This window comes from Pristis pectinata, chromosome 5 (genome assembly GCF_009764475.1).
Source record: "Pristis pectinata isolate sPriPec2 chromosome 5, sPriPec2.1.pri, whole genome shotgun sequence".
Taxonomy (NCBI): Eukaryota; Metazoa; Chordata; class Chondrichthyes; order Rhinopristiformes; family Pristidae; genus Pristis; species Pristis pectinata.
In genome coordinates, this window is record NC_067409.1 from 3,987,750 (window position 1) to 4,042,532 (window position 54,783).

At 45.1% G+C, this 54,783-nt stretch overlaps 1 protein-coding gene across 3 annotated transcripts; it reads right to left on the reverse strand.

Moving 5' to 3' along the window:
* Positions 1-22,102: 22,102 nt before the first annotated feature.
* On the reverse strand, positions 22,103-54,520 carry LOC127570214 (mucin-2-like). 3 transcript variants are annotated; one of them, XM_052015502.1, is made up of 9 exons: positions 54,418-54,520; positions 44,107-44,139; positions 40,068-40,610; positions 37,827-38,278; positions 37,037-37,709; positions 34,525-34,707; positions 30,114-30,323; positions 24,251-24,466; positions 22,103-22,625 (listed from the first exon to the last, which is right to left on the reverse strand). In XM_052015502.1, exons 1-8 carry the CDS (start codon positions 54,440-54,442, stop codon positions 24,288-24,290), a joined length of 2,298 nt encoding a protein of 765 aa, XP_051871462.1. In that variant the 5' UTR covers positions 54,443-54,520; the 3' UTR covers positions 22,103-22,625; positions 24,251-24,287. The 3 variants fall into 3 exon arrangements, with proteins under 3 accessions (XP_051871462.1, XP_051871461.1, XP_051871460.1); XM_052015501.1 differs by having other exon boundaries at positions 37,094-38,278; XM_052015500.1 differs by having other exon boundaries at positions 37,037-38,278.
* Between the last annotated feature and the right edge of the window lie 263 nt (positions 54,521-54,783).

The following is a 54,783-nucleotide window of genomic DNA, read 5'->3' on the forward strand; positions in this document are numbered from 1 at the left end:
GTGTATCCTGCCCCACCTCAGAGTCGGTTCTGACAGAGATGGTGCAGCGCCATCGCCCCTCACAGGCAAACGTGAAAGATCTAACTCCACTAATCTATTACAGTAATTAATTACAGTAAATAATTAACTCCGATAATCCGGCAGTTTGGTGCGGCGGGACTGGTAGATTTTCCAAAGTTAAAATCGAGTTTATTGCCATCTGCACAAGTCCATGTGTGCACAGGTGCAATGAAAAATTTATTTGCAGCAGCATCACCGGCACATGGCATCAGATACTCGACATTCAGAAGAAAAACATAAATTAAACATAAATTCTACAAAATTATACAAGCAAGAACACAATTAGAACAATAAAAAAAACAAAGAAAAATATTAGATGAAAGGTTTCATTTCATTATTTAAAACCAGAACAGGAGAACTAACCCCAGTGTCCTGGTCAATATTTATCGCTCAACCACACAGATTATCGGATTATCCCATATTTGTGTGGGATCTTGCTGTGCAAATTGGCTTCCCTTTCAACAATCACTGCAGTTCAAAGTCACCGGCTGCAAAAGACTTCGGGTTGACTCAAGTCACAAAGGGCACTATATAAATGCAAATCATTTCTTCTTTCTATAAATTTGTGACCGTGGAAATTTATAGCACAAAACGGGGCCATTCGGTCCACTGCATGTATGATTGCCATTCAAGAGTTGTTGAGTCTGTTCACTTTCCATCCCTTTATCGGTGTGATGACACAGCAAGTGCTCATCTGGCTTAATTTTAGATGTTCTGAGAGGGGTGACACGGTGGCGCAGCTGGTTAGAGCCACTGCCTCACAGCACCAGAGACCTGGGTTCAATCCTGACCTCCGGTACTGTCACTGTGGAATTTGTACAATTTAGGAAGTGTTTCCTCTGGATGCTTCTTCCACATCCCAAAGGTATGTGGGCCAGTAGATTAACTGGCTGCTATAAATAGCCTCGAGAGCGTCGGTGAGTGGTAGAATCTGGAGGGAGTTATAGAGTCATACGGCATGGAAACAGGCCCTTCAGCCCAACTGGTCCATGCTGACCAAGATTTCCATCCAAGCCAGTCCCATGTGCCTGCATTTGTCCCATATCCCGCTTTTTCTTTCTTTTTACAATATTTTTATTAATTCCACAAAGAAAATACAGAGTACACGAATCAAAAAGAGGATAAAAATACTACTGAATACATTGTGTTAAATCATACTTGAGATCACAATACCCTATATTAGTAATCACATGTGATAGTTAGTTAATAAAGAAAAAATTGGAATAATTTTATTATAAAAAAATCTAAACCCACTACCAAGACCAGAGCTGTTTGGTAGAAAAAAAAGACAAGGAAAGACCCTTGACACATAACAGTATCAGCTAATATCTGTACTTTAGTCACCAGGTCAAAGGTTTTGAAAATAATTCAAAAAAGGTCCCCACAGGGTTTGAAAGTCTAAGTTAGATTCAAGAATTGAACAACTGACCTTCTCTAAATTTAGGTATGACATAACATCCCATAACCATTGAGCATGAGTGACTTCCTTCCATTTAACCATATCCTTCTAAACCTTTCCTATCCAAGTACCTTTTAAATGTTGTTATTGTACCTGCCTCAACCACTTCCTCTGGCAGCTCGTTCCATATACTGACCACCCTCTGGGTGAAAAAGTTGCCCTCCGGGTTCCTATTAAATCTCTCCGCTTTCACCTTAAAGCTATGCCCACTAGTTCTTGATTCTGGGAAAAAGACTGTGTACATTCACCCTATCAATGCCCTTCATGATTGTATACACCTCTATAAGATCACCCCTCATTCTCCAACGCTCCAGTGAATAAAATCCCAGCCTGGAGTTGATGAGGATGTGGGGACAATAACATTGAGGTTGCTGTAGGATTAGTATAAATGAGTGGTCCACGAGATCACAAGACAAAGCAGCGGAAGTAGGCCATTCGGCCCATTGAGTCTGCTCCATGAGCTAAACTAAAACTATTCCTATCTAGCCCCAATTTCCGGCCTTTTGCCCATATCCTTTGATACCTTGACAAATTAGATACCTATCAATCTCCTCCTTAAACGCCCCCAATGATCAGGCCTCCACAGCTGTACGTGGCAAAGAATTCCATAATTTCACTACCCTCTGGCTAAAGAAATTTCTCTTCATTTCTGTTTTAAACTGGTACCCTCTAATTCTAAGATTGTGCCCTCTAGTCCTGGACTCACCCACCAAGGGAAACAGCTTAACCACATCTACTCTGTCCAGTCCTTTCAACATTCTAAATGTCTCTATGAAGTCTCCTCTCATTCTTCTGTACTCCAGTGAGTACAGTCCAAGAGCTGACAAACGTTCATCATAAGTAAGCCCTTACATTCCGGGAATCATCCTCATAAATCTTTTCTGAACCCTCTCCAACATCAGTACATCCTTCCTGGTTGATGGTTGGCATGGACTTGGTGGGCCAAAGGGACTATTCCTATGCTGTACTCTATGACTTATGTCTCCACCACCCTTGAGATCCATCACCACTCATCCCTCTAGTTCATTCATAACTTTAAATCTTTGTCCCCCTAGCTCATGGCATCACACCCAGCTAAATTCGCTTTTACTGTTCACCAGATTTAAACCTCAAGTAATCTTATATCGTCAATTAAATTTCCCCTCAGTCTCATCTGCTTCCAAGAATAACATCCCAGCCCAGCCAGTCCATTCTCATGACAATAATTCTGCATAGTTGGCAACATTCTCATCCAGCTCCTCTGAGCCTTTTCCAGTGCCAGCATATTCTTTCCTGTAGCCAGAGCTGTGCACTGTACTGTGGCTGTGGCAACTGATCTCTCAACCCTCTACCATGATCTTTCTTCTCTTGTACTCTCTGCCTCAGCCCATGAAGGCAGATATCCTCTAAACCTTCTTAACAACCTTATCTTCCTATCCTGTTACCGAAAGCACTCTGTGGACATGCACACCAATTTTTCCAAGTACTGTGTGTTCCCTCATCTCCACTGCTATTTTTCTGCCCAACCAATTGATATCCTTCCACCATCAATAGCTTCCTTCCTCACTATCAACCAAATGGTTAATTTTGGAACCCTTTTAAAGCTTCTTAATCATGCCCCAACCATCGACATGTACCACAACGTAAGGATCATAATACGAAGCCCTGCAGAACGCCACTGAAGATAACTTTCCAGTCACTGAAATACCTATTGGCATTTTAGTTTCTGCCACAAAGCCAATTTTGGACCTATTGTAGAATCATACAGCGCAGAACTGAGCCCTTTCGGCCCATCTCGCCCATGCTGACTGCGATGCCTATCTACACTAATCCCATTTGCCTGCATTAGGTCCATGTGTCTTTACACCTTTCCTATCCAAGAACCTGTCCAAACATCTCCTAAATGTTGTAATTGTATCTGCCCCTACCACCTCCTCTGGCAGCTCATTCCATATACTCACCACCCCTGACATGAAAACCTTAATCCTTTAATATCCTTTAAATTTCTCCCCTCTCACCTTAACTCTGTGCCCTCTTGACTCCCCTGCCCTGGGAAAATACTCTTGATTTTCTATCTTATCTATGCCCCTCATAATTTTATAAACCTCCATAAGGTCACCTCTCAACATCCTACGTTCCAGTGATAATGAACCCAGCCTATCCGATCTCTCCTTATAACGACAGCCCTCCATTCCAGGCAACATCTGGGTGAATCTCTTCTGCCCTCTCTCTCTATTTCTGTCACATCCTTCCTGTAGTGTGGCAACCATAGAGCCATAGAACACTACAGCACAGAAAACAGGCCATTCGGCCCTTCTAATCTGTGCCGAAACTTTATTCCAGAACACAATACTCCCAAGTGAAGTCTGACACTTGTTCTGTACAGTTGCATCACCACATTCCAACTCTTATACTCAATGCCTGCATCTCTGAAGGCAAGCATACCAAAAGCCTTCTTTTACTACCCTATCCACCACTGTGTCACCACTTTCAGTGAGCTATGGACTTGCACTCCCTCTGTACATTAGCACTCCTGAGGTCCCTGTCATATGCTCAATATCAGAATTTGACTTCCAAACTCGTTAATTCTTCTTGGATCCATGGGATTTTACTGTATTGAAAAGTTGCCATGTGGGACTGTCATACACCTTGCTGTAAAATCCATGTAAGGTAAAACTCCAGAAGTCCACTTTTCAGCTATTTAGAAACCCCAATAGTTCAACATCTGGATCATCAGGCAATGTTTGTCGTGCTCCCTTTCCACTTACTCGGCTTTGGTTCCCGCGTTCCGTCCTGACTCACCTGATTCACTGGAAAATCTGTCATACTGTGTAACATCTAAAAAACATGAATTGAAAGAAGTTGGGAGGTCACGGTGCAGTTGTACAAGACCCTGGTGAGGTCACACTTGAAGTATTGTGTTCAGTTTTGGATGCCCTGCTGTAGGAAAGATGTCATTAAACTTGAAAGAGTGCAGAGGAGATTTACAAGGATGTTGCCAGGATTTGAGGGACTGAGTTATAGAGAGAGGTTGGACAGGCTAAGACTTTATTCCTTAGAGCGTAGGAGTCTGAGAGGTGATCTCATAGAGGTGTATAAAATCATGAGGGGCACTTTCTCTGTAACTGTACTGTGTAACAATGCACTGTGTAGTGAATTGATCTGAATGAACAGAATGCAAGACAATTTTTTCACTGTACCTTTGTACATGTGATGATAATAAACCAGTTCTAATTCCAATTCCAGATAGGGTGAATGCACTCGGTTTTTTCCCCAGGGTTGGGGAATCAAGAACCAGAGGGCATAAGTTTAAGGTGAGAGGGGAAAGATTTAATAGGAACTTGAAGGGCAACTTTTTTACACAAAGGGTGGTATGTATGTGGAATGAGCTGCCAGAGGAAGTGGGTGCAGCAGGTACAATAACAACTTTTAAAAGACAGTTGGACCGATACATGGACTGGAAAGATTTAGAAGGTTATGGGCCAAATGCGGGCAAATGGGACCAGCTTGGATGGGGCATCTTGGTTTGCATGGACCAGTTGGGCTGAAGGGCCTGTTTCCATTGCTGCATAACCCTATCACTCTAAGTATTGAGGTATTAATAAAAATAACATCCAATAGTCAGGGAAATCTGCCAACCTGGCACCACCAAGTCCGAGACTATCAGAGCTTTTCTACAGATTACAACACACTTGTTACCCTTACCAACTCTCCTGCTTACCACCCTAAAAAACAGTCAGTCAAGGAAGTTACTGACATTACAAACACTACCAGCCTTGGAACTGTGGAGAGAGTAATTAACCATAAGCAGATCTCAGGATAGGTGAGTCTATGATGAACAACCACAGAGTTATTTATGTGGGCGGGACCAACACTAGGTAGGCATACAACTATAATAATATGGAATTAAAGCTTGTTGTGAAAGAAAGGATTTTGGATTATAGCTCACAAAGGTTCAGGTTAGAACTCTACATTCATAAGACTTTACATTATTTAATTAATATTGTCCTTGTACAGACAAACCAACCTCTATAAACTCTGATTAGTTTTGGTCTCATCATGTAGTGTTATTTGAAGCTTTGCAAAGGTTCAGGGAACACAATTTGTTCCCAGTTTAACACATTTTAGCTACCCTGCTGGATTGCAAAAGCTGGACTCACATGATTTAGGGTAATGTGAAATTCAGAGTGATTGGGCTCAGCAAAACAATGAAAGAATTAGATTATATCCGTATTGATTTTTTTTTTGTTTCTTTCAGTTGTGTACTTCTGGTGCGTGGGGTTTGTCTGAACCATGGACAGTTGTTCCAATCATGACTGAAATTTTCACAAAGGCAACAACTAGGTGATGGAATCCAGCCTATTTTCTTTCCTTCCTATCCAGCCTCAAGTGCACTGAAGGTCAATTGTAGCACACCTGTTAACATCAGCTAATTTAGCATACATTGGGAATAGAGCTGATTTGTACTTGACGGAGACACAAGCGATTCTTCAGATGCTGAAATCTTTTGTGTCTACCCGAAAAGTCAACTGTTTATTTCCCTCCATAGATGCTGCCTTACCTGCTGAGCATTTTGTGTGTGTTGATCTGTACGATATTGCTTTACTCAGTGGTTTAACTTAGACAAATTAGGGGAATGTGTAACATCAAAGAGTAATAATCAGGAGGGAATTTTAATTGCCACTATAGTAATTGGACCAAAAAAGGTGCTTAAGGGAATAAGGGAATGTAGTAGCCCCTACAATACGTACTGAATTCTTTGCTAATTAAAAAGGTAAAAAGTCCAATGAAGGAGGATTTGCTACTGGATCTAGTAATGGGGAATGAAGCAGAACAGGTAAAAGAAGGGGAACATCTTGGCAATGCAGACCATAATATATTCTTTTTAAATCCTTTACTATGAGTATGGTAAATTGGTAAATAAAATTGGTAAATTGGTTTATTATTGTCACATGCACTGAGGTACAGTGAAAAACTTTGTTTTGCATGCCACCCATACAGATCATTTCATTACAACAGTGCATTGAGGTAGTACAAGGGAAAACAATAACAGAATGCAGAGTATAGTGTTACAGTTACAGAGAAGGTGCAGTGCAGGCAGACAATAAAGTGCAAGGGACATTACGAGGTAGATTGTGAGGTCAAGAGTCCATCTTATGATAAAAACAAGTTGATAGACTGGAGAAATAATGGTTTGGAGGGGTTAGTATAGAACTTGGGAAGAAACTGAGCAACAGTATTGGCAAACAATGATCAGAATGACAGTAGAAAATGTTTAAAATGGTATTCCACAGAGTGAAAGAAAAATATTGCATCAAAAGGAGAGAATAAAAAAAACAGCCGTGAGACTTCATGTGTAAAGACATGAAGGAAGAACTGAGGGTAAGGAATGAAGTACACCTTCCCTACATGGACAGCAGAGGACTCCATGACAAAGAGGATGTAAAGAGGAGCTATGAAATTATCAAGAAACATAAAACAAAGTATGAAAATATCTTGAAGGCACATCAACAAAAAATAACTTGGGACCATGAGTTTGAATGGAAAATACTCCAGGCAACAATAGAGAGATGGCAAATATATTAACTTATTTTGTTTCAGTATTTACTGGATAGTGAAACAGGTGGACAAGACATTGCGTGATGAGGTGAGTAATGAAGTAGGAAAGGAGGGATATTTTATATAAGATAATCAAACTAAAAGATGTTAAAACCACTGCTCCAGATGGAAGGCATCTGTGCATTTAAAAAATAAATCTAAGAAGCATTGAGTGCGTTGGTTGAGGACAGGTTGAGTGAGCTCGGGCTTTTCTCTTTGGAGAGAAGGAGGATGAGAGGTGACTTGATAGAGGTGTACAAGATGATAAGAGGCATAGATCGAGTGGACAGTCAGAGACTTTTTCCCAGGGTGACAATGGCTAACACGAGGGGACATAATTTTAAGGTGATTGGAGGAAGATATAAGGGGGATGTCAGGGGTAAGTTTTTTACACAGAGTGGTGGGTGTGTGGAACACACTGCTGGCAGAGGTTGTGTGGGTAGATACATTAGGGACATTTAAGAGACTCTTAGATAGACACATGAATGATAGAGAGATGGGGAGCTATGTGGGAGGGAAGGATTAGATAGAACTTGGAGCAGGATAAGATGTTGGCAAAACATTTTGGGCTGAAGGGCCTGTACTGTGCTATAGTGTTCTATGTTCTAAGCAGAGGTACTACTACACATATTTAATAATTAATTGGAAAAAGGAACAGTTCTGGAGGACTGGTGGGTAGCTGACAATACCTACACTGAAGGAGGACAATGAAACATCTTCAGGAAATTATTGACCAGTTAGTTTCACTTCAATGGGATGAAAAATAATGGAATTCTCACCAGAGAATATCTAATGGTAAAAATTGTACTGACGAAGAGATTGGATTTCAAAAGGGAAAATCTTGCTTGATCAACCACGTTGAATTTTTTGAGTAGATGACAGAGAGAGTGGTACTGTTAATGCAGAAGATGCAATTTATTTAGATTTTTAAGAATGCGCTGACAAGGTATATAATAAACTAATGAATCTCAGTGAATGCAGAGGCAAGGGATGCAGCAGAATACTTGCTGCCAGGCTTCAGGACGTAAAGCAGAGAGCGGGAGTGAAGGGTAGATATTTGTAGTGGGAGAAAGTGTCTTCCTCAAGGATCAGTGCCAGAGCCACTGCTGTCTGTCTGCAGTGGATGCCAGGAGGATATTAATAACATTGCAGAATGGGCAAATAGTTGGCAAATGCAATTCAACAGTGTTCAGTGGGACAAATCGGGAGGTCGTTTGCAAGATGTGAGTCTGGGTGGGGAAGAGGAGTAAAGGGGTCCTGGAGTACAAACACACCAATCACTAGAAGTTGGACTGCAGGTGAGCAGGGCTATAAAAAAGGCAAACCAAGATTTATCACTGGGAATGTACAATTGAAAAGTAGTGAAATTATATTGGTTAGATTACAGTTGAAGTACTGTGTACAGCTGTGGTTAGCATTTTATAAACAAGGGTATTAAAGCACTAGAGAGGATTTACCTTGCTGTCTTGGTGAAGCAGCCGGCATAATCAAAGACTCCACCCACCCAGGTCATTCTCTCTCCTCTCCTCTCCCATCAGGCAGAAGATATAGGAGCCTGAGGGCACATACCACCAGGCTCAAGGACAGCTTCTATCCCACGGTGATAAGACTATTGAACAGTTCCCTTATACGATGAGATGGACTCTTGACCTCACAATCTACCTTGTTTGACCTTGCACCTTATTGTCTACCTGCAATGCACTTCCCTGTAGCTGTGACACTTCACTCTGTATTCTGTTATTGTTTTTACCCTGTACTACCTCAATGAACTGTGTAATGAATTGATCTGTATGAACAGTATGCAAGAGAAGTTTTTTACTGTACCTTGGTATGTGACAATAATAAACTAAGGATACAAAGATGATACTAAAAATGCAAGGGCATGTATATCAGGAAAGGGTGAACAGACTGAAACTCTTTTTTCTTGAGACAATAAAAAGCTGAGGGGTGATCTAATGGAGGTGTTTACAACGCTGATGGGTGTTGATAGAATGGGTGCAAAGAGATTCTTTCCATTTGTAAGCAGGAGCATAATTAGAGATTGTCAGTGTAAGATAGTCACCAAGAAATCAAATCAGGAATTCGGAAATAGTTTCTTCACCCAAAGAAGAAATGTGGGAATATGGAATTCACTACCACAGGCGAATAATGGTGATGCATTTAAGGGCAGGCTGGACAGACATGAGTAAGTAAGGATAGATTTAGATGAAGAGAGATGGGAGCAAGCTCAAAATTAACATCAAGACCATCATGAATTGGTTGGAGCAAATGACCTATTTCTGTGCTATATATCTTATGGAATCCTATATAAATCTGGCTATTTTTACTGTCCATTCCCATCTAATGTTGTTGCCATGTTGACATGTGGTCATCCTTTCAATGATCTGCCTATTTCTTTATGTTAAACAGACGCCAAAGTCCATCAGTTGTTCAAAGCAGTGGCTCAGAATGATTGGAAAACTCTCCTCGCCCTTCTCAATGAAGAACACTTCAGTGAGATAGATTATGAGTCAAGAGCTGGAGAGAAACATGTGGATACGTTCGTGAGGAATGAGAATGGCTTCACGCTTCTTCACCAAGCAGCCTGTGGGAACCGACCGGAGATGGTAGACTTTCTATGGCATCTCTCTGACTCTTGGGAATGTCTGGTGGATCTTACCATTGATCCTCCCTGGTGCCCAAAATGGTCAGTCAAGACACTACAACAAAAGCCAATGGACAATGGATTAGTGGAAGATATTATTGGTAAGAATGCTTTGCAATTGGCTGAGATACTGGGACACCACAAAATAGTGGAAACACTTTGTGCCAAAGTAAAACTACAGTCTTCCTTGTTGGACATCCATTGTGCTGTAAAATTCAAAGACACTCAGTGGCTGACCAGCATCATTGTAGAGACCAAATCTATCAAGACACTTATCGATAACTGCGTAGAGACGATGGTCACTCCTCTGTGGTTGGCATGCACCAGAGGATATTTAGATACTGTTAAACTTTTAATAGATATGGGAGCTGATGTTAACCTAAGTTCAAAGAACAAGAAAGGACAGACTCTCCTGCACAGAGCAGTCTGCTTTGGTAATGCAGCGGTTGTTCAGTATCTCATTGAGGGCAATTATCTTGGGGTAGATGTCAAAGATAGGTATGGCTGCACTCCATTATACTATGCCTTGCAGCTCAACCTTCCTTGTATGTCCAAACTTCTTCTAAGGTATGGCGCTAATTTGGATACACAGTGCGTTAACCCCCACAGTCTCGTTACAGATTCAGCGAGGCTCCTGCTGGAAAGCCTGGAGTTTCAGCACCTTAGACAGCTCCTGCTTGAGTGCCCCCAGTTGGAAGTGGAGGTGGATGATCTCCCAGTGGATTCTGGTGAAAGCTTCTCCTTGATGCAGGTGCCTCCCAGGATCATGTCATGGCCCTTCACTCTGACAGGGTTGGCCATACTCTCCAGTTCCTGGATGCAGGGGGTCCCCAGAATTTCCAGCAAACGCAAGTCTCAGCCTGAGATCCATTACTACTTCAGTTTGCCTGACTTCTGATTGTTGCTGAATACTTTACTGTAAACATAGGAAGTGGAGAAGGCCATTCTCCCTCTCGAAGCATCTCCACCATTCAATTTGTTCTGTAACTTTGTGAAAGTCGGCCCGCGCTCTGTAATAAATCAGACAACAGCAGAACCAAAGAACTTACAATCAATGCTTTATTAGTTTAACACTAGTGGGAGTGAGGGATACAGAGAAAGAGTAAATAGTGTAACTCGAGCTCTGTATTAGACCCACTCAAAGATCCCCCCCCCCCCGTTAGTGTGTACCTTTGTACCCCCTTCATGGGAAACCTTCGTGGGAAGTTGCACTTACTATGGCAATTGCTTACAGCAAGCTTTAGCAAAACAAGATATGTCTAAAAAAATGATTTCTTCTTCACCCACACCTGGCCTCACTTTAGCCATAGCTATAGTCACCCCATGGCTGAGATAATTCTTTACCATGGGAAGAATAGCTGACTATCAGCAGGCAAGGTTAGAATAACGCTTTACAGCGCCAGCGACCCGGGTTCAAATCCAGCCGCTGTCTGTGAGGAGTTTGTACGTTCTCCCCGTGTCTGCGTGGGTTTCCTCCGGGTGCTCCGGTTTCCTCCCACATTCCAAAGACATATGGGTTAGGAAGTTGTGGGCATGCTATGTTGGCACTGGAAGCGTGGCGACACTTGTGGGCTGCCCCCCAAATCACTACGCAAAATGATGTATTTCACTGTGTGTTTTGATGTACGTGTGACTAATAAAGGTATCTTGCCTTATCTTAATAGCTGCATACCATTAACCCTTACATTTCCGGTCATTAACCCTTGCATTCCCAGTTATCTTTTACAACTTATTCCATTAGTGATGTAGCACAGACACGGACCCTTCATCCCATCGTTCATGCTGACCATCCAGCACCTATTTCCACTAACCCTCTATACTAATCCCATTTCATTCTCCCCACTCTCCCCTCGACTCCCCCCCAGATTCTACCACTCATCTACACACTATAGTCTATTTACAGCGACCAATCCACCTACCAACCTGCACGTCTTTGAAGTGTGAGAAGAAACCGGAGAACCCCAGCTAGAAACCCATGGCCGCAGGGAGAACATGCACACTATGCGCAGACAACACAGGAGGTTAGGAATAACCTGGGTTGTTGAAGTTGTGAGACAGCAGCTCAACTTTGACCTGCCCTTGGAGCTGCATCCCTCAAAACTCCTATCCAGGAGAAATCCATCAATTGGTTTTGAAATTCTCAATTAATCCTTGGATTCAACAGGGTCCAGGTTTCTAATTTCTTTTGTGTAAAGATGTGCTTCCTGACTGCTTTATGACTTTAATTTTAGAATCGTCTACAATAGAAATTAGTTTCTGCCTATTTACCTTACCATATCTTTTAAACACCCTAATTAGTTTAACTATTAATCTTCTTAGTTCAAGGGAATAGCTGTCTAGTCTGTCCAAACCATCTTCATAATTTGATCCTCTAAAGTTCAGTACCATTCCGCCAAATGTAGTTTGAGGGATGAATAATGGTCAGGAGAGAAGACTCTTGACAATATGCTCCTGTTCAATTACTGCTGCAAAGCTTTTTATATCCATCTGCAACGGTTTAAAGTTCCATCCAAACAACACCTCTGTTATTGTAGCTCTCCCTTGCACTCCACTGGGCAGGTCAGCCTGAATCAGCCAGTTCAAGTCTCATTGAATGAGACACTAAGACACACTCTGCTGACTCAGGAGTGAGACCCACAGCTGATTGCTTCTGCAGGATCTTCCTTCATTGAGTTCTTGCTGTTGGCCTGCTCAACATTGTACCAAGTCAAGGTGATACTCCACATCTGGTAATCTGCTACCACTGTCAGAGACATATTTACTCAGATGCCTATTTTGGGAAGAGTTTCAGACCGCAGGAAATGAAACGGAAGCTATTTTTAGAATGCTGACAAGCAGAAGAACAGATTGTTAAAAAGTAATTTAATACTCTACTCCTAAAGCTTGTAAACTGGCGCACTTTGTGAATACCTAGTTTGATTGATGCAATATTGTTGGCAAGTTCTCACTGAATATTGCTACTACAGACTACTTGTAATCTTGGCTTCCTTTTTCACACCAAGGAGAACCTGTGGGTCCAAATCCTCTCCATCAACCAAGTCAGCTACTGCTGCCAACATTGTAATGGATGTCACATTGGTTGCCACCACTTTAAAGATTGCAGTATGCAACCGATCTGTTTTACTATAAGATTGCAAGCATCACTGGCAATTCGAGCTTTGTCCACCCCTAATTATCCATGAGGACGTGGTGTTGCATTGCCTTCCTGAGCCCTGAAGTCCTTTCACTAAGGTGTTCCCACAATTCTATTAGGTAGAGAGTTCTAGGACTTAGTCCCAGCTACGTTGAAGGGTCCAGGTCATAAGAGTCATAGAGCAATACAGCATGGATACAGATCCTTCGGCCCAACCAGTCCATGCTGACCACAGTGTCTACCCAGCTAGTCCCAATTTCCTGTGTTCCGCCCATATCCCTCCAAGCCCCACCCCTCCATGTACCCATCCAAGTGCTTCTTCACCACTTCCTCTGGCAGCTCGGTCCGTATACTCACCACCCTCTGCATTGAAAAAGTTGCTCCTCAGGTCCCTTTTAAATCTTTCCCCTCTCAACCTAAACCTATCCCCCTAGTTTTGGGCTCCCCTACCCTGGGGAAAAGACTGTTACCATCCACCGTATCTATGCCTCTCATAATCTTAAACACTTCTATAAGCTTGCCCCTCATCATAAGGAAAAGGCAGTAGTGACTCAGAAGGGAGTCTGCAGGTGATGGTGTTCCAATGTGCCTGCAACCCTTGTCCTGGATGGTATTCCAACACACTCCTGGCCTGTTGGTGGTAAAAAGGCTTTGGATTGTAAGGTGGTGAGTGACTCACTGCAGAAGACCCAACTTCTGACCTCACAATTGAAATTGGTTTATTATTGTCACTGGTACTGAGGAACAGTGAAAAACTTGTCTTGCATACCGTTAGAACCATAGAACATTACAGCACAGAAAACAGGCCATTCGGCCCTTCTAGTCTGTGCCAAAACTTTATTCCGCTAGTCCCATTTACCTGCACCCAGTCCATAACCCTCCAGACCTCTCCTGTCCATGTATCTATCCAATTTATTCCTAAAACTTAAGTGAGCCGCATTTACCACGTCAGACGGTAGCTCGTTCCACACTCCCACCACTCTCTGAGTGAAGAAGTTCCCCCTAATGTTCTCCCTAAACCTTTCCCCTTTCACCCTAAAAGCCATGTCCTCTCGTACTTATCTCTCCTAATCTAGGTGGAAAGAGCCTGCTCGCATTTACTCTGTCTATACCCCTCAGAGTACGTTCGTACAGATCAATTCATTATACAGTGCATTGAGGTAGTACAAGGTAAAACAATAACAGAATTCAGAATAAAGAGTCACAGCGACTGAGAAAGTGCAGTGCAGGCAGACAATAAGGTGCAAAGTCATAACGAGGTAGATTGTGAGGTCAAGAGTATCTCATCGTACTAGGGAATCATTCAATAGTCTTACAACAGTGGGATAGAAGAGTTATGATCAATGGTGAACCACAGCTTATCATCAGTGGACAACACGGTGAAGGTAGTGTCATTGAATATTGTTTTGTTTGAATTTTGTTGAAAATGGCCATAACCTGGTACATTTGTTGTATGAATCACCTGAACGTTGTCTACATTTTACTGTATTGTTTAGTGTAGAACTTGCCAGATGTCTGTGTGGAGTAAAAACAGCTGTCCTATTTCTCTGCAAATTCTTTTATTAATGAATTGCATCGGTGGGTTAATTTACTGGCTATCCACCAACAGCTTAAAGATGGATTGAGAAAGGTGCTCAGAAACAGTGTCAGAAACGCTGGTTGATGAATCCGTGAAATTTAAAATTCTGTGCAGGAATTGGACTTGCCAAATGCTAGCCGTGACCCCTCCCAAAATGAGAGGGGTCGGACATGTGGAGTTGCACTAGGAGGTGGTGATGATGGGATGCTGCTCAACCTGCTGAGTTCCTCAAGCAGATTGCTTGTTGCTCCAGATTCCAGCACCAGCAGCCTCTTGTGTCCCCTCAGGAGATGGTGAGCTGTGTATCGAGAAGGTATGTAATGGGGCAAATAAACTGCCTGAGCTGCTGGATTTCCAGGCAAGTAACCTGTCAAAAGAAAGGAAATAGTGAAGATAAGAACTCACACTGAATACCCGAGCTGGATGTGGCAGATAAACCAATAGATAACCCCAAAGTAAATGTTCCATTGTATCTCATTGGTGACAAGTGGAGAGCATTGTACAACACCATAAAGGGCTCAAATGGGACTCAGGAGAATGCATTATTCACTGGCCTAGAAATGAAACAGGAGACTGGAGCAGGACCTTTATTGCAGCCAGGAGAATCCTTTGATACTTACTGAACAGAGTTAAGACCATTAGTACATCATTTTGGTTTGTTATTATTGTCATGTGTACCAAGATACAGTGAAAAGATTTTGCTTGTGTGCCATCCACACAGATCATTCCATACATAAATACATCAAGGTAACAAAAGAAAACAGAATGCAGAACAAAGTGTTACAGCTGCAGAGAAAGTGCAGTGCAGGCAGACAAATAAAATGCAAGGGCCACAATGAGGTAGATTGGGAGACCAAGAGTTCATCTTTAGTGTATGAGAGGTGCATTCAGGAGTCTTACTACAGCGGGATAGAAGCTGCCTTTGAGCCTGGTGGTATGTGTTTTCAAGGTTTTGTATCTTTTGCCTGATGGGAGAGGGGAGAAGAGAGAATGTCTGGGGAGGGAGGGGTCCTTGATTATGTTGGATGCTTTACGGAGGCAGTGGAGGGCAGGCTGGTTTGTGTGATGGACTGGGCTATGTTCATAACGCTGCAATTTCCTGCATTCTTGGGCAGAGGGTGGGGTGTATATGGAACAAGTTGCCGGAGGAAGTGGTTGAGGCGGGTACTTAAAAGATGGATAGGAAAGGTTTAGAGGGATATGGGCCAAACATGGGCAAATGGGACCAGTTTAGATGAACACCTTGGTCAGCATGGATGAGTTGGGCTGAAGGGCCTGTTGCTGTGCTGTATGACTCTATGACCTTACAACAAAAGGATAGGAAGATGTGTTGATAGAATTGGATGAAGGTGGTGAGAAGAGAATTACGTGGAATGGAAATCTAGGCTACAAGACCATTTGTTGCCAAGGAGTTTACGTAGTTCTACATAATCTGATGGTGTTTACACGCCAGTCAAAATGGACTGAATGTGGAGTGACAGCTCCACCTACTGGTCCAGAAACTTAGGACAATAATCCCAGAACTGACAGGCATAGTGACCAGATCCTGCAGAGCTCCAAAGGCAGGCACTTCACGCTGCAGAGGTATCCAAGGCCAGACCTGTCTAGGGGAGGCTCAGCGCCTTGTAGAGGTATCACAGGGGCCACAACACCCTGTGGGGTTACCTCAGAGGGGCAGGAACCTGACAATTGAGGGCCTGGTACCATGCTGTAAATAAAATTTTTAAAAAATTAATTTAATTTAGAAAGCTGGTGGTGGTGGGGAGATACTTCATCCTCGACTATATTTCACACCTCTCAATGCCGGCTGACGACAAGTCCTTTGGACGTGTGAGGAAAAGTCCCTGAAGGTCAAAACCTCAAACCCAGAACAAAACTCACGGTCGACCGGGCAGCAGTGATCCCTCCCCGCTGATACATTCTATGTCTGAAATATCCTCAGCAGTCACTTCAAACATATAACAGTACAACAGGCCCTTCGGTCCACAATCTCCGTGCCAACATAAAATCCCTTCTGCCTGCATGTGATCCACATCCCTCCATTCCCTGCATATTCATGTGTCTATCTAACAGCCCCTTAAACACCACTATCGTATCTGCTTCCCTGGCAGCCCGTTCCAGGCACCCACCACTCTGTGTAAAAAAAAACTTGTCCTGCACATCTCCTTTAAACTCCCTTCTCTCAACTTAAATGCATGCCCTCTAGGATTTGACATTTCTACCCTGGGACAAAGATTCTGACAGTCTACTTCTAAACCTCACATAATCTGACATACTTCATTCAGGTCTCCCCTCAGCCTCCGACGCTCCAGAGAAAACAACCCAAGTTTGTCCAACCTCTCATACTCTCTAATCCAGGCAGCATCCTGGTGAACCTCTTCTGCACCCTTTCCTAAGTCTCCACATCCTTCCCGTAATGGGGCGACCAAAACTGCACACAATACTCCAAATGCAGCTAACCAAAGGTTTATACAGCCGCAACATAACTGCCTTACTCTTATACTCAATGCCCCGACCAATGAAGGCAAGCATGCCATACACCTTCTTTACCACCCTACTTGTGTGGCCGCTTTCAGGAAGCTATGGACTTGGACCCCAAGATCCCTCTGTAGATCAATGTTGTTAAGGGTCCTGCCATTATCTGTATACTTTCCCCTACATTTGACCTCCCAAAGTGCAATACTTTACACTTGCTCGGATTAAACTCCATCTGTCATTTCCCCACCAATATCTGTGAACGTTGGAGAGGTACCAACAGCCCTGTACCACAAGTTCCTCCAAATCCACTGGCAGGATAAGCAAATTTCAGAGACCTTCCCCAGAACAACACTGCCATTATTGAGGACTCGGTTACCCCAATGGACCAGGCACATTGTGTACAAACATGACACCAATCTGAACTCCAAAATTGCAAGAAATTACCAGGACTAAGAATATACTTCAAAGATGTTCTCAGAATCTCCTTGAAAAATTGCAACATCCTCACCAATTTGTTGGAATCCCTGGCCCGAGACTGCTGAAAATGGAGAAGGAGCATCCAACATTCAAACTTGGGTTGTTTTCCCTGGAGTGTCGGAGATTGAGGGGAGACCCGATAAAAGTTTATAAGTTTATGAGAGGCACAGATAGGGTAGTCAGTCAGAATCATCTTCCCAGGATAAAAATGTTAAATACTAGAGGACATACATTTAAGGTGAGGGGGAAAGTTTGAAGGAGATGTGCGGGGCAAGTTTTTTCACACAGAGAGCGGTGGGTGCCTGGAACGGGCTGCCAGGGGTGGTGGAGGCAGGTGTGATAGTGGCATTTAGGAGGCTGTTAGACAAATGAATATGCAGGGAATGGAGGAATATGGATCATGTACAGGTAGAAGGTATTTAATTTAATCTGTGTTTGGCACAGGCATCGTGGGCTGAAGGGCCTGTTCCTGTGCTGTACTGTTCCATGTTCTATCTATGTTATAAGAAGGCACTGGGCACAAATTCCATTCACTGGGAGCACACAGAACCCCAGTTAATTGGTGGGAAGGAATGTACCACCTCCCTAGTTACCCACTCCCCTGTCCTACCAGCAGCAGAGTCTGTAGATCCCAAAGAGACACAAGAGACTGCAGATGCTGGAACCTGGAGTGTTCCTGGAATGCTGGAGGATTCCTCCAGTGTTTTGTGTGCTGTCTGTAGATCCCAAATTGGCTTCATTAGCCAACTGTGAATCCGAGGAGCTGGGATGGAAGCTCCTGGGATGAAAAATTTTTGACATAAAATTACTACCTTGATCAGATTGGATTTCTTTTGGCAAACCAAACAAGGTAAAAAAATTTACAAGAGCCTTTGACACCGTCTTGGCCTTAATATTTCTAAGGGGTATTGCCTCTGGAAATCTAGAAGTGGCACACATGATGGTTAACAAATACTGATTTCCAGTCTTAGACTTTGGTAAGGGGCCAACACAGTCCACAATCACCTTCGAAAAGGGTTCACCAAAAGCAGGAATTGGTTTCAAAGGAGCCACAGGGGGTTTTTGATTTGGTTTACCTACCATCTGACATGTGTGGCAGGTTCGACAAAACATCACCACATCTTTTCTCAAACCAGGCCAATAGAATTGTTTCAAGATCTTCCCCACAGTTTTATTCACACCAAAATGACCACCCAAAGGCATACTATGGGCCAGGTTTAAAATCTCATCCCTATAAACTTTTGGAACAACAACCTGATGAATAACTTCCCATTCCTCAGTAACAGGAACATGAGGAGGTCTCCATTTCCTCATTAACACTCCATTTTTGACATAGTATCCAGTTGGCACTTTCTCAATCTCCTCACATGAGAGAGCTTTTTCTTTCAATTCTGTCACCTCAGGGTCCTTTGTCTGTTCCACCATAAAATCCTTCCTCGACAAAGACAAATCTTTAAATTCAGGCTCACTATAAGGATGTTGATCCTCCAGTGAAGACAGAAAAGTCTCAGATAAGGCATCAAAATTTTCTTCCTGTTTAGGACTGTCACAAGGAACCACATCAGACTGCACCGGACTGTCTGTCTTGGCTAATTCTCTAGCTCTAGCTCGAGTCACCGCACATGATGGGTAAACATCTGAATCATCCTCAGACTCATCAATCCTTGGTTTGGTTGTTAACCGTACCACAGGATCACTTTCTCCATTTGCAAGGTCATTTCCCAATAACAAAGAAACTCCTTCCACTGGCAAACTAGGTCTTATCCCTATCTCGACTGGTCCTTCTACGAACTTTGACTTTAAAATCACCCTGTGAAAAGGGACAGACATGGTCTCACCTGTAACGCCTCGTACTAGATTTACTTCACCAGTGTCACTTTCTTCACCAAAATTTAAAACACTGTCCAGCAAGAGAGATTGACTAGCCCCAGTATCTCTAAGAATTTTCACTGGCACCTGGGGTGACTCATCATTCAGTGAAACAAAACCCTCTGATACATACGAACGGAATTCTTTTCTCACCTCCTCCAACTTTTCCGCTTTTACCTCTTGCAAGGACTGATCTTTAACAGCATCTCCTAAACCTTTTTGATTTTTAATTGCCTGAAAGCAAGCATTGGGCCCAGCTTCCTTCTTTTTCTTCAAAAGGGCACAATTAGATATCACGTGGCCAGGTTTCCTACAGTAATAACAAGTACGCTCAACAGGTTTCTCCAGCCCTGGCTTCTTTTCATCTTTTCCTTTTTGATTACCTCCTAATTTAATCTCTGGTTTCCCTGGATTGTCTTTGTAACTCCTTTGAAAGGTTTTAGGTTGTCCCCATTTGGATTTATGGGTTAAAGCATAATCATCTGCCAACCTAGCAGTTTCTTGTAAAGTTTCCACTGCCTTTTCATTTAAATATGTTGTTAATTCAGCTGGAACACATCTTTTAAAGTCTTCCACCAGTATCAATTCTGTCAATTTATCGTAATCCCCATCTACATTTTTAGCCAGGCACCATCGTTCAAAACATATTCTCTTTCCATTGGCAAATTCCATATAAGTCTGATCTGCAGATTTCCTCAAGTCTCTGAATTTTTGTCTATAAGCCTCAGGGACCAATTCATAGGCCTTCAATATAGCTTGTTTTACCTTGGTATAATCAGCTGCATCCTCAACAGACAAAGCAGAATAAGCTTTTTGAGCTTTACCTTTAATCACACTCTGTACCATAAGAGCCCATCCTTTCCTTGGCCAGTTTGAACTCACAGCAACCTTTTCAAAATGTTGGAAATACTGATCAACCTGATCTTCTTCAAACGGAGGGACTAATCGAACCTCCCTGCTGGCTGAAAAATCATCATCAGAATCAGATTCCGAACTCCTACGCTTCATTTGTAACTCATGCTGCCTCTTTTTCTCCTCGTTATCCAGCTCCATCTGCTTCATTGCTAGATCAGCCTCTATCTTCATCTGAGTTAGCTTTTGTTCGGCCTCTATCTTTAACTGGGTTTGCTCTCGTTCAGCCTCTAATCTCTTTTGTTCGGCATCTAATCTCTTTTGCTCTCGTTCAGCCTCTATCTTTAACTGGGTTTGTTCTCGTTCAGCTTCTATCTTTGCCAGCTGCACCTGTGCCTCAGAAATTGCTATTTCACTGCCAGGAAACTGTTTTAACACTTCCTTCTCAAACACCTTCTTTTCCACATAATGGCCAGCTATCAGTCTCTGAATATCTGCCTTTCTCATAGACTGCTTTACTTCTGTAAGGTTTAGCCTTGTAGCAATCTTTATCAAATCATCCTTTTTCGCCACCTCCAATCCCTTTAGGGTTGGTGACTCCAAAAATGCCTTAATATCCATTGCTGCTGGTTTCCACACACACAAGCCAATTAAAAAGAATTTATCAGACCTCCCTCAAAAATCTTTGGATTGAATCTCGAACAAATCTCGTCAATCTGGGGTACAATCCCAGACGACACTCGTTAACCTTGGGAACTATCCCGGACGAGCCCCCAATTTTGTCACAAACCAGCAACAAAAGAAACACACTGAGCATGATTTAGTGTTAAAAACTATTTTATTAATCACTACTTATGATAATACGTAAAATAAAAGTAAAAATGTTAGTATGTTAGAATTCAAAAAATGTTAAACCTCGAACGTTAACCCCAAAACTAAACTCTTCGTGTGTGTGTGTGACAAAGTCCAAAACTCCCAGTTCCTGAATGGTTCTTAAAGTTCAGTTCCGCAAGCCATAAGGTGAAATATGAGCAAGGGCTTCTTCAACAACCACCGTTGTCTGAAGATAAGATGTAGATGTAGAAAAACATAGAGAGAGTACATACGAAATCCAAATGTTCCACGATGGAACCCAAACGACTCTTCAGTGTTTACTCGGTAGTGACTTCCTCACCCCGAAAAGCATCCGAACCGTGGTCGTCCACACACAAATACCTGTTTCCTTCTACAGGTCAGCAACAAAGTGAACTCCACCGGATTACTTCCAACTTTTCCATACATGGATTTCAGTGGTAAACACAGTTATTGTTTCTCATCCATCGATAGAGAAAAACAAGCAGGCTGGTGTCTCTCTCCCTTCTCTCTCTCTCTTCTTCTTCTTCTGACCTCTTCAACAACGTCATTACGTCCTTTATCTTCTATTGACGTAAGCACGCCCCACACACACATACACACACACTCTCTATCTTAAAGGGACTTTCACTGAGTCCGTAACACCAGATAGAGTCTTTTTCCCAGGTTAGGTGAGTGCAAGACTAGAGGGTATAGGTTTCAGATGAGAGGGAAAACTTCTTCACACAAGAGGGTGGTGGGTATATGGAACGAGCTGCCAGAGGAGGTGGTAGAGGCGGGTACAATTACAACATTTAAAAGACGTTTGGGGCGGTACATGGATAGGAGGGATATGGGCCAAACGCGGGCAAATGGGACGAGCTCAGGTAGGCACCTTGGTCAGCATGGACGAGTTGGGCTGAGGAGCCTGTCTCTGTGCTGTCTAACTCTATGACTAATTCTGAAGGACGGCTTAAAAAGATTTCATCGCCTTGTGGAGATATCCAGTGTCAATGGGAGAGGTGAGGCATTGCACCCTGTGGATATAACTTGAGGCCATTGGATACCTCAGATGTTGGCCTGCTGCTTGATGTTGTGCTTCAGCAAAATGTTTCTTGAGTTGAGATAAACCACATCATGCCACACTGTTCAATAAATGATCTTTTATTTGAATATAATTAGCAGATTAATTGGTTTCTAATCAAAGAGAGACACACCTTCATTTACTGTGGCTGATTACAGTTCCCCCAGTGTGTTGCACAGCACAAGGCAGTTGGAAGTACAAGAAAATTTCCCCAAACGGAAGGCTTATCAACAGAAGTGCCGTTTACAGCGGCAACCTCAAAGGGTTGGATAATTATCCATCCGGTTAGACACTCTCTAAGGATTTGTTGAGATTTAGATCCACATTTCAGACCCAATACATCGAGACACCCGAAATTCAGACCCAGTTAGAAGCAGAATGATCTGTATAATCACAACGCCAGAGAGTTCCATAAAATCTATTGCCAAAGGGACTTCCTTCATCGCTGAAGAGACATGCAGCAGGGTGGAACACTCTATGATATCAGCAATATCCCTAACAAGCTGCAGAAGAAGAAGGAGGTTGGATTTGGATGTGGCTGTCAAATTTCCAACTGCAGAAGACTAGTCACAGTGCAGGACCCTGCAAGAGAACCACAACATCGTTAACCTACCATCAGATACCTCACAAAGCAAGGGGAATCCAACTTCAGACTGCAAGAGCACCAAATTTGATGTACAGTTATTTGAAGTGCCACATAGTCCCAGCTTTATTTTCTCCTCTGTCTGAGTGGGTAGTGGAGGCAAGTATTCTCAACACTCTTAAGAAGTATCTGGACAAGCATTTGAATCACCACGGCATCGGCTATGGAACAAGTGCTGACAAATGATATTAGTACAGAGGGTCAGCACAGACATGGTGGGTTGAAGGACTATTTCTGTGCTGTATGACTCTATGTCTCTGCTAATTCATAGAAGAATCATAAGACAGTACAGCATAATACAGGCCCTTCAGCCCACAATGTTGTGCCGACCTTTAAACCACGCCTAAGTCTATCTAACCCCTTCCTCCCATACATCCCCCTATTTTAAATTCCTCCATATGCTTATCTAGCAATCTCTTGAATTTGACCAATGTACCTGCCTCCACCACCGCCCCAGGCAGCGCATTCCATGCCCCAACCACTCTCTGGGTAAAAAACCTTCCTCTGATATCTCCCTTGAACTTCCCACCCACTACTTTAAAGCCATGCCCTTTTGTATTGAGCATTGGTACCCTGGGAAAGAGGTGCTGGCTGTCCACTCTATCTATTCCTCTTAATATTCTGTACACCTCTAATTTGTCTCCTCTCATCCTCCTTCTCTCCAAAGAGTAAAGCCCGAGCTCCCTTAGTCTCTCCTCATAATGCATACTCTCTAAACCAGGCAGCATCCTGGTAAATCTCCTCTGCACCCTTTCCAACGCTTCCACATCCTTCCTATAATGAGGCGACCAGAACTGGACACAGTACTCCAAGTGTGGTCTAACCAGAGTTTTGTAGAGCTGCATAATTACCTCGCAGCTCTTAAACTCTATCCTACGACTTATGAAAGCTAACATCCCATAAGCTTTCTTAACTACCCTATCCACCTGTGAGGCAACTTTCAGTGATCTGTGGATATGGACCCGCAGATCCCTCTGCTCCTCCACACTACCCAGAATCTTGCCATTAACTTTGTACTCCGCCTTGGAGTTTGTCCTTCCATTTTGTTTTCCAGATATCATTTCTGCAACACCCAGATTGCTCAATGAAGGGTCTCGACCCGAAACGTTGACCGTCCATCTCCCTCCATAGATACTGCCTGACCCGCTGAGTTCCTCCAGAGCCTTTTGTGATGCTCCAGATTCCAGCATCTGCGGTCTTTTGTGTCCCCAGATTGCTGTTTTGTTTTTGTAATATTGCATTCACCATAAGGTCTATCTATGAGGAAGGGTAGATCCTTCATGTGCGTCCTCCAAAAGGTGATAGCTCCAAGAGTCCAGAGTTCACTCCAAAGGGTGTTTGTCATAATTGTCAACTCAGGGCTCTGAGGTGTTGCTTGAATCTAAAACCTTCTAGGTCAGAGATGTAAGTGATACTACTGGACTCAATATGGACCCTGCAACCTCTCTGTAAGGTCCATTTCCTGGTTAGGAGCTTCAGATTACAGTTTTGGATCCTACCCAATTTCCACCAGTTAAACAATCTCCACATAATAGTTTAATTATAGAGGAGATGAGGCACTAACCTGTCCCGGAGAGTTAATATGTTCCCTCCTGCTATTTTTAGCCACCTGATGGACGTTGACACAGATTCAGGGTTGTGTTGAAAACCAATCCACCCGGGCATGACATGTAGAACGTTATTTCTGCCGCACACTGAAAGAAACCTGACTCATCCTTTGGGTCTGGATATATCCCGTCTTCTCTCCCACAGCAGATGTTGGGCCTCCTGGTGGTGGTCCCTGCAAGAAAGTCACAATGTCACGCCTGGACAAAGGCAAGTCTGTCAGGGGTAAGCTGAATATTCAGGAACGAAACCCTCTGTGATCTGCATTCCCAGATGAAATCAAGCGAGACCCTAAAGGAATATAAGGGTATACTTAAGAAGGAAACTAGGAGGGGAAAAAAGATGCCATGAGATATACCTGGTAGATCTGTTACAGCTGTACAAGACGTTCCATGGTAAGGGCACATTTGGAGTACTGAGTGCAGTTCTGGTCGCCCTGCTACAGGAAGGATGTCAAAGCCTAGTAATTTCTAGGGTAGGGACATGTTCGGCACAGCTTTGTGGGCCGAAGGGCCTGAATTGTGCTGTAATTGTTCTATGTTCTATGTTCTATTACGCTGGAAAGGGTACAAAAGTCTCATCAGGATGTTATTGGGACTGGAGGGCTTGAGTTACAAGGCGAGACTGAAAAGGCCAGGACTTTTTTCCCTTGAGCGTGGGAGGCTGAGATGGTGATCTTATAGAGGTTTATGAGGGGCATAAATAAGGTGAATAGCAACAATCTTTTCCCCCAGGGGAGAGGAGTCTAAAACTAGAGGGCACAGGTTTAAAGTGAGAGGGGAAGGATTTAAAAAGGACCTGAAGAACAACTTTTTCACACGGAGGGTGGTGGGTACGTGGAACGAGCTGCCAGAGAAAGTGGCAGATGCGGGTACAATTACAATGTTTAAAAGACGCTTGGACAGTACATGAGTATGAAAGGTTTTGAGGGATATGGGCCAAACGCAGGCAAATGGGACCAGTTCAGTTGGGAAACTTGGTCGGCATGGGTGAGTTGGGCCAAAGGGCCTGTTTTCTGTGCTGCATTACTCTACGACACTTCGACTCTATAAGCTAAATGAGAATCTTAAAATATTCTATGAGTATATTAAGAGCAAAAGGATAACTTGGGAGAGAGTAGTTCCACTTAAGGATCAGTGTGGTCCATGTGTGGAGCCACAGGAGATGGGCGAGGTCTTAAATGAATACTTCTCATCTGTAATCACTGTGGGGAAGGACATAGAAGCAAGAGTTCAGGGAAGAGAATAGTGATGTCCTGAAGCATATCGAGGAGGAGGTTTTGGCCATAAAGTGCATAACGGTGGATAAATCCCCAGGACCTAACCAAGTGTGCCCTAGGATGTTGTGGGAAGCAAGAGGGGAGATTCCTGGGGCCCTGGTGGAGATTCTTGTACCTTCTTTAGCCACAGGTGAGGTACCGGAAGACTGGAGAGTGGCTAACATTGTGCCTTTATTTAAGAAGGGCTGCAGGACAATCCAGGGAACTACAGGCCAGTGAGCCTAACATCAGTGGTGGGAAAGTTACTGGGGGGATTTTGAGGGGCAGGATTTATTTGCATTTGGAAAGGCAAGGACTGATTAGGAATAGTCAGCATGGCTTTGTGCATGGGAGATCTCGTCTCACAAATTTGATAGAGTTTTTGAGCAGGTGACCAAGAGGATTGACGAAGGCGGTGCAGTGAATGTTGTCTACGTGGACTTCAGTAAGACCTTTAACAAAGTCCCACAGGGGAGACTGGTCTGTAAGGTTAAAATCCATGGGGTCCAGGGTGAGATAGAAAATTGGATACAACATTGGCTTGGTGATAGGAGGCAGAGGATAGTAAGGGAAGGTTGCTTTTCAGACTGGAGACCTGTGACCAGTGGTGTGCTGCAGGTGTTGGTGCTGGCTCCGTTATTGTTTGTCATAGATAATAATGATTTGGATGAGAACATAGATGGCACGATGAGTAAGTATACAGAAGACACCAAAACTGGTGGAGAAGGTTGTCTAAGGTTACAACAGGATCTAAATCACCTGGGAAAGTGGGGAAGGGAACGGCAGATGGAGCTTAACTCAGACAAGTGTGATGTGATGCATTTTTAGAAGTTAAACCAGGCCAGGACATACACAGCGCGTGGCAAGGTTCTGGGGAGTGCTGTTGAACAAGTACATAGTTCCCTGAAAGTGGCGACACAGGTACAGAGGTGGTGATGCTTGGGCTTATGGCATGCTTGCCTTCATCAGCTGCAGAACTGAGTTCAGGAGTTGGGATGTCATGTTACAGTTGTACAAATCGTTGGTTAGGCTGCACTTGGAGTATTGTGTGCAGTTCTGGTTGCTGCATTACAGGAAGGGAATGATTAAGCTGGGGAGGGGTCCAAAAGGTATTGAGGTATTGAGTATAGGAGTCAAGAAGTTATGATGCATCTCTATAGAACTCTGGTTAGGCCGCATTTAGAGAATTGTATGCAATTCTGGTCACCTCGCTATAGGAAGGATGTCGAGGCTTTAGAGAGGGTGCAGAGGAGGTTTACCAGGATGCTGCCTGGATTAGAGGGCACGTGCTATCAGGAGAGGCTGGACCAACTTGGGCTCTTTTCTCTGGAGCGACGGAGGCTGAGGGGTGATCTGTTGGAAGTGTATAAAATTATGAGGGGCACAGATAGGGTGAACAAGCAATATCTTTTTCCCATTATTGAGAGATCCCATACCAGAGGGCATGCATTTAAGGTGAGAGGGGGTAGGTTCAGAACAAACATGAGAGGTATGTTTTTTACTGAGAGATGCCTGGAATTCGTTGCCTGATAGGGTGGTGGAGGCAAATTCAATGGGGGCTTTTTAAGAGGGGCTTGGATGGGCACACGAATGAGAGGAAAATGGGGGGATATGGGCATTCTGTAGGTAGGAGGGATTAGCTATGTCGGCACAACATTGTGGGCCGAAGGGCCTGTTCTGTGCTGTACTGTTCTGTGCTGTACTGTTCTATGCTCTTTGAAAAGATTCATAAGGACGTTGCCTGGACTGGAGGGACTGAGTTATGAGAGACTGAATAGGCTGAGACTGTTTTCCCTGGGGCGAAGGAGGCTGAGGGGTGACCTGATAGAGGTTTATAAAATCATGAGGGGTGTAGATAGGGTAGATAATCACTGTCCATTTCCCAGGTTAGGGGAGTCTTTAACCAGAGGTCATAGAATTAAAGTGAGAGGGGAAAGATTTAAGGGGGATCTGAGGGACAACTTTTCCACACAGAGGATGGTGGGGATATGGAAAAAGCTGCCAGAGGACGTGGTGGGGGGGTACAATTACGACGTTGAAAAGACATTTCGACAGGTTCATGAACAGGAAAGGTTCAGAGGGATATGGACCAAAGGTGGGCAAATGGGACTGGTCAGATAGGCATCTTGGTTGGCATGGACGAGTCAGGCTGAAGAGCCTGTTTGACTCTGCAAATTCCAAATCAGCAAAGGGAGTTGTCTGCTTGCCCGCATACAGCACAGCAGCAAACAATGAGCATTGGCTTTCATTGCAAGTGCAGGAGTAGAGAGGCAGTGCGGCCATGGTCACTGGCGCCTCCAGCTGGCGAGAGAAAGGGATAAAAGTAGATTGAACCATAGGTGTGATTGAATTGCTAACAGCAGACCTTTGCACAGCTTTGGAGAACATAGGGAGCAAATGCCATATATCCAAATTCCAACATTCAAATTAGATGTCTGATCGAGTGAAATTAAACTGGTAATTTTGGTTGTAGAAGGAACTCATCAGTCAGGGCATTGAGTACAGGAGTTGGGACATTGCATTCCAGTTGTATAAGTCGTTGGTGAGGCCGCACTTGGAGCACTGTGTTCAGTTTTGGTCACCCTGTTATAGGAGAGATATGGTTAAGCTGGAAAGAGCGCAGAAAAAATTTACCAGGATGTGCCGGGACTCGAGGGCCTGGGTTATAGGGAGAGGTTGGCCAGGCTGGGTCTTTATTCCTTGGTGCATAAGAGAATGAGGGGTGACCTTATTGAAGTTTATAAAATCATGAGGGGCAATAGATAAGGTGGACGGTAACAGTCTTTTCCCCAGGGTAGGGAGTCCAAAACTAGGGGGCATAGGTTTAGGGTGAGGAGGGAAAGATTTAAGAGGGGCAATTTTTTCACGCAGAGGGTGGTGAGTGTATGGAACGAGCTGCCAGAGGAAGTGGGTGAGGCAGGTACAACAGTGTCATTTAAGAAGCACTTGGATAGGTAGACGGAGGGGCGGGGCTTAGAGGAATTTGGGTCGAATGCAGGAAATTGGAACTAGATGGGTCGGCATGGATTTGTTGGGCCGAAGGGCCTTTATCCTGGCTGTATTGCCCTATGACTCTATGAGCTAGATACTGTGAGGACTTTTTCCCCTAAGGGGAGCATTGAGAACTAAGGGGCATAGTTTCAGAATGAGGAGTCACCAATCTAAGGCTTCTCTTCCATTTTTAGAATCCTCTACCTCAGAGAGCTTTGGAGGCTGAATCACTGGGATGCCTTCAATGCAGTAGGTTGGTCTATATAGGAGCCTGGGCAACAGGCGGGAAACTGGACCTGAGGCCAAGGTCAGAACAGCCATTCAATGGCAGAGCAGGTATGAGGAACCGAATATCCTGTTCTTATTCCTTACGTTCTCTCTAATTAGAGTGACAATGTGGAGAGTGTCTGTTATGCAAGCGATGGCTGAGGAGTTCAGTGAAGGTGAGGTAATTGTTTAAGCGGTAATTGGTTTACTATTGTCACATGTACCGAGGTACAGTGAAAAGCTTTGTTTTGCGTGCCATCCATACAGATCATTTCATCACATCAGTGCATCAAGGTAGTACAAGGGAAAACAATAACAGAATGCAGAATGAAGTGTTACAGCTACAGAGAAAGTGCAGTGCAGGTAGACAATAAGGTGCAAGGGCATAATGAGGTAGATTGTGAGGTCAAGAGTTCATCTTTATTGTACAAGAAGTCCCTTCAAGAGACTTATAACAGTGGGATAGAAGCTGTCCTCGTGCCTCATAATACATGTTTTCAAGCTTTTGTATCTTCTACCTGGTGGAAGAGGGGAGAAGAGAGAATGATCAGGGTGGGTGGGGTCTTTGAATGTGTTGGCTGCTATCCCGAAGCATCAGGAAGTGCAGACAGAATCCACGGAGGGGAGGCTGGTTTCTGTGATGTGCTGGGCTGTGTCCACAACTCTCTGCGGTTTCTTGCAGTCTTGGGCAAAGCAGTTGCCATACCAAGCCGTGATGCATCCGGATAAGATGCTTTCTATGATGCTTCTATAAAAATTGGTGAGGGTCAATGGGGACATGCCGAATTTCCTTAGCTTTCTGAGGAAGTAGAGGCGCTGGTGAGCTTTATTGGCCGTGGCATCTACATGGTTGGACCAGGACAAGTTATTGGTGATGTTTACACTTAAGAACTTGAAGCCCTCAACCATCTCCATCTCAGCACCATTGATAGATACAGGGGTGTGAGGAGCGCCAAAAAAAATTAATTCCCACATTACTACCTCATGTCTGTCTGCACTGCACTTTCTCTGTAACTGTAACACTATATTCTGCATTCTGTTTTCCTTTTGTAGTCTTGATATACTTCTGTACAGGATGATCTGTCTGGATGGCATGCAAGGAAAAGCTTTTCACTGTATCTCGGTACGTGTGACAATAATAAACCAATTACCAATTAAATAAGGGATCAAAATAGACGAAATTGCAGGATTAAGATTTGTGACATTTTGTGCTTGCCTCTGACAGGTTCACTTGTTATTGAGATTGTTAACGAGATGATTGAACAGTTTCAGTATTTCCAACCCCACGCCCGTCTCCCCCAGTTACCTGGCACAGTTGTCGATATCTGAGGCAGCGCCGTTGTTGGGGTGCTGTACGGCCAGACACAAGCATTCGCCATTGGGTCATAAACCAAACTTGCCTGGCATGCCACATGGTGAGCTTTCCCTGCCACACACTGGTAGAACATGGAGGCATTCAGTGGGTCAGCGTAGTTCCTATCAACTTTCTCTTTGCAAAACGTTGAATTAAATGTATCTGTATTTGCAAAAACAGAATCACAATGTCAGCAAGGAGCTGCATGGGGTCAGAAGTTACATTTCAAGATATAAATTGGAACTCAAATGGTGGCTGATCGGCCCCATTCATTCTCGTTCATGATCACTATCCAACCTCATCTTGTTCACTTTCACACCTCAAGGGTTGGCATCAGAGAGAGTAGATCGATTCAGTTTGGCCTGCCAGAGGTTGTCACAAAGGCCGCAGGGCAGGCTGAAAAGTTCAGCTGGTGAGCAAGGGGGTGATTTGCTTCCACTCTGGTTTTGTGGGTTCTGAGGTGACTAACGGAGTCAATGTGGGCACTGCAGACTTTACCACAGGTGGGGTCAGTGGCAGCAGGCAGAATGGGCAGTCTGTGAGGTGGTGCATTCCTCCTGCCTCTTCTGCGGAGAATCTGCGTGCTCCCAGTTGATGGACGAGGATTTCAACTCCATCCCCAACGTCCCTTCTCTGCTTTGAGTGGTCTGCGGCCAGAGATTCCCAGGAACTTGTGGGGCTGCTGCATTTCTTCAGGGAGGCTCTGAGCATATCCTTGAATCTTTCCCTCTGTCCTTTTGCCAATCTCTTCCCAAGGCAGAGTTCAGAATAGATTGTGTGTTTTGGGAGCATGATGTTGAGCATGAAAACAACGTGGGCTGCTCACAGGAACTGAGTGAGTGGAACTGGAGCCTTAATACAGGGGATATTGGCCTGAGAGAGAAGATTGATGTTGGTTTGCTTGTCCTTCCAGTGAATTTGGATGATTTTGTGGAGACACTGTCATTTCAATGACTTCAGATGTCCACTGTAGGTAGTCCAGGTCTCAGGAACATACACATGGTCTACTGGACAGCAATCACTGTTGCCCAGTAGACCATGAGTTTTGTGCCAGGTCTGAGCTCTTGATCTTCAAACACCCTTTTCCTCAATCAACCAAAGGCTGTGCAGGTGCACTGAAGGCGATGGAGGATTTCATCACAATGTCTGCCTTTGCCAAGAGGTTGGCTCCCGAGATATGGGAGCTAGTCTATAGTTCCAGAGTTTTTCTCTGAAACTTTATTGTTGGAGGGACAGGTTGGTAAAGGACATCTGTCTTGCAGGTGTTAGTGTGAGGCCCATTCTCTCATATGCTTCAGTGAAAGTGCCAGAGATGGCTTGGAGCTCAGCCTCTCAGCTCAAGGGCACCTCAACTATTGAGGTCTGGGTGACCTTGGTTCTGGAGTGTAGGTTGAACAGCTTCCCATTAGTTCCGAAGATTAGCTCCACTCTTGTGGGAAGTTTGTTGAAGGGATCTGTACTGGGACCTCTGCTATTTGTGATATATACTATTTAAAATGACTTGGATGTAAAGATAGATGATAGTAAGTTTGCAGATGACAGAAAGGTTGGTGGCATTGTAGATAGTAGGGAAGATTGCCAAAGGATACAGTTGGATATAGATGAGTTGCAGTTATGGGAGGAGAAATTGCAGATGGAGTTTAATCTGTGCAAGTGTGAGGTGTCGCACTTTGGGAGATCAAATGTAAAGGAAAAGTACATGGTTAACGACAGGACCCTTAACAGCATTGATGTGCAGAGGGATCTTAGGGTCCAAGTCCATATCTCCCTGAAAGTGGCCGCACAAGTTGATAGGGTGGTGAAGAAGATGTATGGCATGCTTGCCTTCATTATTAGAGGTATTAAGTTCAAGAGTCAGGAAGTTATGTTGCAGCTTTATAAAGCTCTGATTGAGCCACATCTGGACTATTGCATTCATTTCTGTTTGCCCCATTACAGGAAGGATGTGGAGGCTTTGGAGAGGGTGCAGAAGAGGTTCACCAGGATGCTGCCTGGATTAGAAGGCATGAGCTATAAGGAGAAGTTGAACAAACTTGGATTGTTTTCTCTGGAGTGGTGGAGACTGAGGGAAAACCTGACAGAAATTGATAGGGTTATAGGATAATATAAGGTAAGACATCTTTATTAGTCACATGTACATCAATAGAGTAGGCAGCCGGTTTCTTTTTCCCAGGGTCAAAATGTCTAATACTAGAGGGTATGAATTTAAGGTGAGGGGTGGGAAAGTTCAAAAGAGATGTGCAGGGCAAGTTTTTTTACACAGAGAGTGGTGGGTGCTTGGAATGCGCTGCCAGGGGTGGTGGTGGAGGCAGATACAATAGAGGGGTTCAAGAGGTTCTTAGATACATGAAAATGCGGAGCATGGAGGGATATGGACCATGTGCAGGAGGAAAGGATTAGTTTAATTTGGCATCATTAGCTTAATTAGTTCACAACATCTTGGGCCAAATGGCCTGTTGCTGCGCTGTTCTGTTTCATATTCTTTGTTTTACATGAGATGCGACATTGAGACCAGAGAGATTGAGAAAAGTGTTGGGGCTTTGATGCAGCCTGGTTTGACACCACTTTTCACTGAGGATGTCCTATTAGATAGATATATTGGTTAATACGACAGCTCTGTTGTTGTCGTGGAGCTCAATCAAGGGACCACAAAGATATCCACGTCAACTGCACCATGTCAGCAAATAGATTGATCGCTGATCCAATTGACCTGCCCCAAACATAGGCATCATTGGAAACTTTGCCACAAGAAGGTCAATCCCAAAGCTCTCAAGGAGCCCATAAAGTTGACTCTTTCTCAGACAGCAGTACCCCACCAGCAACTTCAGCTCAGAGAAACCCCAAAGTATCATAGCTTCTGGCTGCCCGGAAGTCCATGGTGATTGTCACCTGTGAAGAGACTCTTCGCTCCTCTATCGAGAAGAACCACGACAGGTTTGATGAGGATGACCAGGAGATCAGGGATCTAATTAGCCATAAATGTAAAGCATTCCAGATTGGAATCTCCATGGAGTCATAGAGTAATACAGCTCTTCGTCCCAACTCGTCCATGCCGACCATGGTGCCCACCAAACTAGTCCCATTTGCCCGCGTTTGGCCCATATCCTCTAAACCCCTCCTATCCATGTAATTATTCAAATGTCTTTTGACCGTTGTGGTTGTACCTGCCTCAACCACTTTCTCCAGCAGCTTGTTCCATATACCCACCACCCACTGCGTGAAGAAGTTGCCCCTCAGATCCCTTTTAAATCTTTCACCCCTCACCTTAAACCTATGCCCTCTAGTTTTTTAGTTCCCCTCCCCTGGGAAAAAGACTGTGTGCATTCACCCTGTCTATGCAAAGGGGAAAGAAACAGTTTGTGGTCACCTTAAGGCAGAGGTGAAGGAGATTATCCACCTCACACCCCTGCAGAAACTCCTTATCCTTTCTATTTAACTTATCAATTACCCCTCACCAGAACTTACCTTCCTCCCTCACCCCCATTTAGTTTGAAGCCTTATCTGCAGCATGAGTTATTCAATTTACTTGGACACTGGTCCTCGCCTGTTTCAAGTGCAGGCTGCCACACTGCAGGAGGTTCTCCTATGGGCTGTCAGATGTAAACCAGTCGCCTAGCCTTTGACAGACCCAATAAATCTACAAACAAATTGTGGGGAGAATAAAATGGACTGGGAGAGGGATTAGTGTAAAAAAAAGTACCTGATAGTTCGCACAGACTCAGAAGGCTGAAGTGCCTATTTCTGGGCTGGGCCTGAGGGCACGTACCACCAGACTTAAGGACAGCTTCTACCCCACTGTGATAAGACTATTGAACGTTTCCCTTATACGATGAGATGGACTCTGACCTCACGATCTACCTTGTTGTGACCTTATTGCACTGCACTTTCTCTGTAGCTGTGACACTTTACTCTGTACTGTTATTGTTTTTACCTGTACTACATCAATGGACTCTGTACTCACCCAATGTAACTGCACTGTGCAATGAATTGACCTGTACGATCGGTTTGCAAGACAAGTTTTTCACTGTACCTCGGTACAAGTGACAATAAACCAATGCCAATACCAATCTCTCTATAACTGCATGACATAAGTCAGTTGAATAACATGGTTCATTCCTTTTTCAGGTTCTACTGCTATCATGAGTTAACAGTGAAAGTGTATAGAAAATGTAAAGTACAATAACTCAGCCTTTCACATCTGTGCCTGTCATTTGAAAGAGCTATCCAAATGGCTCCGCTTTTCCATGGTCTTCCTCTGTAAACCTGCAAACGTTTCCTTTGTAAGTGTGCATCCACTTCATATGAGGATCTAATCTCCTTATCAATTTGGTATTAATCTACTTGAATTGGTAGTTTTATTTACCTTCTGGAATATCCTCTGGCCAATCACATATTCCTGTTTTCGGATTGAAAACCAAGCTCTCAGGACACGGCAAGTGGAATGTTTGTCCCAAAAAACACTGGTAAAAGCTAGACCTGTCCAGAGGATCTGGAAAAATACCAGTGTCTTTCTCAAGGCAGAAATTGGGATCCCAGGCGCTGGGCTCTACAAGACAATCACAACATCAGCTCAAGATATTCTGACACATTGTAAAGAAAGGCTGTGGGGTTTAAGCACCAAACTAGATTAGTTTTCTTGAACATGGTACATGGACTGTTGGGCTAAGTGATGAGGGTTTGATGAGAGAGGGAATCAGGGGATCAAGTGTTAAGTAAGTTAAGCCAAAATGCAAAATGCAATATTGTCTGCAATTTATTGTGTGCGGTTCTGGTCGCTCCATTACAGGAAGGACGTGGAGGCTTTGGAGAGGGTGCAGAAGAGGTTCACCAGGATGCTGCCTGGGCAGACATAGTAGTGTAGCAGTTGGGGTAACACTATTACAGCGCTAGTGACCCAGGTTCAATTCCGGCCGCTGTCTGTAAGAAGTTTGTACTTTCTCCCCGTGTCTGCATGGGTTTCCTCCGGGTGCTCCGGTTTCGTCCCGCATTCCAAAAAGACGTACGGGTTAGCAAGTTGTGGGCACGCTTTGTTGGCGCCGGAAGCGTGGCGACACTTGTGGGCTGCACCCAGAGCACTCTGCGCAAAAAGAGGCATTTCACTGTGTGTTTCGATGTACGTGTGACTAATAAAGAAATCTTGTCTTATCTAGAGGCTATGAGCTATAAGGAGAGGTTGGACAGACTTGGGTTGTTTTCTCTGGAACGTCAGAATCTGAGGACCTGATAGAGGCTTAAAAAATTATTGGAGGCAAAGATAGACAGTCAAAATCTTTTTCCTGGGGTAAGAATGTCAAGTATTAGAGTACAGGCATTTAAGGTGAGAGGGAGAAAGTTTAAAGGAGATGTGCGGGGCAATTTTTTTTCTCAGAGAGTGGTGGGTGCCTGGAATGAGCTGCCAGGGGTAGTGTCATAGGCATAGTGCCATAGAGTCATACAACACGGAAACAGGTCTTTGGTCCAACTGGTTCATGCCAACTAAGATGCCCAACCAAGCTGTGTTCTAAGTCCATAGCTCCCTGAAAGTAGCAATACAGGTAGTGTTGCTGGATTAGAGGGTGTGAGCTATAAGGAGAGGTTGGACAAACTTGGGTTGTTTACTCTGGAGCATCAGAGGCTGAGGGGAGACCTGATTGAAGTTCATAAAATTATGAGAGGCACAGATAGGGTAAGACAGTCAGTCTTTTGTCAAGTACTAGAAAATGTGCACTGAAGGTGAGAGGGGGAAAGTTTAAAGGAGATTTGCAGGGGAAGTTTTTTACCCAGAGAGCGGTCGGTGCCTGGAACGGGCTGCCAGCGGTGGTTGTGGAAGCAGATACGATAGTGGTGTTTAAGAGGCTTTTAGACAGGCGCATGAACATACAGGGAATGGAGGGATGTGGATCATGTGCAGACAGATGGGTTTAGTTTATTTTGGCGTCATGGCACAGACATAAGATAAGATTTCTTTATTTGTCATATGTACGTCGAAGCACACAGTGAAATACATCCTTTTACGTAGAGTGCTCTGGGGGGCAGCCCGCAAGTGTCGCCACGCTTCCGGCACCAACATGGCATGCCCACAACTTCCTAACCCGTACGTCTTTGGAACATGGGAGGAAACCGGAGCACCCGGAGGAAACCCACGCAGACACGTGGAGAACGTACAAACTCCTTACAGGCGGCGGCCGGATTTGAACCTGGGTCGCAGGCGTTACATTTACCGCTACACTACCATGCCCTGGTGGGCTGAAAGTCCTGTTCTATGCTCAGGGGGAAGTGAATAGCGAGAAAATGTAAAGCAACCTAGCATTTATTTGGAAGATTGTGTAAAAGCTTGCAGCACAGCGCAGTAAATAAAGCTAGTGATCGACATACAGGACATCACACAGGGCTGTAAGAGGGAGACAGTAACAGAGAGGAATACTGTTGCCTGCACAGTGAGGTAGGGACGGAAAAGAACATGGTTCGGGGCGCTGGTCATTTTAGAGTCCAATGATAGAAGGGTCTACACCAAAATCAATTTAGTTAGAAATAAGTAACAGTGGAAAAACTTTCAACATGAAATGGGACAAAATATATGGATTTAAGGAAAGAGTGGAGTTAACACTGACTGTGCTAACTGGAATCTCTTTGAAAGAGCTGACAGGGACTCAAAAGGCCAAATGGAGTGGGTAGCTGGGATAATTGTACAGCTCTCCCCAGGAGCTGTGATACCAGCAACCAGGAGAATGGTCGCCTTCTGTGCTAGCCAGTCCTGTGGAGATTGGGGGAATATCATCCAGGAGTGCCTTTTAGGATGATCTGTGTGATACATGACACGTTTCTTCAGAAGGCTAGTGGAGGTGGAGTAATTGCTTGGCCTGTATTCACTGATAACCAATTTTTTCTTCTTTTACCTGCGGAGGTTGTTGTGACCTGTGAAGTATCCTCCACTGCTGGCGTACTGCTCTCACCTGTCGCCGCAGGGGGTTCCTGTGTTGTTGCAGGCTTTCCCAGTGTTGTTGTTGTAGTTTTCCTTGTCGTGGGAATCTCCCGTGTTGTGGTTGTAGTTTTCCTTGTTGTGGGAATCTCCTGTGTTGTTGTTGTTGTTGTTGTTGTTGTAGGTTTCCTTGTGGGAATTTCCTGTGTTGTTGTTGTTGTAGTTTTCCTTGTTGTGGGAACCTCCTGTGTTGTAGGAATTTCCGTTGTGGGAATCTCCTGAGTTGTTGTTGTAGTTTTCCTTGTTGTGGGAACCTCTTGAGTTGCTGTTGTAGGAATTTCCCTTGTTGTGGGAATCTCCTGTGTTGTTTTTGTAGGAATTTCCCTTGTTGTGGGAATCTCCTGTGTTGTTGTTGTTGTTGTAGGTTTCCTTGTTGTGGGAATCTCCTGTGTTGTTGTTGTAGGAATTTCCCTTGTTGTGGGAATCTCCTGTGTTGTTGTTGTTGTTGTTGTAGTTTTCCTTGTTGTGGGAACCTCCTGTGTTGTTGTTGTAGGAATTTCTGTTGTGGGAATCTTCTGAGTTGTTGTAGTTTTCCTTGTTGTGGGAACCACTTGAGTTGCTGTTGTAGGAATTTCCCTTGTTGTGGGAATCTCCTGTGTTGTTGTTGTAGTAGTTTCCCTTGTTGTGGGAACCTTCTGAGTTGTTGTTGTCATTTTCCTTGTTGTGGGAATCTCCTGAGTTGTAGGAATTTCCCTTGTTGTGGGAACCTCCTGTGTTGTTGTTGTAGTTTTCCTTGTTGTGGGAACTTGAGTTGTTGTTGTAGGAATTTCCCTTGTTGTGGGAATCTCCTGTGTTGTAGTAGTTTTCCTTGTTGTGGGAATTTCCTGAGTTGTTGTTGTCATTTTCCTTGTTGTGGGAACCTCCTGTGTTGTTGTTGTAGGTTTCCTTGTTGTGGGAATCTCCTGTGTTGTTGTTGTCACAACAGTCTCTGTTGAAGCCGGAGTTGTTGGTGGCCTACTTGTTGTCCTCTCTGTGTCTGTGTGTGTTGGCCGGGGGGTGGGGATCAGAATTATGCATGCAACTACCTGGATGCTGAAGACTAGGTTTGGTGCACACTTGATGTGTTTCGTCTCTCCGAACCAACAGTAGTAGTAACTGGTGATGTCCTCAACGTCTTCATAGTATCCGTTAGGTTTCCCACTGCAAAAGAGAACTCTCTCTACAAGAGAATCAGTTAATATCAGCAAAGTGCATCGAGTCATAGAGTCACACAGCACATAATCAGGCCTGTAAGTGGCACAGAAAGGTGAATGCACACAGTCTTTTCCCCAGGGTTAGGCAATCAAGAACTAAAGGGCATAGGTTTAAGGTGAGAGGGGAGGAATTTAACAGGAACCTAAGGGGTAACTTTTTCACCCAGTGGGTGGTCAGTATCTGGATCGAGCTGCCAGAGGAAGAGGCTGGGGCAGGTACTTTGACAATATTTAAAAGGTACTTGGACAGGTACATGGATAGGAAAGGTTTAGAGGGATATGGGCCAAATGCAGGCAAATGGGACTGGCTTAGATGGGAATCTTGGTCAGCATGGACCGGTTGGGGCGATGGGCCTGTTTCCATGCTGTGTGACTCGATTATAAATTCCATTCCTTCCAATTGATTCACATCCCTCCTTGCTAACTTGGGGTAGACTGTTTAAGTCATCGGACCAGTAACCCCAGAGGTCTGGACTAACAATCCAGAGAACTGAGTTCAAATCCCACCATGGACTTTAAAGTTCAGTCGATAATTTAGAATTTGTAATAGAAATTTTGGTCACAAAATGTATTTGATTATTGTAGAAATCCTTCAGGTTTGCTAATGTACTTCAGTAAAGATATCTACTATCCTTACCCAGTCTGGCCTATATGTGACTCCAGTTCCACCCCAGATAGAACCTAGAACAGTACAGCACAGGAACAGGCCCTTCAGCCCACATTGTCTGCACCGAGCACGATGCCAAATTAAACTAATCCCTTCTGCCTGCACGTGATCCACATCCCTCCACTCCCTGCATATTCATGTGCCTGTCTAAAAGCTTCTAAAGCACCACTATCGTATCTGCTTCCACCACCCCTGGCAGCCCGTTCCAGGCACCTACCACTCTCTGTGTAAAAAACTTGCCCCGCACATCTCCTTTAAAACTTTCCCCTCTCACCTTAAATGCACATCCTCTAGTATATGATACTTCTACCCTAGGAAAGAGACTCTGACTATCTACTCTGTCTATGCCTCTCATAATTTTATAAACCTCTATCAAGTCTCCCCTCAGCCTCCACCACTCCAGAGAAGATAACCCAAGTTTGTCCAACGTCTCCTTGTAGCTCATGCCCTCTAATCCATGCAGCAGCCTGGTAAATTTCTTCTGCACCCACACCCTTCCTGTAGTGGGGCGACCAGAATTGTACACAATGCTCCAACTGCCACTTAACCAAAGCTTTATACAGCTTGCAACATGACTTCCTGATTCTTATGCTCAGTGCCCCGACCATTGAATGCAAGCGTACTGTATGCCTTCTTTACCCCTCTATCTGCCTGTGTTGCCACTTTCAATGAGCTATGGACTTGCACCCCAAAATCCCTCTGTACTTCAACGCTGTTATGGGTCCTGCCATTAACTGTATACTTTCCCCTTACATCTGATCTCCCAAAGTGCAGCACCTCACACTTGCCCGGATTAAACTCCATCTGCCATTTCTCTGCCTGTATCTGTAACTGATCTGTATCCTGCTGTATCCTTTGACAGCCCTCTACACTGTCCACAACTCCCCCAATCTTCTTGTTGTCTGCAGGAACAGGCAGCTAGTAATGCATTATAGATGAAAGCTTACCATTTAGACGACCTGGTCTACCTACAACCTTTGACATCACAAAGCAGCAAGACACATAAAGACAAGGCATTAAAAAAAAGTTCTTTTGCTTTGATACTGATTATAAACTCCATATGGTTGCTTAGGATTTTCATACCTTACCTGTGAGGTCTGTTGGAGTCGGCAAGGTGGCTACTGGAGCCCGTGTGGTGGCTACCGGAACCCGTGTGGTGATAACCGGAGCTCGCAAGGTGGTAACCGGAGCCCGTGTGGTGATAACCGGAGCTCGCGAGGTGGTAACCGGAGCCCGTGTGGTGATAACTGGAGCTCGCAAGGTGGTAACCGGAGCCCGTGTGGTGGTAACCGGAGCCCGTGTGGTGGTAACTGGAACCTGTGTGGTGGTAACCGGAGCCCGCGAGGTGGTAACCGGAGCCCGTGTGGTGGTAACCAGAGCCCGTGTGGTGGCTACTGGAGCTTGCGAGGTGGCTACTGGAGCTGTCTGGGTTTCCGCTCTGACCTGTGGTGGTAATGAAGTGGGTAATCTGATACACCAGCGGCTCTCTATGTCGAAGATGAGGTTACTCTGGCAGGTGCTGTAGATGGTGGCATTCCCCAGGCACTGGTAGAAACTTGCAGGGTCGTTGGGATCTGCATGGATTCCGATCTCTTTCCCCTTGCAGAACATCTCAGTCGGTGTGCAGGATGCTGCAAGAGACATTCAACAGGACCAAAGACATTACAGATGCTGAACACGTCCCTCTTCCTCCCCACTGTCCGAATGAGAGTCATAAAGTGCATGGAGACAAGCCTTTAGGTCCACCAAGTCCACGCTGACTGTCAAGCACCCATTTACACAAATCCTACACCATGCCCACTCATTGAGTCATACAGCAGTCCCACTTGCCTGCATTTGGCCCATATCCCTCTAAACCTTTCCTATCCATGTACCTGTCCATGTAGTTGTTACTGTATCTGCCTCAACCACTTACTCTGGCAGCTCGTTCTATATACCCTCCACCTTCTGCGTGAATAAGTTGCCCCTTTTAAACCTTAACCATCTCATGAGGGGCAATTTACAGCAGCTGATTAACCCACCAACCTGCACGTCTTTGGGATGCAGGGAGAAAACCAGAGCACCCGGGGGAAACCCACGCGGTCACATGGAGAACGTGCAAACTCCATGCAGAAGTCAGGATCGAACCCAGGGTCACTAGGGCTGTGAGGCAGCGCTACACCACACTGCCACTTCCGTCACGATTCCACTCGTTCTCAGGTTAACAAGGAGGAGCAGTCAAAGCCTCAGATGGACGCGAGGAGGGGAGGTTTGGGAAGGGCATTGGTATTGGTATTGGTTTATTATTGTCACTTGTACCGAGGTACAGCGAAAAACTTGTCTTGCATACCGATCGTACAGGTCAATTCATTACACAGTGCAGTTACATTGAGTTAGTACAGAGTGCATTGATGTAGTACAGGTAAAAACAATAACAGTACAGAGTAAAGTGTCACAGCTACAGAGAAAGTGCAGTGCAATAAGGTGCAAGGTCACAACAAGGTAGATCGTGAGGTCAGAGTCCATCTCATCGTATAAGGGAACCGTTCAATAGTCTTATCACAGTGGGGTAGAAGCTGTCCTTAAGCCTGGTGGTACGTGCCCTCAGGCTCCTGTATCTTCTACCCGATGGAAGAGGAGAGAAGGGAGAATGACCCGGGTGGGTGGGGTCTTCGATTATGCTGGCTGCTACACCAAGGCAGCGAGAGGTAAAGGCAGAGTCCATGGAGTCCGTGATGCCCATGAGGAGGTTAGAACAGTGGCAGCTGAAAGCAGGGCCACAAATGGTGGAAGAATTACATTGCAGGAAGGTCAACAAGTTCAGCTGATTGAGCCCACTCCTCACATTATACACCGCAGCGCATGAACACGAGAAACTAGGAGCAGGAGGAGGCCACTCGGCCCCTCAAACCTGCCCCGCCATTCAATATGATCATGACCAAGGCAGAAATTGATGGGTTCTTCATTGGTAAGGGGGGGGGGTGGTTAAGGGTTATGGGGTGAGGGCGGGGGAATGGGGTTGAAAAAAAATCAGCCATGATTATATGGTGGGGCAGACTTGATGGGCCGAATGGCCTAATTCTGCTCCTATATCTTATGGCAACTGGAAGCTCAGGATGGCCATTACAGAGAAATAAATTGAATGAAACAAGAGCAGGTCTGCTTGGGCAGTCCTGCTTGTTGACCTCGGGGAGGAGGTAGAAGTGGGCTCTGTGGGGTTGGGAGATCATATCACAGACATTCCTCCTGTTCTAAAATAAAAAAACACAAAACGCTGAACACACTCAGCAGGTCAGGCTGCATCTGTGGAGAGAGGCAGACAGTTAACACTTCAGGTCAGAGAACCTTTGTCAGACAGCTTGATGAAAGCTCTCTGACCTGAAATGCTGACTGTTTCCCTTCCCACAGAGTATTTCCAGTTCAAAGGAGATGTGCAGGGCAAGTTTTTTTTACACAGAGAGTGGTGGGTGCCCAGGGGTGGTGGTGGAGGCAGATACAATGGTAGTGTTTCAGAGGCTCTTAGATAGGCACATGAATGTGCAGAGAAAGGGATATGGGTATTGCATAGGCAGAAGGGCTTAGTTTATTAGGTTTTTAATGACTAGCTTAATTACGTCAGCACAACATGGTGGGCCGAAGGGCCCGTTCCTGTGCTGCACTGTTCTATGTTCAATGTTTTTCCAGCGTTTTCTGTCTCTTTTTACATTAGTTTTAGATTTCCAGCATCTGGATTTATTTTTATTTTCGTTCCTTCTGTTCTCTCTATCCTCCTCCTCTTGGAAACTTCAACCCTGCTTCGTTTTAAACCATAGAACCATAGAACAGTACAGCACAATGCAGGCCCTTCGGTCCACAATGTTGTGCCGACCTTTAAACCTTGTCTAAGACTATCTAACCCCTTCCTCCCACATATCCCTCTATTTTAAATTCCTCCATATGCTTATCTAGTAATCTCTTGAATTTGACCAACGTACTGCCTCCACCACCACCCCAGGCAGCGCATTCCATGCCCCAACCACTCTCTGGGTAAAAAACCTCCCTCTGATATCTCCCTTGAACTTCCCACCCATTACTTTAAAGCCATGCCCTCTTGTATTGAGCATTGGTGCCCTGGGTAAGAGGCGCTGGCTGTCCACTCTATCTATTCCTCTTATTTCTATCTATTTTCTGCTTTTCCAAGTATGGTGAAGGGTCTTTGACCTGAAACATTGACTCTGCTTCTCTCTGAGGGATCAGTGCTGAGGGATCCCAGCATTGTCACTGTTAGAGGAAACCAGCTGGTTCTGAACTGCACATGATGTGGGCTGCATTTTCTTTGTTACAGTAGCTAAACTTCTAAACAGCACATCATTGGCAATGAAGCCCTCTGAACTAGCTGAGAATGTGAAAGGGGCTGTGGAAAGACCCGCGAGGTAATGATGCAGCTCTATAAAACTCTGGTTAGACCACACCTAGAGTACTGTGTCCGGTTCTGGTCACCTCATTATAGAAAGGATGTGGAAGCATTGGAAAGGGTGCAGAGGAGATTTACCAGGATGCTGCCTGGTTTAGAGAGTATGCATTATGAGGAGAGACTAAGGGAGCTCGGGCTTTACTCTTTGGAGAGAAGGAGGATGAGAGGAGACATGATAGAGGTGTACAAAGTATTAAGAGGAATAGATAGAGTGGACAGCCAGCGCCTCTTTCCCAGGGCACCAATGCTCAGTACAAGAGGGCATGGCTTAAAGTAATGGGTGGGAAGTTCAAGGGAGATATCAGAGGAAGGTTTTTTACCCAGCGAGTGGTTGGTGCATGGAATGCGCTGCCTGGGGTAGTGGTGGAGGCAGGTACATTGGTCAAATTCAAGAGATTACTGGATATGCATATGGAGGATTTTAAAATAGAGGGGTATGTGGGAGGAAGGGGTTAGATAGACTTAAGCGTGGTTTAAAGGTCGGCACAACATTGTGGGCTGAAGGGCCTGTATTGTGCTGTACTGTTCTATGTTCTATGATTCTATGGAAATAATCCTTCTTTCTTTCTCCTTGACCCCAAACCATTGACTGGACTTTGGCTCAGGTTTCAAGTTGTGGTTGGAATTGCCTTCTGCTCTGCTATGGGGTCAACAGACTCATCGAACTCTCGGGGACGGATGTTGTAACAACTCACCCAATCGTCCCAGGATCATCAGGACCAGAGACCCTGAAACAAACAGAAAAGTATTAGGAGTAACAAACTATATGCGGGAGGAAGGCAGTGGGTCAAGACGCAATTGGGGGGGGGGGCGCAGGAGGAAGGAATTGTCAGGTCGAGACCCACAACAGGACTGAGAGTGGAGAGGGGAGGTAGCCAGTATAAAGAGGAGAGGGGGAGTGGTGAGACAGGGGCTGGTGGGTGATTGGTGGACCCGGGAGGGGTGAAGGATGATGGGCGGATGGAAGAGGTGGAGTTGGGAGGCAGAGGCAGATGGGTGATGGGTGAGGTGGATGGAACCAGGTGGGAGGAGGGGAGGGTGAGGTGGAGACAGCTGCCTCAACATTCAGAGAGTCATACAGCATGGAAGTAAGCCCTTTGGCCCTACTGGTCCATGACCATCAAAGTGAGTCCCATTTTCCCATGTTTGGCCCATATCCCTCTAAACCTTTCCCATCCATGTACCTGTCCAAGCACCTTTTAAATGTTGTTAATGTGCCTGCCTCAACCATTTCCTCTGGCAGCTCTTTCCATATACGCACCACCCTCTGGGTGAAGAAGTTGCCACTGAGGTTCCTATTAAATCTCTCCCCTCTCATCTTAAACCTACGCCCTCTAGATCTTGATTCCCCAACCCTGGGAAAAAGACAGTGCGCATTCACCCTATCTATGCTCCTCATGATTTTATACACCTCTATAAGGTCACCCCTCATTCTTCTACGTTCCACTGAATAAAGTCCTGGCTTGCCCAAACTCTATAACTCAGTCCCTTGAGTCCTGGCAATGGGGATTTAATCCCAAAATGTTCAAGTTATTAATTCTGTCCAATTCCACACACTTTACCATTTCCTCCTCTTCTCTACCTTTGAAACAATCCATTATTTAACCCCACTTCTCCACCTGAGTCCAAAATAAACCAAAAACATGTGTGATTTCCCCTCAGTGCATTTTCCTTAATGTGCACACACCTCTACCTCTCCTCGCTTTTCTTCACTGAGGAAGTAACAAATATCTCTCCAAAGTCCTCTCGTGTTGTGTCACCTCCAGTACATTAGGTGGTCAGGAAAGCAAAGAATCATGGAGAGAGTGGCAGGGAAACAGGACCTTCAGCCCAACGTCTATGCTAGCCATCAACCACCCATTTACACTAATCCTACATTAATGTCATGCCACCTTCTTGCAGCTCCCATCGGGCAGGAGGTACAGAAGCCTGAAGTCCCACACCACCAGGTTCAAGAACAGCTACTTCCCTTCAACCATTTGGTTCTTAAACCAACCGGCACAACCCTAATCACTACCTCAGTACAGCAACACTATGACAAGTTTGCACTACCGTGGGCCTTGTTTTCCTTCTAATTGTGTTCATTCTTGTAAAAATTATCTAATTTATGTTGTGTATCTGATGCCATGTGCCTGTGATGCTGCTGCAAATAAGTTTTTCATTGCACCTGTGCACACAGGGACTTGTGTATGACAATAAACTTCGACACTGGCTTAATCCCATTTTAAAATAATTTTTTTTCTGTGTACTTGCCTTTCTTGGCTGAGGCACAGAATACGGCAGCAGGGAGGTGATTCTGGAACTATATGAGACATTACTTCAGTCACTTCTTGAGCACGGGGTACAGTACAGGACACAGAAGTAGGATATTCAGGGGCTGTACAAGCAGTCCAGATAGTCCCACCCTCCTGCCTCTCCCCACAGTCCTGCAAATTATTTTCCTTTCAGGACATGGGTTTAAGATGAGAAGGGGAAGATTTAAAAGGGACCTGAGGAGTAACTTCTTCACACAAAGGGTGGTGGGTATGTAGAACAAGCTGCCAGAGGAAGTGGTAGAGGCAGGTACAATTACAACATTTAAAAGATGTTAAGACAGGTACATGGATAGGAAAGGTTTAGAGGGATATGGGTCAAACACAGGCAAAAGGGATGAGCTCAGATAGACATCTTGGTAGGCACGGGTGAGTTGGGCCAAAGGGCCTGTTTCCGTGCTGTATGACTTTCAGTAGGTGCATATCAGATATCGGCAGTTAGGATCAAATGAGGCACTTGAGGAGTATAAGAAATGCAAGAGAATACTTTAGAGAGAAATCAGGAAGGCTAAAAGAGGACATGAGGTTGCTCTGGCAGACAAGGTGAAAGAGAATCCAAAAGGTTTCTATTGCCATTTTAAGAGCAAAAGGCTAGCCAGGGACAAAATTGGTGCTATTGAAGATCAGCGTGGTCATCTATGCATGGAGCCGAGGAGATGGGGGAGATTTTAAATGGATTTTTTGCACCTGTGTTTACTCGGGAGACAGACACAGTCTATAGAACTGAGGAAAAAGAGTAGTGAGGTCATGGACCGTATCTGGATTACAGTAGAGGAGGTGCTGGCTGTCTTGAGGCGAATTAGGGTGGATAAATCCCCAGGGCCTGACGAGGTGTCCCCTCGGACCTTGTGGGATGCTAGTTGCAGAAATTGCAGGGGCCCTGGAAGAGATATTTAAAACGTCCTTAGCCACGGGTGAGGTGCCGGAGGACTGGAGGATAGTTAATGTTGTTCCATTGTTTAAGAAAGGCTCTAAGAATAAGCCGGGAAATTATAGGCCGGTGAGCCTGATGTCAGTCGTGGGTAAATTATTGGAAGGTATTCTGAGGAATAGGATATATAAGTATTTGGATAGACAGGGCCTGATTAGGGACAGTCAACATGGCTTTGTGCGTGGCAGGTCATGTCTAACCAATCTAATAGAGTTTTTTGAGGAGGTTACCAGGAAGTTTGATGAAGGGAAGGCAGTGGACATTATCTACATGGACTTTTAGCAAGGCCTTTGTCAAAGTCCCGCATGGGAGGCTGGTCCAGAAGGTTAAGTCACTCGACATTCAGGATGAAGTAGTCAATTGGATTCAACGTTGACTTAGCGGGAGAAGCCAGAGAGTGGTAGTAGATGGTTGTCTCTCTGACTGGAGGCCTGTGACTAGTGGTGAGCCACAGGGATCGGTGCTGGGTCCGTTGTTGTTTATTATCTATATTAATGATTTAGATGATAATGTGGTAAACTGGATCAGCAAATTTGCGGATGACACCAAGATTGGGGGCGTAGTGGACAGCGAGGAAGGCTATCAAAGCTTGGAAACTGATCTGAACCAGCTGGGAAAATGGGCTGAAAAGTAGCAGATGTAATTTAATGCAGACAAGTGTGAGGTGATGCACTTTGGGAGGACAAACCAGGGTAAGACTTACACAGTGAATGGTAGGGCTCTGAGGTGCGCGGTAGAACAGAGGGACCTGGGAATACAGATCTGTAATTCCTTGAAAGTAGCATCACAGGTAGGTAGGGTCGTAAAGAGAGCTTTTGGCACATTGGCCTTAATAAATCAGGGCACTGAGTACAGGAGTTGGGATGTTGTGTTGAAGTTGTACAAGACGTTGGTGAAGCCGAATTTAGAGGATTGTGTGCAGTTCTGGTCACCTACCTACAGGAAAGATATCAATAAGCTTGAAAGAGTGCAGAGAAAATTTACACAGATGTTGCCGGGACTTGAGGACCTGAGTTACAGGGATAGGTTGAATAGGTTAGGACTTTATTCCCTGGAGCGCAGGAGAATGAGGGGAGATCTTATAGAGGTATACAGAATTATGAGGGGTATCGATAGGGTGAATGCATGTAGGCTTTTTCCCCTCAGGTTGGGTGAGACTAGAACTAGAGGTCATAGGTTTAGGGTGAAAGGTGAAATATTTAAGGGGAATCTGAGGGGAAACTTCTTCACTCAGAGGGTGGTGCGAGTGTGGAACGAGCTGCCAGCGGAAGTGGTGGATGCGGGTTCAATTGTAACATTTAAGAGAAGTTTGGATAGGTGCATGAATAAGAGAGGTTATGTAGGGCTATGATCTGGGTGCAGGTAGATGGGACTAGGCAGAAAACCAGGCCGGTATGGATGAGATGGGCTGAAGGGCCTGTTTCTGTGCTGTGGTACTCTATGACTTATCCAGCTCCCTTTTGAACAGTACAGTTGAATTTGCCTTCACTCCAACCACAGACCATGCGTTCCAGACCACCAACCACCCCTTGGGTAACTTTGTTCTTTACGCTAGTTTTGCCTTCATTGCTTTACCTTCATTGTCTGACCCCTCTGCCAAATGGAACACTTTCTCTCCATCCACTCTGTCCATACCTGTCATGATTTTAAATATGAGATCCCCTTACAACCTTCTCTGTCCCAGGGAGAACAACTTCAGCTCCTCCAGAACTGAAGTCCCTCATTGCCTGGAATCATTTTAGTAAAGCTCTTCTGCACCCTCTCCAAAGCCTTCACATCTTTCCTATAGTGCGTCACCCAGACCTGGACACAATTCTCAGGTTGTGGCTGAACCATAAGGATTCACTGGACCATAAGACCAGAATTAGGCCATTCAGCCCATCGAGTCTGCTTTGCCATTGGATCATGGCTGATTTATTTTTCCATCTCAACCCCATTCTCCTGCCTTCTCTCCGTAACCTTTGACACCCTTACTAATCAAGAATCTAACAACCTCCGCTTTAAATATACCCAATGACTTGGCCTCCACAGCCGTCTGTGGCAATGAATTCCACAGATTCACCACCCTCTGGCTGAAGAAATTCCTCCTCATCTCTGTTCTAAAGGGATGTCCTTCTATTCTGAGGCTGTGCCCTCTGGTCCCGGACTCTCCCACTGATGGAAACATCCTCTCCACGTCCACTTTATCCAGGCCTTTCAATATTCGGTAAGTTTCAATGAGATCCCCCCTCATCCTTCTAAACTCCAGTGAGTACAGGCCCAGAGCCATCAAACGCTCCTCATACGTTAACCCTTTCATTCCCAGGGTCATTCTTGTAAACCTCCTCTGGACCCTCTCCAATGCCAGCACATCCTCCCTTAGATATGGGGCCCAAAACTGCCCACAATACTCCAAATGTGGTCTGACCAATGCCTTATAAAGCCTCAGCATTACATCCTTGTTTTTATATTCTAGTTCTCTCAAAATAAATGCCAACATTGCAATAGCCTTCCTTACTACCGACTCAACCTGCAAGTTAACCTTTAGGGAATCCTGCACTAGGACTCTCGTCCCTTTGCACCTCTGATTTCTGAATTTTCTCCCCGTTTAGAAAATAGTCTACGCCTTTATTCCTTCTACCAAAGTGCATGACCGTACACTTCCCTACGCTGTATTCCATCAGCCACTTCTTTGTCCATTCTCCCAGCCTGTCCAAGTCTTTCTGCAGACTCCCTGCTTCCACAACACTACCTGCCCCTCCACCTATCTTTGTATCATCTGCAAACCTGGCCACAAAGCCATCAATATAACTTCCTTGCTTTTTGCATCCCTATTTATGAAGCCCAAGATCCTGTGTGACTTTTAACATAGAACATGGAATAGTACATGATGCCTGTGCTGAACACAATGCCATGGAGGAGAGAGAATGTCTGGGTTGGGAAGAGTCTTTGATTATGTTGGCTGCATTCCCGAGGCAGCGGGGAGTGTAGACAGAGTCAATGGAGGGGAACACATGAAAAATGCTGGAGGAACTCAGCAGGTCAGTCAGCATCGATGGAGGGAAATGAACAGTCGACGTTTCGGGCCGAGACCCTTCATCAGGACCAGAAAGAAAGAGGGCAGAATAAAAGGGTAGGGGGGAGGGGGCAGGAGTACGAGTGCTGGGTGATAGGTGTCGCTCCAGATTTCCAGCATCTGTGTCAATGGAGGGGAGGCTGGTTTGCGTGATGGACTGGGCTGTGTCCACAACCCTCCGCAATCTCTTGCAGTCTTGGGCAGAGCAGTTGCCGTACCAAGCTGTGATGCATCCAGATAAGATGTTCTCTATGGTGCACTTATAAAGATTGGTGAGGGTCAATGGGGACATGCTGAATTTCCTTTGCCTTCTGAGGTCTTAGAGGCTCTGGTGTGCTTTCTTGGCAATGGTATCTACGTGGTTGGACCAGGACAGACTGTTTGTGATGTTTACACTGAGGAGCTTGAAGCTTTCAACCATCTCCACCTCAGCACCATTGACACAGAGAAGGATATGTGCTACACCCCTGTATATCTACCTGCACTGCACTTTCTCTGTAACTGCAACACCATATTCTGCACTCTGCTTCCTTTTTAAAATTTGTGTGTGGCATGATCTGTCTGGATAACACGCAATACATTATTATTGGTTATTATTGTCATATGTACCGGGAAACAGTGAAAAACTGTTGTTTGTGTGTCATCCAGTCAGACCATGCCATACGTAAGTACATCGAGGTAGTAAAAAGAAAGCAGAATGCAGAATATAGTGTAGCAGCTACAGAGAAAGTGCAGTGCAGGTAAGATAAGATAAGATAAAATATTTATTTATTAGTCACATATACATCAAAACACACAGTGAAATGTGTCTTTTTGCGTTACTGAGAATGTGCAGGGGGCAACCCGCAAGTGTCGCCATGCTTCCAGCGCCAACACAGCATGCCCACAGCTCACAGAGAAATTCCTTCAATTATCCTCTATCATTTCATCAAAAATTTCCATCAAGAAGGATGTAACAGCACTGGACTGATGCTGGAGTGACGTGACTACAGTGATGTCGCAGGAACCAAAGGGTTAAAGGAGAGACTAGCTGGGGTTATAAGGACTTAATCAAGATAATGAAAGGCCAACAGGGGGCAAACAGCAAGGACCTAATTCCTTTTGTAGAGAGAATATTAACAAGAGGCCATGGATAGCTGGAAGAAGATAATTAGATCCATAGAACACTACAGCACAGAAAACAGGCCATTCAGGCCTTCTAGTCTGTGCCAAAACTTTATTCCGCTAGTCCCATTGACCTTCACCCAGACCATAACCCTCCAGACCTCTCCCGTCCATGTATCTATCCAATTTATTCTTAAAACTTAAGAGCGAGCCTGCATTTACCATGTCAGATGGCAGCTCGTTCCACACTCCCACCACACCCTTGAGTGAAGAAGTTCCCCCTAATGTTCCCACTAAACCTTTCCCCTTTCACCCTAAAGCCATGTCCTCTCATACTTATCTCTTCTAATCTAGGTGGAAAGAGCCTACTCACATTTACTCTGTCTATACCCCTCATAATTCTGTAAACCTCCCCTCATTCTTCTACGCTCCAAGGAATGAAGTCCTAACCTGTTCAATCTTTCCCTGTAACTCAACTCCTGAAGACCCGGCAACTTTCTAGTAAATCTTCTCCGCACTCTTTCAATCTTACTGATATCCTTCCTGTAGTTAGGTGACCAGAACACAATACTCTAAATTTGGCCTCACCAACGTCTTGTACAACTTCACCATAACATTCCAACTCCTACATTCAATACTTTGATTTATGAATGCCAGGATGCCAAAAGCCTCCTTAATTAAGGATTTCTTTTCACTAAGCAGAGCTGGGGATCTTGATTCTCCAGATAGGGCTCTGGAGGCAGAAACCCCCTTTGCATTAACAGTACCAAGATTAGCACCTAATGAGCCATAACCGACAGGATTACATTGGTGACCCATTCAGCTGAGTCCAGTTTATCGTCAGGTGCAATGAAAAATTGACTTTTAAGATATTAAGATATTTATTTATTAGTGACATGTACGTCGAAACACACAGTGAAATACGTCTTTTTGCGTTGCTAAGAATGTACTGGGGGCAGCCCACAAGCGTCACCACTCTTCCGGTGCCAACATAGCACGCCCACAGCTCCTAACTTGTATGTCTTTGGAATGTGGGAGGATACCGGAGCACCTGGAGGAAACCCACGCAGACACAGGGAGAACGTACAAACTCCTCACAGACAGCGGCCGGAATTGAACCCAGGTCGCTGGCGCTGTAATAGCGTTACACTAACCGTTACGTTACTGTGCTGTTGCAGCAGCATAGCTCTCTGCTGCAGTGCGCTGATCCATTACAGTGCTCTTGTCTCTGCAGTCCGTACACTCACAGGTATGTAACCCCCTAGAAGGCATTGGCTCAGACAGTGGTACCCACACCTGGCGGAACCCCCTCCCAGCTAATGGGCAATGCTGTGTGCAGAATCTCGACGGAACCGCTGCCTTCACACCTCACCAAGCTACGAACGAACGAGGTCACGGTTTGGTTGCTGTGGCAGTGCAGTAGTGGGGAGAGCAGGGGTTCACAGCACATTCTGGCTCAGCAGCATCGTCTGTAATACATCTCCTTCTGTGTCACGCTGCAGTGGCTGCTTTTACAACTCATTCCTGGGAACTCATCCCAGGCACCAAGCGAGATACCAATGCACTGACCAAGAGCTGGGAAGTGGGATGAGGCTGGATATCCAGGAGCAGGTTCCTGCTCAGCCATTCAATGAGATGTTAGCTGATCTTTTCCCTGAGACCACTCCATTTTCCCTCAATTCCAATAATATCTGAAAAAAACTATACACTTCTGTCCTGAATATACACGGTGACTAAGTCTCCACAACTCCCTTAAGTAGCATAGAGAATAGAGAACATAGAACACAGAACAGTACAGCACAAGAACAGGCCCTTCAGCTCACCATGTCTGTGGGAAATATGAGGCCAAATTAAACAAATCCCGGCATGTTCGTGTGTCTATCTAACAACCTCTGAAATGCCACTATTGTATCTTCTTTCACCACCACCCCTGACAGCCCGTTCCAGGCACCCACCGCTCTCTGCGTAAAAAATCCTTGCTGTGCACAATCCTTTAAACTTTCCCCCTCTCACCTTAAAGCTAAGGAGCAAAACAGCCTCCTCCTGTGCCATAATTTTTTTTATGTCTATGAACTTGCTTTGTTCTTTACTTATACTTTACCTCATTAGGTTACCTTGCCACACCATTTCACAGAGTCACACAGCGCAGAAACAGGCCCTTCAGCCCAACTGGTCCACGCCGACCAAGATGCCCATCTAAGCTGGTCCCACTTGGCCCTCATCCCTCTGAACCTTGTCCCTTGAAATCTGTCCTGTTACAGATTCCGGTTTTGGAAAACTCCCACACCTCCCCAGTCTCCTCCCGAAAGCACAAGTTGCTGGAGGAACTCAGCGGTTCGAGCAGCATCTGTGGGGGGAGAGGAATCGTCAACGTTTCAGGTTGAGACCCTGCATTCAGGTCCTGAAGCAGGTTCTAGACCCAAAACATCGACAGTTCCTCCCCCCCAACACACACAGATGCTGCTCGACCCGCTGAGTTCCTCCAGCAGATTGTTTGTTGCTCCAGATTCCAGCACCTACAGTGTCTTGTGTCTCCCCAATCTCCTCTGTCTGTCTGCTTTGGACCAATCTGTCACTCAATGTCCCCAGGCAGTGGGTAGAATTGGACAATTTACAGAAACAACATTAAACACAAGGAACAAAATTGGAACCACTGGCCAAGACTGCGAGAAATCGCAGAGAGTTGTGAACACAGCCCAGTCCATCAGGCAAACCAGCCTCCTTTCCATTGACTCCATCTACACTTCCCGCGACTTGGGAACGCAGCCAACATAACCAAGACCCCGGACATTCTCTCTTCTCCCCTCTCCCATTGGGCAGAAGACACAAAAGTTTGAGAGGACAAACCAGCAGACTCAAAAGACATCTTCTGTCCCACTGTTATCAGACTCTTGAACGGACCTCGCATACGCTAAAAAATGAACTCTCGATCTCCCAGTCTACCTTGTCGTGGCCCTTGCACTTTATTTGTCTACCTGCACCGCACTTATAAGATACCTTTATTAGTCACATGTACATCGAAACACACAGTGAAATACATCTTTTTGCGAAATGTTCTGGGGGCAGCCAGCAAGTGTCGCCACGCTTCCGGCGCCAACATAGCATGCCCACAACTTCCTAACCCGTACGTCTTTGGAATGTCGGAGGAAACCGGAGCACCCGGAGGAAACCCACGCAGACATGGGGAGAACGTGTAAACTCCTTACAGGCAGCATCCAGAATTGAACCCAGGTCGCTGGTGCTGTAAAGCGTTATGCTAACCGCTACACTACCGTGCCTGCCCAATACTTTCTCTGTAACTGCAACACTCTATTCTGCATTCTGTTTTCTTTTTACTGTCTCAATGTACTTATGCATGGAACGATCTGTCTGGATGGCACGCAGACAATAGCTTTTCACTGTATGTCGGTACACGTGACAATAAGAAACCAATACCAACTTGTGTGTCCCCTCACCTCGCCCTATTCCCCCAGCTCACACTTTCCTATACACCTCTGCTTCTCAACCTTGCAGGTTCCTCATTCTGATTCTTTCTGGATAAGGAGAAGTTGCATAAAGTGCTGAGTAAACGTACAACAGAGACAGAAACACTAGAGTACCTCACCCGCACAGACGCCCAGAGCTCCCATGCTCAGAGTGCTTTGTGTGCTGCTCACTGCTCTCTCTGCCTTTCTCTTGGGTATTTATTGGGCGAAGGTCAATTTGCCAGCAAAGGCTATTAATATGTAGAGAAGGTGCTGACTTACCAGGAGCCAAGTGGCGATGCACAATGCCACTCAGATTTCAAGCTCAGGTTTCTGCTGAAGCTCCTCTGCCTCAGGGGGGAAAGGATTGCAAGGGAGGATATTAGTGGACTGCTGAGGGTGTCATTCCTGGATTCTGTCCATGGTCACAACAGTCTTGAGGGACTGAGTCATGGAGAGAGGTTGAGCAAATTGGGACTTCTTTCATTGGAGTGTAAGAGAATGAG

What these genes read in the sequence shown, in the direction of transcription:
- LOC127570214 (XM_052015500.1), bottom strand. Translation starts at nt 54,442, where the DNA reads ATGGGAGCTCTGGGCGTCTGTGCGG. An exon ending in AGCTCTGGGCGTCTGTGCGG is followed by an intron (nt 44,140 to 54,417) that starts GTGAGGTACTCT and finishes TGTTTGTTTCAG; the next exon opens with GGTCTCTGGTCCTGATGATC. An exon ending in GCCAGAGGATATTCCAGAAG is followed by an intron (nt 30,324 to 34,524) that starts GTAAATAAAACT and finishes TTGCAAATACAG; the next exon opens with ATACATTTAATTCAACGTTT.